This window comes from Acipenser ruthenus, chromosome 11, assembly GCF_902713425.1.
Source record: "Acipenser ruthenus chromosome 11, fAciRut3.2 maternal haplotype, whole genome shotgun sequence".
Taxonomy (NCBI): domain Eukaryota; kingdom Metazoa; phylum Chordata; class Actinopteri; order Acipenseriformes; family Acipenseridae; genus Acipenser; species Acipenser ruthenus.
This window is the reverse complement of record NC_081199.1, coordinates 41028772-41093841: the sequence shown is the minus strand read 5'-3', so window position 1 is coordinate 41093841 and position 65070 is coordinate 41028772. Positions and strand designations below refer to the sequence as shown.

General features: G+C 39.5%; 3 protein-coding genes across 48 annotated transcripts in view; 2 read left to right on the top strand and 1 right to left on the bottom strand.

The window, feature by feature from the left end:
- The first annotated feature begins 7093 nt into the window (after positions 1–7093).
- LOC117426190 (melanophilin-like) lies at positions 7094–43864 on the top strand. 3 transcript variants are annotated; one of them, XM_059033995.1, is made up of 16 exons: positions 7094–7191; positions 12223–12389; positions 21086–21307; positions 23506–23642; positions 25777–25818; positions 26539–26606; positions 29994–30086; positions 30867–30978; positions 31243–31469; positions 32935–33018; positions 35155–35334; positions 40029–40196; positions 40609–40770; positions 41228–41317; positions 41573–41630; positions 42924–43864. In XM_059033995.1, exons 2-16 carry the CDS (start codon positions 12265–12267, stop codon positions 42968–42970), a joined length of 1815 nt encoding a protein of 604 aa, XP_058889978.1. In that variant the 5' UTR covers positions 7094–7191; positions 12223–12264; the 3' UTR covers positions 42971–43864. The 3 variants fall into 3 exon arrangements, with proteins under 3 accessions (XP_058889978.1, XP_058889977.1, XP_058889979.1); XM_059033994.1 differs by having other exon boundaries at positions 30789–30978; XM_059033996.1 differs by lacking the exon at positions 40029–40196 and having other exon boundaries at positions 30789–30978.
- Positions 43865–53769: 9905 nt separating this feature from the next.
- On the bottom strand, positions 53770–59345 carry LOC117426262 (ras-related protein Rab-5C-like). Its single transcript, XM_059033431.1, has 5 exons — positions 59184–59345; positions 56416–56820; positions 55549–55700; positions 54082–54207; positions 53770–53871 (listed from the first exon to the last, which is right to left on the bottom strand). The coding sequence occupies exons 2-5, from the start codon at positions 56588–56590 to the stop codon at positions 53770–53772; spliced, it is 555 nt and encodes a 184-aa protein (XP_058889414.1). The 5' UTR covers positions 56591–56820; positions 59184–59345.
- Positions 59346–60822: 1477 nt separating this feature from the next.
- LOC117426789 (leucine-rich repeat flightless-interacting protein 2) overlaps positions 60823–65070 on the top strand; it is a 63339-nt gene continuing 59091 nt past the window's right edge. For 11 of the 44 annotated variants that reach the window (XM_059033960.1, XM_059033958.1, XM_059033961.1 and 8 more), the window contains exon 1: positions 60825–61748. In XM_059033960.1, the coding sequence (XP_058889943.1) occupies positions 61659–61748 (90 nt within the window). In that variant the 5' untranslated portion in view covers positions 60825–61658. Of the gene's footprint in view, positions 61749–65070 lie in introns of all 44 variants that reach the window. The other 33 variants (XM_059033979.1, XM_059033978.1, XM_059033980.1 and 30 more) reach the window with 12 other exon arrangements.

The window sequence follows — 65070 nt, the reverse complement described above, 5'->3', positions numbered from 1 at the left end:
GTTTAAATAACCATAAAGCGTGATTGTGAGTTTCCACATGGATCCTCTAGCAGCTACAGATCGGCTCTGACTTCAGCTTTTCAAGGGATTCACACCAGACAATGTTAAAGGTGCCTGTTCCTGGTCTACAAATGGATCCCTGTACTATTTATTCCAAATGAAAAATTAGGTATTGGGTCTCAGACCTGGACCTATAATTTATTCAACAGGCAGAATAGGAGATTCAAAGTGAACAGAGCTGGATGGAGATCAATCATAGGTCATCTGATAGCAGGCTGAATTACCTCTAGTCTGAGAAACATTGGGAAAGCAGAAACAGATGGGATTTTACTTTTATATCTTGTATTACCTAAGGTCAGTAAAAAGGCAGTGCAATATGAGAAACACAGTTGAGAAGCTTGTATGGAATTATTAGATTAGAGTATGGAATTATTAGATTAGAGAAGTAATCTTTCGCTGTAAACCTGTGAGTAGGGAAATTGTAGATGTATTAAGACCACCTTCCACAAGGAAACATTTAAAGCAATTCTTCTTTTAATTTATTACAAATTTCATTTCTACACTCAAGGGCAGCTGAATTGCCCCGTGGTCTTTAGTGGAAGTGCAATGGTTCAGTACTTAGGAGCAACGATTGCACAAGGGCATCTATGGCTCTGTGGTTCATTGTGTAGGGAATTCAACTGGGCAAAGTCCATTTAGCAGCACTGCAGCATGCACAGCAACATATGGGTGTTGTGTCGTTGGTTGATGATGGGTCTTGTGCAGAGGTGTAAAGCTTGTCTGATTTGTACAAAGGTCCTTGGTACTTATAAACAATTAATACCCAATGACAACCCCCCACTTGCCACCCAATGCATAGGACTTGGAGGTAAAAGGGCAAAACTACATTACTAAAATAAGCAAGAGGTGTTTGATCATGAGGAACCAGCAAGTGTGATGACAGAAGGGCCCAGAACATGGGAGATGAAGGAAAGCAGAGTAAGATTGATCAGGTTTTCTCTATTATCTCATCTGAGGTATGGACCATGTCCAAGCTACTCTGATTGACCCCAGCCAGTCCCTGTCAACATGTACTAAGGGTCTACCTAAGATAAGTTCAGTCTTTGAAGAAATGAACTTATTCAAGCAAATTAATTTATTTATGTTCAGTGCCCTATTCCGTTTGAGGTGCAGTAATAATATAGCCAGTGCTAACGAAAGTTTTTTAAAAAATAATGACTACTATAGAAATGATTGTCTATTTCAAGATTGATGGCCCTATAAGATAGGAGATCCAAGAGGGTAAATTTGACCATGTCCACCAACAAGATGCAATTTCATAAAATGTTTTAAGTTTCATTTTTTCAAGTTTATGTACAAGTCTTTAAAACGTTGCTGAAATCTGTGATGGTTAGTAATATTCCAAAGTATATGGTTGTACTTTAGGGTTAAAAGTTGGTTTGTACTGTACCTTTGCATCTGTTTTATCAAGGAAATTTTTGAAAGGAATAAAATAGTTGTAATGATGTAATCTATTAAGAGTATAAGGTATCTTATTGTAGAAAAGCTCAGGTAAATTCTGTTGTTTATGAATAGTTGTATATTCCTGGCATTCTGTAAATGGGACCCTGGAAGGTGAGTGAAAGTTTGAGTCTGCATGAATTCATTTGTTGTTACCTGTGACAAGGAGAGGGCATGGGGGAAGTGAGTCATAAAAGGATCACTTTGACATCCACCTGGAGGAATAAGGTTAAGCAGTCTCAGTCATACAGCAGATAATATGTTTGAAAGTAAATCCCTCCAGGAAAAACAATGGGTTGCACTTTCTCCTCCAATGTGTGGAATCCTAAATAAGCCTTTCAAAAAAGTGATTTCAAGCAATGGCTGCTAATGAAATTCAATAGATTAGCTGGCATTAATTTGGTATGAATTCATTATGAGTCATACATTTTATTTATTTTAATGTTAGATTCTAAACTAGAAAATGAATTGATTTGTGGCTATTGTTTTTTATTGATCAGTGGAATAACTGATTTATTTGATTTAACCTTTATTTAACCAGGAAAGTTCCGTTGAGATTTAAAAAAAAAAAAAAAAAATACCTGGTCAAGATGGTGGCATATAATAGGAAAAAAAGAAAAACATAGAAATTAAAATGAGCACAACCAATACAAACAAATGTATCAAATTAAAGAAACACAAACTAAAATCTGTCTCAGCTACATACTGGAGTCGATTTTTTAATTGAACTCCTTAAAAGTTATCATGACAGTAAGTTTCAGTTTTTCCTGAAATTTTCTAGCCACGTCACTACTCCACAGCACTTATTCATCTGGCAGAGACAGCTTCTTTCCAGAATATTAAAGCCCTTGCTTGCATAATCTTTCAAAGAATTATGTGAACCAAGGAAATTGATTTACTGAGATGTGTTGCAGCTGTAGTCTCCATACGTATAGTAACTCTTGGTGGGGGTGGGTGCACAGAGTGGACCATCTGGTTTGCATTTATCCTTTGCTGTCTTTAAAAGAATGTGCGGATGAGATGTTTGCAATTAAAAAACAGCACAACATTAACTATACCTTCTTCCCCCGCCTTGAATACATTTCAAAATGCGTTTTGAAGTCTGGGATATGATTGCTTGGGAGTGTTCAGAAAATATAAATAAACTAAAATTAAAATTAAAATAAATAAAAACTTTAGTTTTGCGGTTGGTTTGTGTTGCAATGCAAAATCGAAATTAGTGACAGTATTGCTGACCCTGAAAATACTGTAACCGCTTCATTTGCTAAATGATCCAGAGCCTATAGAAATCTTGGTTAAAGAGGAAGCATGTCTTGAATTGTAACCATTGCATATGCATACTCGAGGTGTGCTCTAATACCCAGTAATCAGCTTGGATTCCAGTTTCATGCATTCCAACCAAATGAAATGCAGATTTCTCCTTCTCCTTGGATGACTAGCTCAGGTATCTGCTTTGTATACTGTGTAATACAAGCGTGTCATTGTAATACATGCTCCTAGCTAATTGCTGTTGTTGACTGCTGTTATTTGTTAAAATGGTGACTCCAGCACAAAACTCATACCTTACATATTATGGTAAAGCCTTCCGGGCATGTAGATTCTGTGAAAGCAATCACTTTCAAGATGAAACAGTTCAGTACATGGTGAAAACTAATGGTAGAGGTACAATGCAAAGTATATGTTAAAATTCAAAAATGACATCTACATTGAAAATCTCAATTGTCTTGCTAGCTCTTACGGTACAATTTTCAACATGTGACAATCATGCATGAAATAGGCAGTGAGAATAGGGGTTAATTAACTTTTTTGTGCAGGATCCAAAGTGTCATTGCTATCATTTGCTTAGCATATGAGAAGCAGGAAAAAGGAAGCCTTGCCCAGTTACTAAAGTAGGTCAGATACACCAGGAATTGAATACCCATAACAGACCATAAAAAGGCTGTGTAGTGTTAGCCTTGTTTCAGTTGCATCAAGCACAACTATAAAAAAGGGCTAGGATTAGAGTTAGGGTAATATCATGCAAAGCATTTTACACATTAAATACATTGTAACTATACATAATAACATTGTAATGATGTGTTAGTACACAAGTATTTACTAAGTAACAGCTATGTAAATATACAGTAATTACATACACTTAATGTAAAGTGCTTCCCTGTGCTACAATATGTCATCATTTTGCTGTGATTCTTCATTAAATGGGCCAAATGGGAAAAGCCTCAGTGGCCTAATTCATTTTTATTGATGATTATGCAACTTACAGAAATGAACAATTGCCTCAAACCTGCTTGGCTTGAGGGTCCACCACCTGGCCTGCTGGGCGAGGCTGTACAGCCCCCATAACGGACAGTACCAAGGGGCAGCTACAAGGGTGGAGCTGGGGGAGCTGGGGAAGGCGGAGGGATGCGAGTGATACACTGTCATTATGGAGTCTGTCCAGTCCCCTGTGAGTGAGATAAGATGAGGTTAACAGCTTTAAACCAGGGGGCTCCCTAGTGGCGCATCTGGTAAAGGCACTCCGAGTGGAGTGCAGGATATGCCCTATAGCCTAGAGGTCGCCGGTTCGAGTCCAGGCTATTCTATTGCCGACTGTAGACGGGAGCTCCCAGGGGGCAGCGCACAATTGGCCGAGTGCCGCCCGTGGGGGAGGAGGACTTAGGTCGGACAGGGTGTCCTCAGCTCACCATGCACCAGCAACCCCTGTAGTCTGGCCGGGCACCTGCGGGCTTGCCTGTGAGCTGCCCAGAGCTATATTGTCCTCCAACGCTGTAGCTTAGAGGTGGCTGCACAGTGTTGAGTGATACACTGCTGTTACGGATTCTGTCCAGTCCCCTGTCGGTGAGATGAGATTAGGATAAACACTCTAAAACCACAGCTGCAAATGAGCCTGGCTCTTCTGCATTGTGGTTTAGGGTCGCCGGTTCACGCCCAGCCTCCACCATGTTACATCAGCTGCCTCCGAACAGTACATACCAGTGCAGCTGTGTAATGCCTCGCTCTCTGCACCGGGACTTATTAAAGCAGAATCCCAGAGGGCAAGCTCGGTGTATCAGGTTTCCAGTGTTTCCAGTACATTTGCACTGAAGCCCAGAAGCCCACTTCAATTGAAATACAAGTGTTAGCTGATTGGATCAAAGCACACAAAGGAAATAACGTTTTAAAAACTGTCATTGCTCTCTCAGCACAGACTTCTGTCTCCATACAATCCCTTCTCCAAACACATCATACTATAGGAGAGTTGAGAAGACTTTCTAATAGCAACACGGCAAGCCACATGACTAATGTATTTGTTCTGTGTAAACAGATTCCAGAGAAACAGCCTCTGATTCTCTTAACTTACCTGCTCGACCACTGCAGGATAATCATTTAACCACCAGGTGGAGCACTAAACTAGCTCAGAATACAGAATACAATTCATTCTGTGTTGTAAACATGCCTGTGTCCAAGAAATGGTAAATCTGTGTTATCTAACATAGTATCCATCGAGTTTGTTACAAAACTGTGTTTTTTAAGTTGTTGGATTAAACCAATCAATTCACAATGGGACTTTTTTTCAATACTTTTTCATTATGTTAAATAGATGGTTCCAATTACATGCAACATCCAAGCTGAGCAAAACTGGGCACTAAATCATGCTGGCTGCAAATTATATGCGTCATTGAGGGCCTGGTTGTTGTTTTTCCACTAAGCTACAGCGAACGGGGGAGGGTGAAAAAAAGAAAGCTCAGTTCATTGAAAAGCAATTGTGTACTAGCATAAAGTTTTAGGAGGCTGTGTTGTCCAGTGGTTAAAGAAAAGGGCTTGTAACTAGGAGGTCCCCGGTTCAAATCCCACCTCAGCCACTGACTCGTTGTGTGACCCTGAGCAAGTCACTTAACCTCCTTGTGCTCCGTCTTTCAGGTGAGATGTAATTGTAAGTGACTCTGCAGATGATGCATAGTTCACACACCCTAGTCTCTGTAAGTCGTCTTGGATAAAGGCTTCTGCTAAATAATAATAATACTAATCAACTTAAAGAATTGCTGGAAACTTAGGGAACATGAAGCCACTTCTTCTGGACCAGTGGCTTGAAACCTGGTTCTAGGAGAGATAGTTTGAGGCAAATGTGTTGTATCAAACCCCATGTCTCCCCTGGTGTGCATGCAATGGCCTGAAACCTAGTTTCTTGAACCCAATTCACAAGCCAGTGGCTTCATGTCCCCTAAGCTATACAGAGGTAGTAGTGACATACAGATGGAATCATGGTTTCCAATGAGCTGTCTGCTACACACTCGGGCAGATAGCGGAGAGAGAACTAAAACAAACTCGCTTTTCATTATTGAATTAATTTGAAGTAAACCTGTTTCAGTCCTGCTAACACTGCTTACAATGTCAAAGTATTCTGACCTCTTTATCAGAGTTTGTTATGCTTTATAATTTATAATGAATTGGGTCTGACTTTAGAATAATGCTGCAGGGCCCCTCCCTCTGTTACAAGTAAAATAGTAAGAGACCTGGCCTCCTATAAAGGCAGAGATACAGGCACACAAATTGAATACATCTGTAAGCAATACTGTACAACTAATACATTTCCATTCTCCAGCCCACTAAAAACTGCATAGTATTTGTTAATTGCTATTGGTTCCCATAAAAAAAAAATCAGATTGGTTAGATTTAGATTGGATAAGGGAAGAGCAAGTATTTGTTTTTATATATACTACACTGCATATAGTCCAAATCACATTGGGGTATTGAAACTCAAATATCACCACTCTATCCTTTAAGTCAATCAAATTAAGAAAACAATAAAAACTGGAACACGTCTGAATGTCACTTTTATGCTACAAGATTCTCAAAGAATGACCCTCTTGTAATTTCTGGATTCTTTATTATTCTATTACAGCAAGTGCTGAAGGGAAGGGAAGATTGTAGATGGACAATTTCCCGATTTCATGCATAGAGCACATGATACAAGCCACAGCATTTCTTCAAAGCACGTCAATAATATTCATAAACTGTGTTTGTTCTGAAATGAGAGGCTGATGCAATGGTGTGTTCAGGGGGGTGTCCTGCTATGGCTGGACGCTGATTTCAATAACACAGGGTAATGATGCTGTAAAGCAGGGAAATATCGCTGGCAATTCAACCATAAACAAGAGCACTGCTCTACAGTATTCCACCAGCACTGCACAGTGAGGAATGGTACCCCCCCCCCAAAATACTGCATGCAAACTCCTTGTAGGCTCCTTGTAGACATGGAATGGCAGAGATTTTGTTTTTGGTCGGTTTAAATGGGGAGTTTGGCGTGTTTCAGAGAGCAAAGAACAGATGCTGATAGCCCCAGTCAATCCTCACTAATGAACCAAGAGCTGTCTGTGTGCGTTTGTGTGTGTGTGTGTGTGTGTGTGTGCATGCATGTGTGTGTGTGTGTGTGTGCGTGTGCGTGTGCGTGTGTGTGTGCGTGTGTGTGTGTGTGTGTGTGCATGCATGTGTGTGTGTGTGTATGGTGTGCGCGTGTGTGTGTGTGTGTGTGTGTGTAATACTGTGTGACCTACTCTCTGAGGGCAAAGGGGCGGAGAAGCAACTTTACTTTTTTTTTTTGTTCTCCAGTTAACACCAAGCATGTGATTAAGATGTTTCAGCCCAGTTACTGCTCTGTCAAACTCACAAGGGATTAGACCTCAGTCCAACACACCCACAACACAGGTGAAGGTAAATAGATGGCTTTTCTTTGCAACTTAGTTGACTTTATACATATATATTTAATGTGTGTATACTAAACTAAATTTGCTTTTCATTTAATGTAATATTTTTTTGCTTTGTTAATGGAAAATAGTGCTAAGAGTTACAGATGATTTGTCATTCCAAGTTCCAGACTGGTGAATTACATTAACAAAGTCAGACAAAGTATTTCAGGTTAATTACGTTTGTCTGTAAAATACTTTTCAACTACCCACCAATAGTTATTCTTTTTTCACAGGTTATTATTATGTACTTGTGTTGACATTATTTGCTCCTTTAATGGACAAGAAGTATTTGATGGCCAACATTTTTTTAATAACTGTTATTGGAAATAATGCTGAATGTTAATTTGCAGATTGAAAATTAACTTTAAACAAAACTTTTCAATCAGTAAAACAAACAGCTTGTTTTACTGCTGGAAATAGAGTAGTGCTTTGGGAAGTTCCAATGAAAACAATGTGCATATGCTTTGAGGTCCTTGGTATGAATTTTTATAATAGTTGATATTATTATTATTTAAAGTCTAAATATCTGGATCCATTATTTGTTAAATAGTAGGCTATGCTATTTACAGGTTTTGTGCAAATTGACATTTTGCATAACAGGTCTGCTAGTTTCCTAAGAGGTGATTCAGAAAAGGCTGTGTTCTCGCTGTCACTACATGAACACTCTCATTGGTCTTTATTGAAACTGGCATGCTTTGCTGTATATAAAGTTCTTGTTACCCTTACCAAATGCTCTTCAATGTTAAGAGGCTATAATGCTGGATGTTTTATTTACCAGTCACCAATCCAGTAAGAAACCAGTGAGTGTGGCTTTCAGTTCCTGGTCACTAGCTCAGCTGCTGGGAAGACGCAGAGAGAGAGAGAGAGAGAGAGAGAGAGAGAGAGAGAGAGAGAGAGAGAGAGAGAGAGAGAGAGAGAACAGAACAACTTAAAAGCTTACTGAGAGATATGTTTTAAATGCCTGTGCTTATACAGTATTACAGAGTACACATCATAGATATCCTGGTTTAGCAGTACAAAACCTTATGTAGATGTATTATTATTATTATTATTATTATTATTATTATTATTATTATTATTATTATTATTATTAATGGAAGCTACATATAAGTTTTGAACAGCAGTTAAGAAGCACTTTTTTACACAGAGTTATAAATGCATAAAATAGCCTACCAAGTGAAGTAGTAGGATTTAAAACACTCTGAACATTTTAAAAAAAAGACTAGATTCTGTGCTTTTAAATTAATTCCCTCCCAGTAGGGGGAAAATGTTATGCTAACAAGGGACGAGCCTTGATGGGCCAAATGGCCTTTTCTCGTTCAGAAACTTTTCTTATGTACTTATGTTATTGTTAGCATTATTATATATTTTAAAAAGACTGATTATTTTAGCTGTAGCATTCTGTTTCACTGAGACATCCTGTTGGGGAATCATTTTGCAATAATTAAATTGATGCCAAACATTTTTCTTTATGTGTGTAAGGCATGAGCTTTCAAACCCATTAAAATCCACTGCAGCTGCACTGGAGGCTGACATGGATGAACTAATACGAGCTGATGGCTCACATTTTTACCAAAAAACACAATGATTCTCACAAACTGGAAAAAGCAGCCGGTGGTGTAATCTGTCCTTGAATTTCAGGCATGGTCTTGTAAAAGACCAATGGCCCAGCCAGGTGCTTCATTAAATAAACCAGGCAGGCAGTATGCCAGCTTCATCCTTGTCAATTATCTTAACAGCTGCATTATAAAGAAAAAAACCATGCAACCCTTTGACCCTCCCTTAGAAACACACAGCTGTCATTACAGCTATCTACAGTCCAATGAGGCTGTTTTTGCCTGTTGACTTTTAGAGTTATCACACATTTTTGTGTCACAGTGCATTCACATCCAAAGGTGTTAAGAAACTTATGCCACAATGTATGAACCATGCCAAAAAGTAATCATTACACTTACCAAATGTTCTCTGATCTTAATGCCTAGGCACTACGATGGCAAATGCAATGATTCAGTACCTGGGACAATAGATAGCTACAGTGATAGGCCATTGGCAAAATGCTACCACTGCAGGTAACATTTTCAGTCCAATATAAAGTGGTAATCGATTGCTGCACCGTGCTTCAGTCTTTCCATTTTTTGTTCCAAATCCATTGTGTTGTCAGTGCTGGTCATGCCGTGGTCTGCAAGTGGTTATTCTGCATCTGGTGACATGGAACCTCAACCTTATTGTTAAGTGTTGACTTACAAGGAAGTAATCATCTGACGTGTTTGTGTTTTTTAAATGGCCCATAGTAGTTTTCTTTTGTAGATTTATGCTCTCTAAGATGTATGCTCTTTTTTAACGTGAATAATATATGTCTATTTCTGTGGACTTTATCTTGAATACAGTAGCAGTAATACCTGTCACTTTTAATCTCTTGAGTAGAGTCAACCATGAGATTTGGCACAGCGTTCGTGGCATGTGTTTATTAAGAGTTTAATAAAACCCTTGATTGCAAAAGTATGTAAATTCCGTTTCCCCATAGAAATAAGTACATACAAGCAGCTACATAATGCATCTATTTGTTTAAAAAATATCACCTAAAGGCACATTAACTGCATCCACAAAACTATAAGATTGGGAAAATAACTTTGTTAAATATTTGGTTTTAATGTATTGAGCTCCACCCACTGAGTCATATTATGTGCTTAGTACATGCAGTAAATATTAGTAAATGGTATCTACAGTGAAACTACATGTGCAGTACAACACTTAATGTACCTGTATTTCGAAGTGTACCCAGCCATTTTAAAACACAAAGACCATTTCCCAAAAGATTATTTCAGTGAAGTTTCTCTTCTATAAGTCACAAATTCAAAAAGGAAATGACTCACAGATGTTATCCGTTCCCTCTTGCTCTAGTGTGCTTTATGGGTAGAGTAAATGAGTCACACGATCACATCCCTGAACTGTAATATAAAGTTGTGATGCTTATTTATGAAAATACATATAATAGCCCCACATTGAATGATTTAGTCAGAATGACATGGGCTGTCCTCTCCCAAACTCATGGCACATGTATCTATATGGCCGGGCGTTTACACTCCGCACTGACCACCAGGCTCTCGCAGCATCGATGTCTACCTCAGGCACGGGACACAGACCACTCCGGCTGTACAGGTGGGTGGACCACCTGCAGCAGTATAATTTTCGGCTTCAGTTCACCCCAGGCTGGGACAACATGGTGGAGCTATCGTGCTGGAATGACACCTGTATGGCTCAGGGTCACCTGGCCATCCAAACCCTGGGAGCACCTGCAACTGGACATCTGTGTGGAAATCCATGGTGTTCCCCATCACCAGCGTTACCTTGTGGTCATACTGTATATGACCTTCATTTCAAATGGCCTGAAGTCTTTCCTACGGGCTCAGCCACCTCCCAGGTCATAATTAACATTCTGGACACTCTCCTCTCATGATTGGGGCTGCCTCAGGCCATCACCACGGATAACGGCCCACAGTTCATCTCTGCTGAATTCTCTGCTTTCCTCAGTGACAAGGGGATCAAGCACATCTGCACAGCCGTCTACCACCCTCAGGCCAATGGTGGGGTCGAGCAGTTTAACCAGAGCCTTAAGAACGTCATTCGAGTGCACCTGGCTCAAGGTTACGCATTTCAGACAGCTCTGCTCCAAACCCTACTGCACTACAGAGAGATCCGGCACACCACCACAGGGGTTTCACCAGCACTGCTGATGACAAGGCAAGAGCTACAACTGCCACTGGACAGGCTGCGTCCACCAACAGCTCGATCTTCTGCACCCTGCTGCCCACATCATGGTCCACCATCATCAGCACTGCATGAAGCAGCAGTTTGACAGAGTCCACAGAGTGAAATCTCCTGCCAAAGGGGTCTTGGACTGGGTCAGAGCTAAGCGGCCCCACTGCAGTGACAAGCTACAGTCCTTCTGGTCCTCCCTATGTCGTGTCAGTCACAAGCACGGACTGGCCACTTTTCAGCCACAAGACAGGTCTCGGTGGCTTGCTAGCCGATTGTGCAAAGTGCCGTCTCTGAAATCTCAACCAGTGCCTTTCAGACACCATGGAACCGCATTTTGGACCTCCAACTCAGGTGCCGTGGCCGGCAGAGGGGGTCCCAAGTCGTATGTGCCCACAGACCGGCCCCTACGGGTTCGACAGTGTCCTGGCCACCAGCAGGACTTTGTTACCTCCTTCCACACCTGAACTCTGATCAGAGGGAAGGGGGGGGAATGTTATGTTCAGTTGGTAAGTGCTCAGCAGTGCCCTGTTTGTGTCTTAAGTTGTGAGTGTGTGTCGTGCTTGTGTTGCTAAGCTATGAGGCCATAAGGCAGTGTGGGTGTGTGTGTTACGGCAGTAAAAAGCCAAATTTCTGAGATTGTAAAAATCACACAATAAACCTCCTGTTGTGTATGTCATCTCAAGAGAATCGCTTATTCAAATGCGATTTTGTCTAAATTTTGTCTAAGACAGTTTTACAGAGAGTCATAATCTAGGTGTGTAATGCGGTGTCTCTCTGTCCGTGCGTATGATGGAAGAAGGTCATGGTGATTTTAACTTGGGTTGGATTTTTGTTAACAGTAATTCCACTAAGTAGCCAGAACCTTGAAAACACGAAGCTTCCCCATGACTTTTGATAGTTAAACCATCAAGTCTGTTCGTTGTACAGTTAACCGTGTGTACAGACAGTGTTTTCCAGAAATTGCCAACATTACTAAGATATTTACCTAAATTGAATTTCAGAAACGATTGGATTTAAAAACAGCATGTGTGTACACTGTTAGTGGAAGTGCGCATGGCTGCTTTCACTTGCTGTAGCCCCTTTGGTTCTCATATCATTGAATGTGCAACAGAAAAGTATTTTTAATTTAATCCACCAATGCATTTGACTGACATATACAAATGTATGTAGGTATACTAGTATATATAACTAAAACAAGATGACACACTAACACCTGCCCACTGTTGGTCTGTTACAGGATTACAATTCCCAGTGCTGGAACTTGAACACAGGTCTTTACATGATTTCTGGCACCATGGGAAAAAAGCTGGATCTATCCAAGCTGACGGATGAAGAGGCCAAGCACGTCTGGGAGGTTATTCAGCGGGATTTCGACCTGCGGAAGAAAGAGGAAGAGAGACTGGGGTAAGCTTCCCAGCCCGGATTTCACTGCAGCTGCTAAAACCAGGGACCCTGGTCTGAGGACGAATACAGCAATATGGTCACAGTTTGAGTACCTTTGTAAATGGAGAGTGATACATGATTGGAAATACAGTATGCTGCATGTTTGGGCAATCTTTCTGTACAGCTCAAATGAAGGTACTGCATTAGGATTCATGGTAGTTAGCATTATTAGGTTCATATGACCACTGTTTATAGCTAATGCCAGGTACATCACAGTCAGTCAACTGTTGCAGTCTGAGAGCTCAAGACATTTGCAAGCAGTTGACTAACTGCCCAAATGTGAGTCAGTAATGCGTAGCGTGGCCGAGGTTCTTAAAATGTCTCATAAACGACCCTACATCAGGCATACAATAAACTCAGTTGTTCTGTAGAGATTAACCTCCATTACTTTACATAATGCATACATAAGAATCCAGTGGCTGTCTTAAAAACACTGCACTAATATGCAGGGCTGGCGCCAGGTTTTTTGCCCCCCAGATACTTTTTTTAATTAAAACTAAATGATTTTAGTGCATTTTTATTTTACTGTAGCCTACTTAGTACACAGTTAACAGGACACAGAACACACACTTTACAGAAATAATCGTTTCAAATGTACATAGAAAATTTGACCGTTTTTTTTAGATTTTCTTTTGTTGTCGTCTTTTCTTTCCATTTTTGACATCCACATTTGTGTTTCTTTTTATTTGGAGGTTCCAGGGGTTCAGCAGGTTTAATTGTTAATGGTTTAAAATCATATAATTGAAATAGGTGTTTAAAAATTGACGTTATGATAATGAGGCGCAAAAACGCTTGTGAAATCAAAGTCTTGATTGTTGGAAAGTAAATGTGCCAGTTATAGAATGTCTTTAACTGGCACATTTGTATAATTTTATGTAGAGATCAGCCAATAGCTTTCGGCTTTACAAAGAACTGGGGAGGACAGTAGCCAATAGGGAGTGAAAAGAGGTGGGACAAAGGGAACAGGATGCAAGCAGGAAAAGAGAAAAGAAAAAAGGGGAGATCTGAAAAATGTCACTGCGCTGCATGCATACAGTTTAGTTTAGTTTAGTGAAAACTAAACGTTTCTAGCCCTAAAGGCTGCCGGAGTAGAATAGCTGGCACAGAAATAGTACATTTACTCATATTTGCAATTTCATTTCTGTATGTGTGTGGGGGCCCCCCTCTGTCATTGGGGTCCCGGGTGGTTGCCCAAGTTGCTCGGGTGCTGACGCCAGCCCTGCTAATATGACACTGCAATATTAACATAGCAAAAGACTTATTTCTTGTACTTTTGGGTCTTATACCATACAAGATTATGGTCACTATTCACAAAACTTTAACTCAAGAGCTAGTTATCAAGTGTGACAAATCTTAAAATGAAGGGTTGCCTTTTTTAGTTGCCCTAACTTCATACAACTATTTAACACCCACCATTTCTTCTTCAAAAAGTCGGGACAAAGTCAGTGTAAAGTGTCATTCTAGGAAGGCAACACAAGTTACTGTATGACGATTATGAAAAGAGATTATGAAAAGATTATGAATGGTTGTAGCTCCATCTGAACATTGCAGAAACACAGTGGTTGCAGTAGCACTTTACATTAAGTGTCTCTAATAACTGTATTTTTCATAGTAGTTACTCAGTACATACTGTACATGTGCACTTACACAGTTACAATGTTATTATGCATAGTTACAATGCATACATCTTTTTGCTCTATATAACCCTAACTCTAACCATAACTCTAACCCTTTTCTGATACAATTGTGTACTTACATGTATTGTGCAAAAATGATTTACACATTAAGTACATTGTAACTATGCATAATAACATTGTAATTATGTGTAAGTGTACATGTATTTACTAAATAGCTACTATGAGTTAACATAATTAATTGCAGTATCATTTGTCAGTCTTTGCATGCAAGCTAAAAACATAAAACCATAAAAAAAAAAATTAACCAGAAGTTAAGCCAGACCAGAGGTAAATTGACTGGATTAATCATGAACATATACTTTAGAGGCGGTCCAAAAACTGAACATGAAATGTAGCCACAGGAGAGAGATTTTGTGGGTTGCAGAACACTGTGCCTCCGATAAACTGATCTAACTAATCAATTCAAAAGCATGGACGTGGCACTTCAATTTGTAGCAGTATAGACTATGTTCACTATCCACAAAAATGACAAGTTACGTAGAAGTCATTTTCAAGGTCGATTTTTATGAATAAAGTCAGATATTTAGGCTTCTTTAACAACAGTGTAGAACAGTCTCTGAGAAAACATTCATTAAATAACTCATGAGTTAAAGCTTTGTGAATAAGGCTCTATACAGCATGTACCATAGAACCTTTAGTTCTGACCAAATTGAACAAGTTAGATATGACCTGGTGTCTCATGATAACTTTCTTCACCATCGGCTGCTTGACGTGACTATTCAACAGCCAGAAATACATTTCTTCTGGATTATTTTTACAGATATTTATAGGAATGTCATTGGAAATCTTTAATCAGATGATGCTAGATGCATCAGCCTTACATCGGGTTGTAAAATCTCAAAGCCTGCCATTGTCAGAGAGCTCATGACGATCACGGCCAAGTCACAAGGGGAATTTCTCCAGTTTCCTGTTCCAACAATTTAAATGGAGGACAAAGTTGCAAACACAAACACAAAATGATGCTTTGTTTTAGATAAAGCATCATCCTACTTCTGTCTAGATGGAGCAAGATTTGTAATAGCATTTATTTTTGGCCCTGATATTTTAGCAGAAAACAGTTCAATATTAAATGTATTGTATATCTTTTTATTTTGTACTGTTAGTTTTGCATACGTTTAAATGCTCATTAAAAGACAAGCACAAGTACACAAGTACATAGGCTACGGTCAGACAAGGTGAAGACAAGGGCACTTACATGGAGGGTTGGTTGATACACTTTCACTAATACACTTTTACTATGCATAGCAAATTGTAACTGTAGTGCATAAATATAAAATACAAAATACAAAATAAACGTTTTAGTAGTGAGTAGCGGTGCTCATAATGTCAGTGCATGTTTCTCTAATGAAGACGGTCTGAGGGGTTTATAAGGTGATGTGCACAAAGTGAACTTTGCATTTGTGCATGGTGTCAATATCCCTGCTTCTGACAACTGCTAATGACAAGGGGAGATTATTTGGAATACTGATATGAGCACAGCACTTTTGATCTTGCTGACAGACGGAGTGTCTGCGACTGTGGGATTGCTTGTTCTGATCCCAGTCACCACTGCTAATCATTGATAAGATCATGTACAATGCCAGCAATTCTCACATGCTCTTTCCTGATGTGCCACTGGACTTCTAACATAGACATACATTGGCTTCCACAGCCATCCATCGGCAGGCTGTAGAAGTTCATTTTCAAACCCCCTTAAGTTTAGCACAGTATTAAAAGCGTAGCAAAGTGTAGTAAAGGGATAGGGAAAGGAACAGCACGGTAATTTACTGTTAATGTTAGTTATATTTGACTTCATCCTATGTAAGAGTGAACACGATTTCTCATTTTGTATCTTCAGTGAATTAGTAATCTGGAGATTGAATTCCGTGCAACACTTTTGATGCCAAGCTGTGAGTAATAAGAAACACATGACCCCACAATAATGCTTCATTAAAAATCTGCTGTGATTCTCTGTGTGACATACAGAACAACAGCGAGACTCACTAACCAGTTTGCTTCCCTGTTTTTATTTTAAAACATTTCATTACACTTTTTACAGTGTCTGCAATTTAAATGTTATTACATGCACGTGTGGGATTTACTATCTAAATTCTAATTTAAGTAAACAATAATTCCTACCTAGCGCTAACATAAATTAATTATGAATAAGCTAATGTTTTGAAAAAACACCAACATGAGTAAGTATTGAATGCATACAAAATATATGCTTAAATAATTCAATAGGATATATGATACTGAAATATACATATTTACATTAGAACATACTGATAGTATTTTAAAGATTAACCACACATTGTATTACGTTGCAGTTAGTTTGCTTTTCTGTTTCAGTGTTATGTGTTTTAGTGTAACGGCACAGTGGATAACCCATAATAAATCAATTTTCTTATTTGTTATTCTATTAGCAACATCGTCACTGCCCCTTCCTTTCTGTTGATCTTTTGGTTTTTGCTTACCTGCATATTCAAATACCGTATGTCCTAAATTCCTGGTACTAATCACATCCTGTGCTGTATGTACCATGGTATGATTAAAGTTGACAATTCAAGTAAGTGTGACCCAGGCAACGTTTAATTATTATTATTATTTATTTTTTAGCTGACGCCCTTATCCAGGTCGACTTACAATTGTTACACGATATCACATTATTTTTTACATACAATTATCCATTTATACAGTTGGGTTTTTACTGGAGCAATCTAGGTAAAGTACCTTGCTCAAGGGTACAGCAGCAGTGTCCCCGACCGGGGATTGAACCCACAACCCTCCGGTCAAGAGCCCAAAGCCCTAACCACTACTCCACACTGCTGCCCTTTAACCTGTTTAACCTGTCATGGTTTGCAAAATGGATCTCTGCGATAAAGTAAAAGCAAGAAACCATCAAATATTATTATTATTTATTTCTTAGCAGATGCCCTTATTATTTGTTTATTTAACAGACGCCTTTATCCAAGGCGACTTACAGAGTCCAGGGTGTGTGAACTATGCATTAGCTGCAGAGTCACTTACAATTACGTCTCACCCGAAAGACAGAGCACAAGGAGGTTAAGTGACTTGCTCGGGGTCACACAATGAGTCAGTGGCTGAGGTGGGATTTGAACCGGGGACCTCCTGGTTACAAGCCCTTTTCTTTAACCACTGGACCACACAGCCTCCTTATCCAAGGTGACTTGCAATTGTTACAAGATATCACATTATTTTTTAAAAACAATTACATTATTTTTTACAATTTATTTTTTTTTACATATAATTACCATTTATACAGTTGGGTTTTTACTAGAGCAATCTAGGTAAAGCACCTTGCTCAAGGGTACAGCAGCAATGTCCCCCACCTGGGATTGAACCCACAATCCTCTGGTCAAGAGCCCTAACCACTACTCCACACTGCTGCCCTAATATAGGGTCCCATGATAATGTTACTGTACATCTCCTTTAAATTGTAGCATCGAAGGGGTTGATTAGTGCTTTAAAATATATGAAACCCACAGCCTTATACTTTTCAGTTGCAAATGTCTGTTGCACATTATTAAAACCAGACCAGTATTCATTCCAAACCAGAGAGATCTCCAGCAGAGGGAGTCTTGGAGGGACCCAGCCATGTGTTTAATAATTGGAAGTCCTTGTTTTGCTCAAAGCTGTTGTTTGGATTGTGTGTTATTGCCTTAAATGAGTCCCACTCATCCAGCTGTTTAATATGTGCTGGAGAGGAATGGGACTGTGGTTGTTCTTTCATTAAATCCCAAGCTGCGGAATGCTCCCTGAGGATCATCTTTCTATTTAAAAATAAAATGCTAAGAGGCAAATGATTGAAAGAATCTGCTGGTCTTAGACTTATTTGCATCCACCCCTGTCAGGGATTTCTACTTTAAATAAGGTTTGTTTGAAGTTTTGATAGCCCTGAAGGCAATCAAATTAACTTTTAATATACAGGCACATGCAGTACCTACATAACAGCAAGACCTGTTACATATACTGATAGCCCTGAAAATCTTCACTAAAACTTCTACAGATGGCGTCCAGCAGCCTCAGGGCATCAAGCTCCACTGGCACAGTCACAAAGCACCAAGAGGAAAGTGCATTACTGGCACCGGATATATTGACAATGGAAGGTTATTGAAAGAAAGGATAGGAAACAGACTTAAGATACGGATGTCAGATATGGATTTTGCATCAGTTAATATATGGAAATCCTAATAGTATTAGTAGCAGGCTTTAATGTTTATATGAGTAAAGGTATTGGAATAGCTATGTGTTTTCAAAATGCAATGTTTGATGTCTCCTAGATGTGCAGACTTTATTTTCCCATTTTTCCTGTTCACTTCCTGTGTTGCATGTAATAAGACCCTACCCGAGCCTCACATTATCAGCAAGGGGCTTGTGAAACTGCTGTTAGAGGGGCTTGTGAAACTGCTGTTAGAGCCTTGACTGTTACACTTTGAGGTGTTCATTTTCACAAACATTCTGCCATCACTGCTGGCATGTGTTTTGGCAAAATTAGTGATCTGGTTTACAGTATGCTAGTCAGCAGGGAGCACTTTGTGGGACGGTCCTAAAAAGTCCCTCTGTTGAGTTTCCATAGTTGTATACTGCAAAGTATATATATTAAAAAAACAAGGTCACTTTTAGCCAAGAAGGATTCCTGCAGCGAGGGAAAAAGTATATAATTGAAAGTAATTATTTTATCTGAAAATGTGTTCAGTGTGTTGTGGTGGTCATTCAGTGGCCCTGCTCCAAGTGATTATGTACAAGCAGTTCCAAATTAAGTGCTCAGTTATTACCAGCATATGCAGCTAACATTTCTGTCTCAAGAATGCTGTGGTGAATACTGTATTCAAGGATGGTAAAACAGAAAGAGCTGCATATATGCACAACATGAGGCAACATTCTTATATAGTGTACACTATATTGACAAGAAAGTGAAGATAATTCTGTATGGCATAAGGGGACAAAGGACAGTTCCCCTTTTTTGTGGTATTAATTGGATGGGTGTTACTGTCCTGTTTGTAGCACTTATTCAGGATGGTATTCTGAATGAGGTATTTGCATTGGAAGGATTCTGATTGCATTTACAACAGGGAGTGGTGTCTGCATGTGCTGTAAATGTTTTCATTGCATGAGAAGAATGCATGCAAATTGTGATTACTGGTTTTTTACCAGTGAATAACAATATAAATATAATACAGTAATTAACATTATTACAGTCTTTTAAAATCCTGTTGACTTCTTCAAACAACGCCTCATATTAAAGTGTACATTTAGCCTGACATGCTGTATACTCTGTGCCTGGCTGTGCCTGTCTGTGCCTGGCTGTGCCTGTCTGTGCCCTGCTGTGCCTGGCTGTGCCTGTCTGTGCCTGGCTGTGCCTGGCTGTGCCTGGCTGTGCCTGGCTGTGTGACTCAAAGGAATTCCTACAAGGTCAATATATAATGCAATAGCAAGGCACAACTGTTTAAAACAGCATACCCAGAGTTGAGATCGATGGGTTTATTCTGCTGCGAGGGAATGTGAACAGTAACTCTTTTATGAAGAATGTAAAAAAGTAAATCGAAATGGCAATAGCTTTGCTAAGCATAAAGAAAACTACCGTATGTTGAGGTTATTTTATAATGTGGTTCTGCTGTTACAATGGATACTGTACAGTATCTCCAGAGTTTACAGAGCTAGGGCAGCAGTGTGGAGTAGTGGTTAGGGCTCTGGACTCTTGACCGGAGGGTCGTGGGTTCAATCTCAGGTGGGGACACTGCTGCTGTACCCTTGAGCAAGGTACTTTACCTAGATTGCTCCAGTAAAAACCCAACTGTATAAATGGGTAATTGTATGTAAAAATAATGTGTAAAAAATAATGTAATTGTATGTAAAAATAATGTGATATCTTGTAACAATTGTAAGTCGCCCTGGATAAGGGCGTCTGCTAAGAAATAAATAAATAAATAAATAAATACATAATAATAATAATAATAAATGAGATAAATAGATTCTCATGTGCCATTGTAAAGTATCTCTGGAGTTTACAGAGCTAAATGAGATAAATAGATTCTCATGTGCCATTGTAAAAAACAACCTTTTGGCAAACAGCAATGAGAACTTGAGGTTGCAAGTAGCTGATTAATAATTTGGAATCTGTCCATTTGTGCATAGGTCAGTAACTATAAGCCAATGGTTGCTGAACGAGCTTCCTTTAACACTAACGCTCGCTCTAATCATTGGAACATACATCTCAGGAGCAGCAAAATATTGTTTTCCCCAGCAAGCCTGCTGCACCACACGCTGGATTGCACCTCCCTTCTCCTGCTTTCTCTGCAGGTACAACAAGACCTACCCTTTGAAGAAAAGCCCCCTGTTCTTTCTTGAACTCATTATACCATGTGCTTCAATGGTCTGGTATCTGTTGATTACTCTTAGTTCTGCTGAACTCCTAATGATTGGATTAGGCAACCAAATAACCTTTTGAAGTTGCTTAATATATATATATATATATATATATATATATATATATATATATATATATATATATATATTGTGTCCATACTATATGTAATTAACCCATTGGTGCTTGATAAGTCCTGGAATTCTGTAGGAATGAAATAAGTGCTTCCACTGGCAGCTTCAAATGATCGGAAGCTGAACAGACGTTATTGCAAATGTATTGTATGGACGTTTTTCAAAAGTAACTTTAACTGCCTAATTTCTGATGGGAAAACAAATCTGAGCCACTCCTGCTGTGGAGTCCTATTGGCTTTTCCTGAATGCTAACCAACCCCTCTATTAATAATAATTATCACATGCCACCCAATGAAAACTAATACACCTCGTCTCTCCAAAGGATGTCTTCCATTCTCTCTAACATGGAGCTCTCAGGCTAGAATGGATCTGAGTGGTAGAATACAAAGAAGGCATCAGCACACAATACCCATTTTAACACGTGGCACCCCCTCCCACCCTCCCCTCCTTTGTATTTAGAGAGCTGAAGACCAAGCTCGAGAAAGAGGACACGAAGCTGGAGCTGCTTGGGACCCAGACCAGTCTGACGGACTCACACTGCATCCGGTGTCTGCAGCCGTTCAAGTTCCTGCTGAACAGCAAGCGCCAGTGTCTGGACTGCCGCCTCTACACCTGCAAGTCCTGCAGCCGCTACAACAAGAAGGAGCGAGGCTGGGTGTGCGACCCCTGCAGGACGTCTCGGTGAGGCCTTGTAGACAAGTAGACAATTCACATGTCTGCTAACCTACTAGATTATTGGAGGAGCATTGGTCTAGAAAGGCACCTATGCATAAAAGCATGCATTGCATAACTAGTGTGTCAGCATAAGAAACATATGTGATGGTGTCGACACATTTTAATTCCTTACAGGGAACACACCATGACTGCTGATTACACCTTCGGTTCAACATCCCTGTCCTGAGTGTAACATCCTGTTACCCTACACCACTTGATACTTTTGTTTAAATAAAAGTTTGCTGAGTTGCTCTGAGGATAGAGTTGATGATACTGAAATGTGCAAATATTAACATTGTGATTATTCTTTCTTGAGATATGTACCTTACTTTAAAAAAAAACAAAAAAAAAAAAACACAAAACTGAGTTCATCTTCACTGGCGAAGGGAAGGAAGGTAATCTGATTCAGTGATGATTAGGTTTCATTTGAATCTCCAAAGGTAATTAATTGATCATCAAATGGGCTCAATGCAAGCACTGGACAAGTTGTGAACCACCCTCTGGTCCTCTACCACCAGGAACAGCAGTAATCTCTGCAAGCACTATCACAAATCCAGCATGACACCGGAAAGTCAATTGTAAACTTAAGCCATTTGTCCCTCATTTGTGTCTCAGTTCATTACAAGCATTTAACTTGCAATTCCCCCAGGACACCACACATGGTCTGCTGTCAATACAAATAACAGGAGAGGAAAATGCAATTTCTGAATCTCCTCTCAGGACCCTTATAACATGTCATAATCTAGAGCTGCCATGCACAGCTGAAACAAAGATGTTGCGTGCATATCTAGCAGGCGGTGCTGTGTAATGCACTGCTATTACGGGTGCTGATGACCCCTGCAGGAGAGAAAGGGCAGTGAGATACGAGATTGAATACTGGACCATGGACTTCTTGAAGCTTGAGGCTGGTAAATATTTTAAAAGAGGACGTACATTGAAATGTGTTATTCATCCCATTTCTTGGTCGTGGTGTCTAGTCTGAATGTTATTTCACAGAGGCATGGATTGTTCAATTCTGCATGGGGAAAGCAACAACTAAGAAAATACTCTATAGCTGGTGGCAGCATAGCACACATAACTGGCTACTACTCATACCACATACATGGGTTTGATATTGGAATGTAGAAAACCCAAGATGACTTATAATCACGTTTAAACCCTCATTGGTTTCATCCCATTCTTGACATTTTAGAAAAGCATTCTTAAAGTGTGTTTAGTTTGTTAAGTGGATAGCAAGATAATAGGGTCTATTTTAGTGGAAGTTTGCACACATGCTTTGGGAATGATTTGGTGCAATCAGGTTTGGTTTGAGTATATTTTATGCACTATGACATTCTAATCTATAATACATGTGTCTGCTGATTGGTTTATTGGCCAGTTTATTGTGTAAAGCCGAGTGTTACACTCGGAACGGATTGTGAGCTAATCTACACAGTGAAGTGTTTATTGCCCCTGATCTGTGTGTAATCCTTGATTATTTTAGTGCATCCACATTGGAAACAAATGTTAATGCTGCCACCTTGTGGAAACCAAAAATTCCACATCATTATTGAACTGATATTCAGAACCCCCTTTCTGATTATCTCTTTTAAGTGTGTGGTTTCAATGACAGTCATTACTATAGTGGCAAATTCTTTTTTCTATTTTTAAACTTTTAAGCATTTGTTTACAGCAAGGCTGTCCAACAGATGACAGTTTTGAAGTACACCATTTAAGGCTTTTAGTTTGAAAATACCTGTAGTCTTCTTTAGAAGCACGCACAGTCCCAATGCAGCAAAACTGATGTTGTATAAACATGCTGAATGAGCAGAAAACCAGTGAAGCTGTTTCTTAATGTAGATGCTACTATTTAGTTTAGTTTGTGATATATTTGATATGGTTCTTTGAGCCTAAAAAGTCAGACAGCTTTGGTTTCTACTAATGTTTCCAAAGCATTGACTCCACAGACTCAACTTACAGGGCATGTTCCAAAAACTAAAAAAAATGTAATTCAAATAAACAACAAAATAGTATTGCCTGAAAGAAGAATTTGGCCATATTAAATGATTAAGAAAATGGTTATTACCCTTGTAATATAAAAAAAAAATGAATGGATGAATGAATGAATGAATGAATCAATCAATCAATTAATAAAAATATGTGCAGTGTCATGTCTCTTTCTCCAGGGTTTTGAAAATGGGCACCTTGGACTGGTATCACGAGCACGTCCGCTCACGCTTCAAGCGATTCGGAAGCGCCAAGGTGATGCGATCACTGTACAAGAGACTCCACAGCGAGCAGAGGCTTAAATCTGAACTAGCGGGTACGTTTGACTTCATAGGGGTGAAGAGAGGTGCTGCAGAACCTGGCTAGTGTTGGGGTTGGGGTTGGGGTTGGGGTTGATGTTGGCGTTGGCATTAGGGTTGGTGTTGGGGTTTGGGGTTGGTGTTGGGGTTTGGGGTTGGGGTTGGAGTTAGGGTTGGTGTTGGTGTTGGTGTTTGTGGCATGATGGCTTGCGGGTGACGTCAGACCAGGGAGGAGACAGACACAGTACTGGGGTATGGAAGCACTGTTGCACGAGTTTAATAACAGAATAACAGTTTTAGACAAATAAAACACTCTGTAAAACAAAACAGACAGACAAACAGACACGAACAGAACAAGCAAGTATCGTGCTGGTGTATACCCAGCATGCTTAGCAATTGTTTTCTTTCAGTTATTTTTCTCTTTACCTTCCGACTCCCGTTTCACCTCTGGACACACCAACCCTGAGTGAGTGATTCCTGCTCCTTTTATCTACAGCTGCACCAGGACTCGTTTGCTAATCAATCATTCACTTGAATCCCGGCACAGTCTGCACGTGAACTAATTTGTGCAATCCCCGTGCCCGCATATAAATACGCACTTTACTCTGCACGTGAAGTGATTGTGCAATCCCTGTGCCTAAATATAAATATACATTTTAAATCTCCCATGCTACATAACACACACTCCGTGCGCCACTGCATACATATAACATAAAATACGCACATGGGCGGGTGTAGCCTGCCACAGTGTTAGGGTTAGGGTTAGGGTTAGGGTTAGTGTTAGTGTTAGGGTTAGGGTTATGGTTAAGGTTAGGGTTAGGGTTAGGGTTAGGGTTAGGGTTACGGTTAAGGTTAGGGTTACAGCTAGGATATGCGATTAATGCCCTTCCTAAATTACACAAATCATGCCTTATCATTGCAGCACTGTGGAAATTAGGTCAGAATGTGAATTTAGTCTGATTTGCAACACTGTTAACCTAGTGTGGGATTTCTTTCATATTCAAACTGGAAATCTGATGACAGTAAGTCTCTCTTCAGGGGTTTTAAGTAGACTTTCTCTTTTTCTCTTTTGCTTGTTTTGCCTGGTGCTAGTGTTCTGCTATCCTGTCATTTTGGTATTACAAGCTATCAAACATCAAAAAGAATTCATAAAGTTCAGAAGATTGTGTATTATGAGCTGATGCAAATCCCACTCTGCTACTGGCTCTCTGTTATTCTTTTAAAAGCACTTGAGGGTTCCTTTTTCCTCCCTATCCATTGTATTTGTTCGCATTAGAAATAAAGGTGACCAATATTTCTACATACTGTATCCCTCATGAATGTCTTGGCTAATCAAGCATCATGGGGTCTGGTTTACTAACCCTCTGATAAAGTACAAAGTCTGTGTTGCTTTTTAAGAGGAACATAAAACTGTTGGGCTGCCGCTTCTGGGTCCTGTTTTTCTGGTTATTAATTTTTTACCAGTTTTATAAATGTATTTTTGAAAGCAGTGTTGCAAACTCTGCACTGGATCAAACGTCTAGTGTTTCTATCACAATGAAGCCACAGCAGAGCTGTATGAATACTTTAGGTAATTTCATGTTTTGGTAATGTGTATGCAGGAGTGTAGAGGGAGGTTACTGGCGGAGGGGCAGTACTGGGCAGTAAAGGGACTGTCATTCTGATATATCCCAATGTAGAAGGTATTGTTGAGATTAGGGGCCCTATTCACAAAATGAAGTAAGAAAGAAAGAACATTATGATATAAATATGATTTGATATTGATGAAACGGTTCTGGTATTTTGCATGAATATTGGCTTGCAAGCTTTCAAGGTTTCTGGACTTTCCATTTCAGCAACATATTATGTACAGTAATTCAGTCTTTACAATTAAAGTCGATACAATTAGTGCTTCATTTATTAAAACAAAAAGGATGTGTGGTCCGTGTCAGACTTGATGCTTTCCAGTTTATGACTTGACACATGGCAAATAATGAAGTCACTCTCCTGACTAATCAATATTCTTCTGAGTTGCAGAGTCGTTTGCAGTCATGATTGTGGCTGGATTGCTAGGGGCCAAAATCCATTATTGTTGACTGCTATCCGGTGACGGTGCAACAGTTATCAAAACGTTGGAAAAGATTACCTTTTCTTTTATGTTCCTTCTTTAAGGCTCCCGTGATGACGATACATACAGCATGCCTGATGTCCGAGGTGGGTAGAAAACTTGATTTAGGAATGAGGATTGGAACAGATTATAGTCTTAATAAGCACAACTAAACTAATAGACGAGATAACCTGTGTGTTTAAACATTAGGCATGAGTTTTCACCTGCCGATGCTGAACAGATGTATGTTCACTTTGTACTGCATACAGATATACAGCACTACGAGCTTTTCATTTTACAAACTCATTTAAGAGTGAAGGACCCAAGTGTCATACTTGGATACCTAAATTGCAACCTTGCCCAATCCATTTTTTGGTCCATTTGCTGTCTGTTGCAGAGATATGACCCTAACTCAACCGCAATGACGCAGTTTCACTTACAGTACACCACTGTCTGTCTGGGAGTACACATCATTCTTTTGAATGCTGAATATCAAACGATGCATTGAAACAACAAACTCCAAATGTGGATTGTTTAAAGATTATTTTTAAATGTTTTGTTTGCGTTAAACATTTCTACACCTTTGTCAAAGAAACCAGCAACGGGTATAGAAAAGTTCAATGAATATCAAATCAGATCTAATTGAAATAACTCTGAATATTGCCCAGTGTCGTGTCTACAACATGCTCTCTCTCAGCACGACTTGCATGACCTGCATGAGCAGACAGACATTATTCTCCCCAGTAGTCTGGGGCCTCAGGCTCTCAGGGGCTACGGGAGAAATGTGTTTTTCTCTGGTAATGTCAAGTGTGTCTTTGCTGTTGTAGACATGTACGATATGCCTGAGGAGGATGATGTCACCATTGATGCCTCAGAGGCCCAGCGCTACAGACTGGTAAAAGTGACATTTCATTAAAAACATCACAACCTTTTTTTTATGATTATTGTCTAAGAAAAAGCAACTCGATAAGTTCGATTTTGTCATATTTTTCTTCTTTTCTTCTTTTATGACTGGTACATTTTGAAGAGTCACTTATCTGTAAAGTACAAAGTACAAGATGTCTCCTGCAAGAACTAAAGTGTCTTTTCAATTTACCCCTCTGTAAAGGCTCCATTAGCCACCTTAGAAGTCTTATAATAAAGAGATTCCGTGCCACATTAATAAAAGGAAACTTTTTGAGAGATGACCTTGTACACAGGATAATGGTTTGTGCTTTGTTATGCCTCGTTCAGCCTAACTTTATAGTACTTTATGTATGTAACTGCAAAGACAGATGCTTTGGATATTGAGCTTGATCCAACCGGTATATAAAGTAAACCTAATTGCAAAATGTCTTTTAATGATTAGGTTTGATCCATTGGGAAGCAAAGCCTTGTAAGTTTTCCCTTTTATCCAGCGTGTTTGGTGGTACTCCTCTCTTAAGGGTAATCTTAAAGGCAATGGTTCTGCAAGGCGGGAGAGGCTCCGGCTTCGGGCTCAGCCTCACCCTTCCTCCTGGAACATTAATAAAAAAGGCTTCAGGGTAACACATATTAAAATAATAGTGGCACATTTATATGACAACTATGCTAGCATTTGTATGGTATTTATAGCACACAATGGCTGAATAACCCCCACAATGCAGTGATGTGTTTCTGGATGACATACCATCATATGTTTCATTTCTCATTTTCCATTGCTGATTTCTACTCACAACTGGTCAACCTGACACAATTCTGAAAGTCAATCTAATGCTAAATGGAAATAACCAACTTTCCCTTCATTTGTTTTAACATAGTGATTCACTTACACTATATTGTCTAAATTACCTGCTCTAAAAGCATATCTTTAACTCAACAGTGATGCCTGATTTTAATGCGTATTTCAGGACTGTTCAAATCTGGTCCAATACAGACAATAAACCTAGTCTTAAATATTCATTTTAAAACTAGGTTTCCATGGCGCACACAAGGCCCCTTGTGATAATTGTATGCATATCAATCTGCAGAATTAATCTTTCTGTAATGTCTGAATCAAATAAAGACCTAGGGCAGGATTTTCAAAAGGTCGTAAATGCTAACTCCAGTGTTAATCAAGAAGTCGATATGTAGCATTGATTTTGGCATTTTCAAGTTGTCGTTTTTGCCTATTTCATTATTAAATAATCGTCCTAATGTGATTTCCGAAATTATGTTGATTTACGAAATAATGTTAATATCTTAATGAGCAGTGCTTCTTGCCACTATTTCTTTTGTTTGCATGGGAATTTAAAAGCAAATTTGTGTTAATAGTCATCATTTATCAGGAGTTAATTTGCACTTGGAAAAGGAGGGTTTTGATTAACGAAACAGTATATAACTCACCTTGAAACAGAAATTTAACAGACCGCGGCTGACAATACAGAGAGTGAGAGAGAGAGAGTGAGAGAGTGAGAGAGAGAGAGAGAGAGAGAGAGAGAGAGAGAGTGTGTGTGTGTGTACAGGACCAGAGTTCATTTCTTACAGACAACCTAGATAATTCAATATTTGTAGTTATGAAAATAGTTTAGCCTTTTCTATACTTGTGGTTATGAAGGAGATTTATTCACTTGTTTTAACCATTTGTAACCTTACGGAAAGTTTATTGTATTGCTAAAGTGATATGCCTTTATTTGCACGAAGTGTAATGTTACTACAGTACCAAGAAATTATCAATGCAACTATAGCCTATTTTAATTCTGCATACATAGATTATATACTACTGAAATCTTGGTATAGAAAACGGCATATTACATATTACAATAAAGTATCCTTAAGTGACTGCAGATCTGTAATAAGTCCCTGGCTTTTAACACCTGTGTCTTATTCACACAAGAATGAAGAACAGGCGTACAAGGGCACACAGATCCACTAGGAATGTGACCGAGATCATTGACATGGAATTTGCCTAAACGTATTCAATGTTGTCAGACTCCCCCCACACTTTCGCAATGTACACTTTCACCTTCACATAGTTGTATAAAATGTTCTTCTAATACTGTAAGTGTTCGGTGGCTACTTCTAATTGAGTTTATTTATCGTGGAGGAGAGCAAAGAGATTCAGAGAAAATGCAGGATATTGGGTTAGGGAGTTCTATTGTAATTTTAAAAGCTTAATAAATATATAATAAAGTGTTACATAGATGGTATGCATGTATAATTTAGTTAACAACTAGAAACACAAATGGCACTTCAAACGTATTTATTTATAGCCTACAATCGCACTTACTAAAATACAGACAAAAGTAGATGTCAACATAAGAAAATAAATTCCAAGCAATATACATAGATGGCTTACCGTATTTTTTCCTTCTTTTTAACCAAAGAAAGATTGTATATAGTAAGCTGTGGCAAAATATCCCCCGAAAGAGGGGAAATGACTAGTGGGGTTTAATTTTTTACTTGTTTTTAATCCGTGCCATCCGATTTTTACCCACGTGCCAGATAATCGTAAATCAGCATTTTATATGTGAAGTGTTCTAAATAAATGTACATTCTGCATGACAAAATGCACCATTTTAAATGAAGTTTACAAATTATACACAACATTATTTTTTATTTGCATTTGGCTGCTGCTCGAAGGTGGGAGAGCCGCTTCCCTGTACGCTAGTAGTTTAGTAGTTTTCATAACAGCGAATTATGCTTCCATTCATTTTTCTTGATCTCGTTAACATGCATTTTGTTTAACGAGTTCCCCTAGACAGGAGGTGATGTAGGTGACCTGTGACAATTAAGCATTTTAACGAAGAATGCGTTCATTAACGACCTCATCGACTCAATTTCAAAGCATTACCGGATTGATTTAATTAACACATTTCATTTGAAAATCACTTGCTACTAAAGCTCTCGTTACTATACCACGAGTTCGATACAATAACACTTGTTTTTTAAAAATCCTGCCCCTAGTGTCTTAGTAGTGTCTCATGCATTTCACGTCCTGTGTTCGCATCCGGTTCAGGACATGAGGGAAAATGAGTGAAATGAGTTAGACTGATCTCAACCTAGTAGCCAATCGTACATATCACAATATCACAGGACCTGGCCAAGACTGAGGTGCTCTCTCTCTCGCTCGCTGGCAGAACAGGGGCTTGGTTGCAGTGTGACTGAATAAAGCAGGTGCCAGTGACCCTCACCACCATTTTGTTCTTGAAATAATCATGAGGACCAGAATTGGACAGTCCTTTTATTGTTCTCTTTAGGCTGGTGATTGATTGGGGGGGGGGGGGGGGGGTGTTGATTACTCACGATTCAAAATGATTGTGTTTCTGTTCTTGATGCTTTAAAGATTCGAAAGACCAAGCGTCTCCTCTCGGTTCACCCCCTCGATTTCGATCTGGACTCTGAGTACTCGACTCAGTCCCGCCGACAGTCTCTGCAGGTATTGGGTCATTTGGCTCTGTCCTTTTCCCTCTCCTTACAGTGAAGCCTAATAGTATTCAAACAGCTCCTGGACATAGCTTTGAATATGCTGTGCACAATGGACCAAGTTGGTCACTACGGCGATGCAATAATGATATGTACAAATACAGTATATATATATATATATATATATATATATATATATATATATATATATATATATATATATATATAATATATATATATAAATATATATATATATATATGAATAAATGATATAGGTCTAATTATATATATATATATATATATATATATATATATATATATATATATATATATATATATATATAATTAGACCTATTTTGATCTTATCAAAATGTGACTGCACATAATAACATGCATTTTTTTCTATGCAACTTTTATGAATCATATAAGATCAAACAACATTTTCTTAAGTATGGCTGGCTGCACAGGGGACGAATGACTACTGTAAATGCTCCTCGGATAAGGAAACTCTCTCTAACACGGAGAATATAGTGGGACCCACATGGAATGCTTGTAAGAGGCCTTTGGCTCGGGACGCTATCGGCCTGCCACCTGTCTAGATAGTTGGTACTGTATTGTTTTGTAGTTCATCAGAAACAAAAGACCACCACAGGGGAGTCTCCTGAGAGAATGAGCCCACATTCATCTTCAATCTTTCATCACTGTTGTTCCTCAGCACTCGGGTGGGGGGGGAGGTGTCACCCGGAAGGAGTCGATGATCGCCGAGGCAGATATTGCCTCCGTGTTCCAGCAGATCCTGGAGGAGCAGGGGCAGGTGGGTGGGAACCCGGAGCAGGAGTTCAGCACCGAAGTGCACCTTCGCATCAACTCCCGCAGGAAGAGCCTGGAGAAGTCCTCCAAATCCGGTAAGAAGAGTTCAGCTACAGCAGTGAAAAAAAAACACACACACCCTGACTGTTTAATGTCTCTGATTTGAAATGGCTTAATAAGATATATTCTGTTACTTTGTTACCAAACTCAATACTTCCAGTCATATATAATTCTGCTGTTCCAGATCAAGTGGAAAACCCAGTCCAATTGTTCTTGTTCTTGGTTGCTTCATGTTGTTTCTCTCCCCGACTCCCCTTGTGTTCCCCCACCTTGCCCTATTGCCACCTGCCACCTACCAGATGACGGCCACTTCTCTGAGCACAGAATGATTCGAGCGCATCCCTCTCCGAAAGGCAGCCCCACAGGCCAGTTGAAAGGGCAGCAGTGCTCCCAGTACTACGCTGACATGGACAGCTCTGACGAGGAAGGGGAGGGGGTGCCACGCTTCCCTCTGTACCAGAGTCACTTCCCCAAGCGGAGGAGCCGAGCATCCTCCCAGGAAAACTTGCACCACTCCAAGCCCCAGGTTCAGCACCCAATCAATTTAGATTCAGTTTTAAGTGGTTTCCAATCTCTTTGTATCATTGTGGCCTTTATTGAGATTCTAAAGGATAATATACGTCAATGTAAAGCTGTCGTGAATTCTGTTGCATATACATTTGTTTTGTTTGCATGGCTCACAGATATTAGCTTCTCCACCGTTTCATTGATTTTATTGATTTGTTTGTTTATTCATCTGACTGATACCTATTGAGATGCATCTTTATTTCACAGCACACTTACAGTACAAACAGGGATACACAGAAAGATGTGGATAGAAAGGTCCTTAATGATTAGTTTAAAATGTGTTGCTATGTTCTTCTATTCATTATCTCATAGTGATTAGTTCAAACTAGTTCAAACATACCCACATACCCTTTATTTTTTTGCAGTGGTAAATTCATGTACATTGTATTGGAAGATTCATCAGTAGATATAGGGATGATGTGCACATGCTTTGTAAAGTGATGTGTTTTTGGCTTTGCTAAAAGAATATGAGAAATATATTACAGTAAAATCATAAAAAACTGAGGAGAACACAAATCCGCAAGCAAATCTATGGGAAAGCAAAGAGGATACAGTCATATATGCTTACATTCATACATATTAGCTTAAGGTATTTATAGAATCCAAATCTGGGGGCCTCTTTCTTCTTTTTTTAATAAATGTAGTCGTTGCCAATGTTTTTTTTACCATGGTTTCTGCTGTAACCTCCTGGAGACTTGGGAAATGGAAGCTGGAACACGCGTCCTCCGAAACGTGCTCCTGCCAATCCGTCATTTTTCACACTGTGGATCCACAGAGAGGCCACCAGACCTATAGTATCAGAGGACAACACAGATCTGATGGCTCCACTGCAGAACCGCAGGTGCCCTATCGTCCTCAGGGGTCGCTGGTGCACAGTGAACTGTGGATTCCCCTGCTGACCTAAAGCCCTCCCTACCCCGACGGTGCTCAGCCAATTGTGCGCCGCCCCCTAGGAACCCCTGGTCATGGTCGGCAGTGACATAGCCTGGATTCGAACCTGCAATCTCCAGGCTATATGGCGCATCCTGCACTCCACGCGGAGTGCCTTTACTGGATGTGCCAGTCGGGAGACCCTGGGGGCCTCTTTCATGTTATGTGCCTGTCTGTCTGTAAGTGAAACACATGTATACAGTGTATACAGCAGTGTACAGTAAGTCATTGTGATTTTGTTACTGATTGCTCTCATTTTGTATTCATTACAACCGTCACTGACCATACCTATTTTTTATTTTTTTAATCACAGAGATTTTGAGTTTGGACTTCACGTCACTGGACTCTTACGCCCCTCTTGTTTCCATTCTGTTTTACTGGGTGCTATCAGGCTTGGTGGTCTTGGCGGACTCTTTGTTTTTTTTTTTTCTCGCTGGGTCTGGTGTCCACTGTTTTCAATCTCCTCTTTTTTCCATCTCTGCCCTTGCCTCCAGATCTCTGAGCTGAACAAGCGCATGTCCGCTATCGAACGCCTCCTAAACCGCTTGGAACAGAAAATCGTGGTGCCCTCAGAGGAGGTAAACATTCCTCACAAAATATATATATTATATATATACAGTATATATATATATATATATATATATATATATATATATATATATATATATATATATATATATAAATAGATAGATAGATAGATAGATTTACCACCACTGTTTGTTTTCAAAGACCCTTTACCTTGACAAAGGTAGGTTAAACATATTGAAATGTTAGGAAGTTGGAGTTAATGCACCATATACATTACCATATACTGTATATGCAGGTTTCTGTGGCTTTTTTCTAAATGTAGATCTTGTCAACTGATGTTTATGGTTTAAAGTTACACGAAGGGAACCAAGCAGTATTTGCAGGTTGCATTGCAGACAATTTGGAACAGAGCTTTGAGAATTTGGAATTGTGTTCAGCATTGAAATGGCTTACAGGAAGACCTCGGGGGAAAAGATTCTAAGGGACTTTCTGTAAATTACTGCTTGAAAAATCAATATAGGTTGAAGCACTTGGAAATTTGCATGTGAGAACATTGCTAATTTGATTGTGTGTTCTCCCAATTTCAGACTCCTTCAGTTTCTGTTGTGGCTTATTAAAGAGACTCTCCAGGCTACACATTTTTCATTTTAATCGCTTTTTTCAAATTACAAATCAATCTATGTTGTAAGCTTTTTCTCTTGTGCGAATGAAATCATTCACACAGAATGACTTCAGAGAGGATTAGTGAATCATCTAATTGTAGAAAATTAACTTAATTAGAGAGCCTGTAATTAGCCAGGTAAGAATAAAAAAATCAAAGGGATCAGTACCTATAGAGGAGTACAGAGGAACAGTATAATGTCTGTCAAAGATGGAAAAGTGCAGTTAACTAAATGAATAAGTATTGGTAAACTGACCCGAAATGATCCATTGTGATTGCAGGGTTAACAGGTTGCTGTTAAACAAAATGCAAATTAAATTTATTTTTAAGACCAACAAAAATGAAAGAAAATGCTGATACAAAGCAGAGAAATAGAGATGACTGACATGATGTGGGTCAGCCGAATCATCCACAAACAGTGTTTCATGAGAGCCGTGAGGTCAAAAGAAAAATCTCACCTCGTCTGTGACAATGTGCAGCCCAAGGTTAGCATCAGTCCTTGTTCTTGTCAGACCTTGCATTGTCTAAACAGATACCTTGCCCTGGGAGGTCGAGGGTTTAACTTTGTCGTGCAGCTCTGAATAGAACAGCATCCAAGGTAAGGAGCACAACAATAAAGGATGGTGCTACCATAGTCACAGTGTGAGCAAGATGCCTCAGGATAGAACCTTACAAAAGTTTCCTGCGGTGAAGCAGAACGTAGGATCTGAAAATAAAAGTGCTGGTAAAGCATACTGTAGGAAAGCAAAAGTGCATCACAGAAAAGTAGCTTTTGATATTTCAAATACTTCTTTACGAAAAGGCAAATCCTACTACCTACAAATATTAACATGGTACTCGGTGGGTGTTTGCGGGTGCTGTTAGCAGCCATCTGAGCTCCCTGTCCCATTTAAGGGTACTAACAGCTGAAATGATTCACTGAGGAAAGTCTTGTTGAAATAGTTTGGCCACTTTCCTAAAACTAAAATCTATTAAATGAAGAGGTGTGGTGGTGGTGATTTGGAAGCATTAACAAGTTAATTAAGATGTAGATTCATAAAGAAAAGTAAAGGCTTTGCCGCTTGTTAATGCTCCAATCCAATAAAAAGTCAAAAGGAGAGCTTAAGCAGAGTCCATGTAACCCACCACTGAGTGACTCTACATCAGCATAAACAGATGCAATCTTATTTAATCCCTCTGACACCCTGACAATTACATAGAGATTAACTAAAGTGTGCCGTACATCTATTGAGATTAATAATATTTCAAATAGGTGGCAATTATTATTATTAGAATTACCTTAGCTGTCTAACCAAGAGGTTTGTTTTTTGTACTGTACAATAAGTGTATACCAGAAACATAAAACATACTAATCGTCTTGTTTGATCTTGGAAAATCAGTTAGACCTTTTTTAGTGATTTGGAATTAGATCTAAATCCAGTTGGTGTTGTCCCTCTAAAGGGATCTGTTGACCCCCTTATTAACATCAATAAATCGTAGAGGAAACTCTAGCTCTCGGGTTCATAACTGATGTTAACTGGTCCAGGGCGTGCAGTCTGATGCAGACCTGGAGGAGAAGAAGCTGAAGAAGAAGCTGGGCGAGCTGGCCGGAAACATCAGCGACAAGGGCCTGTCATCCGAGGAAGATGTTGGGAGGAGAAAGAAGGTCCTGAGAGAAGCAGTGATGAGCTCCTCCAGCGATGACCTCCCAAACGAAGCACAGAAGGTAAGGATCCCTTCACAGTGCAAATACACAGTCTACTGCTCACTTCACAGACCTTGATGAACACTAATCTCGGTATATGTAACAGGGCAGAGGCCGGGCGCGAACTGGCTTGAGCCATCTGCATTTGTGGTTTTAAAGCCTTTGACCTCATCTCATCTTACCAACCAGACAGGACAGAGTCCGTAATGGCAGTGTATTACACAACACTACCCGTCACATATACCTACTGTAATCTTACCTTAGGTAAGGTAGATCTTTTAATTAAACAAACCAGCAAAAGTTAAACTCAAGTGGAAGGCACAGAGTGGTTTTGATTAATGGACCTTCTGTTCAGTATTGAAATGGCAAATTACACATATGCACTAGAACAGGTCAGTAGGATAGGAGAGCTATAATTGACTGGTAAACTTCACAGAGTTTCTACAAAGAATATTCAGACTCATAAATACCTGCACAGAGAAGAAGCTGTTTTGTTCAGTTGTCTATGTGTTTATTTGTTTATTAACAGATTGCAGGTTCTTTTGATTTAAAAGTGTCTGAATAAAATTAATAGACTGGAGCTCTTGCTTGTGCATTGCATGAGGAGGTGAAGGAGCCCATTAGAGGCAGTCCATTAGTAACAGCTCTCCACACTAATGGATTCTTTGTTATCATTCAGTACGTGGCCTCTTCATCATCAGAATATATACAAACAGAGAGAACTGTCATGCCAGTGTTTTCCTTTTTTTATATAGTAAAAGGTTAAAGCGTCTTGCATTTGTTTCATTCAGGATCCCCCAAAAAAACAGGTAACATATGTCATTCTTCCGCTCCATACAATTGTTGCAGTCGGCTGTTTGCATCTGCTAATGGGAGACGGAACTCACTGAAAATGAGATTGCTCACTGAAATGAGTAAGACAGCAGGCTGATCCGGTACACTTAAAAGCAGGAGATTTGTGTTATTATCCACAGATATGTCTACTACAGTAACTGCACATCTCTATTACTGATATTATAAGGAAGGATCATGGGCCACAATAATTTCTACATTCCATGAAAAAGGCTCAGATATTTATGGTTTCTGTTAAATTCTGTTCCATTTGCAATTATATTTGTATTTGTTTTTCCTTGTCTTTAGTGTTCACCCTTATAAATGTGTACTATGGAATATCATAGAAAAGGCATAATTTAGCAAAGTAAGGAAATGAAAAACTACCTTTTTTTGTTTGTTTGTTCTAGCATAATTTTGACCTAAATAACCTTTTAGCATGACCTAGAGAAAATGAAGCAAAGTGCTGCCAGGCCACTCACAAAGCCATTACATGTCTTGGGGAGCAGCTCACATTTACACCCCTCTTCAGCGCACTGTGACTGATACTGGCTTTCACATGTTGCGTTTTCTTTCAAAGCGTAGAAAAGAGATAAAAGAAGCACTGCAGCTGTAATGTACTTGCATTTCCACCTGAAAGCCTGCTAATAATAAGCTCATACTTCAATTAAAATTCTCCTTTACTTATTTTTTCCTTTTTGCAAAGAAATAAAAAAAGACGAGGTAATATTCATCTAGAACTATCTAGAGCATCAGCAAAGTTCCAGTTAGTATGGATATCCCAGGTTTGTAAATAACAACCAGATTCTCCCATTACAGTGTTTAATATCCCCCAAACAGAGAGCAGTAAACTTGATCTTCATAACAGACGAAGGCAGCTGCCGGTTAGGCATGGAGGCAGAGGGTGCTAAGAATCAGTGGGTTACGATTTTAGGCTGTCACAGAACACTGACCCTGGCCACGTACAATTGCAGATCTCTTTCAGGTGAAGCAAGACTTCAAGAGTTGGAAGAAGAACTTGGAAGAATCAAGTGGGACATCGTAGGACTAAGCAAAGTACAGCAAAAAGACGAAGGACTACTAGAACTCAAGAGTGGACATCTTCTCTTCTACCAGGGCACTACAGATGGACGAACAGAGTGCATTGGATTCATTGTTTACAAGAGAATGAAGAATAACGTAGTAGTTAAAGATTTAAGGAAGTATGAACTTCAGGTCATCCAAGTATATGCACTAACAACAAGCTATTCGGATGAAGAAGTCAACGATTTTTATGAAGAACTACACGAAAATGGGAAGAGCCACTACAAGTTCATCATCGGTGACTTCAACGCCAAAATAGGAACCCAGCAAGAAGACGAGAATTCGGTCAGCAAATTTCGACATGGCGACAGACTAGTTGAATTTGCAGAGAACAAGAACTTATTCATTATGAACACCTTCTTCCAAAAGAAACCCATCAGGAAATGGACACGGGAGGACCCAGCAGAGTGAAGAATGAATTTGACTACATACTCACCAACAAGAAGCACACCTTACAAGATGTCTCAGTACTAAACAATTTTAACACAGGAAGCGACCACAGACTTGTAAGATGCAAAATACACCTAAACACAGCACTGGAGAGAGCGAAACTCGTCATGAATCCAATTAACGTAGAAATGCTCCAGAAGCAAAGCCTGGTGTTTCAACTGGAACTGAAAAATAGATTCAGCGCTCTTCAAGATCTGCAAAAAGATGAAGCAACTGAGGTAAACAAAATCTATGAGGAAGTGATGTAAGAAACAGCAAAAAATATCGCTGGAACACAGAGTACAAAATGCGACCAGAAGATCAGGCAAGAGGCAAAAGACCTCATGAAGAAAAGAAGGGAAATTAAACAAACAACAGCTCTGACGTCAAAGATTCAATACATTCAGCTTTGCAAGACAGTAAGAAAGCACATTACTGAGGATATATGGTTGTTGAACTGTAGGTTGGTAGAGAAAACTATTGAAAACAACCGAAGCATGAAGAAAGCAAAACAAAGACTAATCATCGGGAAAAAATAGATTTTAGCAATCAAACAAGAGGACGGGACTGTCATCAAGAATTTTGAAGAGAGTCGAAAACTTTTACAGAAAATTATATCAAGATGAAAAGAGCAACGTAGCAGGTAACGAAGACGAGACGGAAAAAACACAACCCGAGGAAGACGTTCCAGACGTTCTACCGGAAGAAGTGAAACATGCTATCAAACATGTGAAGACAGGAAAGGCACCTGAAGAAGATAATGGCATAATGACTGACATCATGAAAGAAGGAGGGGAAGAACTGACAAAAATACTGTCGCGTATTTTTACAGATTGTATTAAGCAAAAGAAAGTGCCAAACGACTGGAACAATGCATCTGTGATACTTTTACATAAGAAAGGAGATAAAGAAGACCTCATGAACTACAGATCTATTAGCTTACTTCATATAATCTACACAATTTTTACAAAGATACTCACCAGAAGACTTCAATATAAATTTGACTCAGCACAATCAAATGAGCAAGCAGGATTCAGGATTGGATTTAACATAATTGTTCATCTTCAAGTTGTATGGCAAGTGATTCAAACCAGCAATGAGTACAAACTACTTTGCTTGGAATATGAAAAAGCCTTTGACTCTGTTTACACAAGATCTGTATTAAGCTCTCTGAAAAAACAAGGAATTGAGAAAACTTACAGAGACTTGATCAGCACCATATACAAGAATGCAACATCCACAGTAAGATTCCATAAAAACAGCGATAAATTCAAGATTAAAAAAGGAGTTAGACAAGGAGATATAATTTACCCAAACCTCTTCATGGCCACCCTAGAAGACACATTCAAAACACTGGATTGGGAAAATAAGGGGATGAAGATCAATGGAGCCTACATGAATCACCTACGATTTGCAGACGACATCCTCATATTTATGCCCAGAAGAATTACAAACAAGAATACAGGAACTACATGAGGCTAGCATCAAAGCGGGTTTGAAAATGTTCAATAAATATAACATATAATATTAGTTTTGGCAATGGAGAACCAAATGTGTGAAATCAACAGAAGAGCAAAAATGGGCTGGAGTGCCTTTGGAAGACTAAGCATGGTTCTGAAAGGGAAACTACCCTTATGCCTCAAGAGGAAAGTCTTCAGCCAATGCACACAGGAAAACAGTCTTCTGCTTCCTTCTACTCAGCAGTGCCAAAATGAACTCTCTCTGAGGCTTTTATGCCACACAGAAGCAGGTACAGGCAGTGGCCTTTAATTTGCAATTAATCTTACCAACTGCCAAGACGATAAAACAATTAACAAAACAATTAACTCAATTTAAACAATTACTCAAAATGAACTTGGAGCCAGGTTTGTTGCTTTTCTGTAATTCAGTATGTCCATTGTTGGGTAAGAGAATTGTGGTCACTGGTCACGTTAGACAGGTGGTTTCTTTATACAGGTAAATTAAATCACTGGGAGGAATTTAAAGATGGTCACATGAGCAGGTTTGACTGATTATATATATATATATATATATATATATATATATATATATATATATATATATATATATATATATATATACTGCATTATTTGGTAACACTTTATATTAAATGTCTGTATTTCAAATGTAATTACATATGAACAAGTGTATGATTTACTATTCAATTGAAATTAACTCATACAGAACATATCCTTACACAAACATTAATGAATCATCAATAAGTACACATTTTAAAATACCACCACTATAAGTATGTAAATCCACTGTAATTAGAGACAGTGTAAAGTGTTACCTGCTTGCTTAACAGTGCTTCCTTCATCTTGCCTGCCCCTCCGTGTACTAACTCCTGTTCCATTGTGCATGGCTTACAGAGATCTGCTGCGGCTCTTTGTGACATCACAACAGAGGCGCTAAGAACCTTAAACGCCACTGAAAGAGCGCTCACCGAGTTGGTACCGCCAAAGCCCAAAGAAAGACACCAGTTACACGGGACAGATGTAACGCGGGCAGATGAGGCGTACAGAGAACTTGAGGAGCATGTAAGCTTAAAAGCAGCCTCTTTCAGAGTCTGTCCTGAGCATGTACTGTACAGAATCAGTCTACTGTCTCTCTCACCATAAAGACATCTACAGATACCTTCCTTCAATTTAAGGGTGCAGTTAGGAAATACATCTTTTTTGTTCCAGGGCTCCTGGAACTTTTTCCAGAGCTTCTCCGATGGCATGTGTGGTGTAGCGAAAATGAAATTTACAGCAGTATAACAAAAGAAGTATAAGATAGACATTTTTAGTCCATGAATTGTTCATGTGATTGTGGGAATTTTAAATAGGCTCTCACAATGCAAGGTTTGTCTCAATCATGAACTTTTTGAAAGCTTGGTACAGTATAGCTGTGTTATTGCTGAGTCTCTGGAATCGGTGGTCCTATTCTCCCCTGTGGTTCCCTTCACAGGTCTACATGGCGGCTGGTAAGACCTACAGCCTGGAGAAGAAACTGAAGGACCTGGAAGAAACTGCTAAGAGTCGGTATAGCGGCACCACGGACTCGGAGCTCAGCGAGCTGGAAGACAAGGTGGCATCTGCAGCAGCTACTGTCCAGAACACTGAGAGTGAGGTAAAGTGACAACCTGACACGTATGAAGGGTTATATGTGCACACCACCTACTGTGGTTTCTCATGCAAGGCAAGCAAGAGGAAGCACTGTTAAAAGAAATGCATTCAGCATCATAGAAATATATTTGAAGTCACAACATTTTGTAGTTACAGTAGACATACAACAGCATTCTGATGAGCCATACTAAGTGGACCTTGTATCACTGTATATATATATATATATATATAGTATTTTTTTTTCATACAGTGGGTGGGGGATTCTCATTATTGGACGAGTCCAGGGCCTAAATCAAAATATATATTATATTAATATAGGCATACTGTAAGCAGTGCTATAGCGCCAATATATAGACAATAGAATGGCTTACTTTTGCATGGTATACCTGTTGGTTTAACCCAGGCTCTGGAAGTTGAAAAGATAAGAGCACATTTAACTTTGTGAAGAATGGTCTTTCCAGGTTTCGAACATTGAGAACAGAATCGCTGCCCTCAGTGCAGCTGGTCTGACTGTGGTTCCGGAGAGAAACAGAAGGAAATTTTCTGGACAGGTCGGTGGAGATGTTTTTGTTGAATGTGTGGTGTGGAGGAATGCTTTGTTAAGTGGTGTTTTCTGAAGCCTGTTTGGTTCATTAAAGTTTGCAGTTAATGAAACCGTTTTCCAATATGTTTTAGAGAGGGTTTGAATTTCGTTCTGATTTAAATTTCAGAGCATATCTGTATATCTATAAATACATTTTTAAAAAAAGCAGTCCTTAAAAAAAGGTGAAGTTAATGCAGTTACTTCTTATGTGTTTTGTATGCAGACAGTAGCCACACAGCAGTCGGTGCGGAGAAAGCTTTCTAATTCACATCAAAATCAAAGTAAGACGATCCCTACTTTCACCTGACTGCAGTGTTCCCAGTATGAGATTCCCTTTGAATTCCCTGTTTGCAGTGGAATAGTATGTGTGTGATTGAATGCATGTTTTGATTGCACTGTGAGACTACATTCCTGGCTCTCCTTGTACCCCCTTGGCCTTGTGCTCTGTGCAGTGGAATGGCGTGTGTGAGATTGAATGCATGTTTTGACTGCATTGTGAGTCTGCTTTCAATAGGGTACAGTATCTCTGAAACAGAGGATGCCTCAGAAGCCTGGATGGAAAAAAATAAAATGTTATGTACACTACAAATGTATTGTAGTGTTTTGGCAAAACAATAGCAAAGTTTTAAACATAGTAGTACCCAAAGCTAATATGCAATTAAATGAAATCGAAATTCTCCGATAAAAAACTATAAAAATCTGCGTTATTCCGCATTTAAAATAAAAGGCTAAAATCCCCCCCCCCCCCTGCAATCACATTATAAGATATGCAAACAGTACTATTGAATAACACTTCACACAGAAGTATTTATTGGTACACTTACTTACAAGCTCACCAGTGCCATCAATCAATCATATAAACTTACCATTGTACTATATACATTTCAAATACTTCTGTTTAGTAATAATAATAATTTTAAAAACAATAGTATTCATACCAGTTTATCTCCAACTTAGTCTTTGTTATCTGGATGGCTATAGCCACTCCTTGACCCGATCTTAGGGGTGATTTTCATCATTTTCGGCATCTTTAAACAGCTTGTTCAATAGTAACAACGCAATGGATACTGAAGTAAACTGCAGCTACATTTCAACATGAATGTGACAGTGTGCCTCGTTCAACCTTGACCTCTGTTCATCAGTTTTATTGAACAAGTATGTTTACAGAAATTTTAAGCAAATGTGCCTGTGTTGATTATTATATATACAACAAAAAAGCCTTGCATGTTTTTTGCCCTGCCCCAAGTGTAAAACTAAAAATTCTCCAACAGCATTGAAAATCTGTGTTTCACCGCGTTATTCCGCAGCAAACAGATTCCTAGGATCCCTGGTAATCAGGAAGTACATTCCAAGTTGATGCTGATTGCATAGCACCATCTGGTGGAAGAGTATTGTAAGGTCACTTTTATTTATTCATTTCCATCTTTTTCCAAAAGAAAAAGAATCAAATCCACATTTCAGCAGCGTACTTTCTGCAGCATACTCATTTCAGAGAACAGACCTATTTTCTGAATGAACATCACTCCCCACACCCTTGACAGGGTTACGCATTTGTTTCTGTTTTTGTCTTTCAGAAACCAATAATGGCTCAGCCTCCTTAAAGAATGAAAGCCTGATGTAATGAAAGTGAATTCCATAGATTATTTATAGAGGAACAAAAAGCGAAGGACAAGCTTGTTTATAGTGATGTACCTTTCAATGTTACTGCCGAGAAGAAATCCTGCACAAATTCTTTTGTACAAATGCATTGTATGTCATGCCATATTAGGAAGCGTATTGATCAAACATAGTTTATTGTTTCCTTTGCAAACACACACACCAACACCCCCCCCCCCCACACACACACACTTACACACACACACACACACACACACACACTCCCCCCCCCAACACACACACACACTCACACACACACACACACATATATATATGTAATGTTACATTGTTACTGTTTTGTGGCTAAAGTTTACAAAATAAACTGTAAATCCTAAAGAAAAATAAATCTATTGCATGTATTTGATCTGCTTTACCCTGAGGTATTACCTGATTTGCAGTCTGTTGAAACTATCCACTATTAACCCCTGCTGTTCCAGCTGCAGCAGGTCAACAACGAGTAAAATAAATCATTTTGAGCTGGTTATACCAGTGGGCTAGTAATACCAATTGTTGTTTTATAAGACAGCTGATTCTGTTAATTATTAACTTTCCTATGTTACCAGCTAGATATTTGTCTTAATAGGTCATAAAGCCAAATTAAATCAAATTGTTAGATACTATTTAAAAACAAAAAACCAAGAACCGCTGCCTATACTTATTAATGATCCCTCTAAATGAGCACCACAGTTCATTCATTTTTAGAAATATGTTTTATTTATTGGCAAGTGTCTTCTATCCAGATTATTTTAGACTGCCTTGTAGTGCTTTACATTATCTGCAATAGAATAACTGCTACTGCCACATGTTAGGTTCCTTCTACTGTGTATACTTGATATATAAATACTCAATAAAATATTAACACAACAATTGCGGGTTGCATTAGTTTTTTTGAAGGTTTTAAAGATATGAAATAGCAGATTATTAAATAATAATCTTTATATTTGTAAGGCTAAAATCACCTCCCCTTAAGGTTTACCTTTGGCATTATTCAACCCTGTTTAGTGTCCAAAATAATTATTCACATTAGGAATTATTTTAAAAGCATTAAGATGTGCTGCTATTTTTTTAAGTTCCACAAACACTTACAAATCTATTATCTATATATTTGTATTTCAAATTGTTATATGCTGCAAAACACCTACAGTGTTAAACTATAGCTTACAGTGAAATGATAATCCTGATGTTTTAGGTTCTCCTTCACCTGAGTGTGATGGATTCCTGCTTATCCCATTAAGAGCCATGGAGCTGTGGTTATGTGCATTCATGATCTGCTGCTCCCGTAGTTTCTCATTGTAACCAATGCAATTCTCACAGAGCTGAGGGTACTGGAATAACAGCCCTAGAGATGACAGGTGAGGTTCACATGGCAATCAGTAGGTAACTGTTTCACTATTGTAAATTACAACATGATTGCACCTGCATTTCAAGCCCAAGTGTGTGCTTGTACCTGTGACTGTATGCCTGTTTGATAGCATCAGGAAATATAAAAATGTTGCCCTAATTTCAAGGTGGCCTTTGGATAACCTGTAAATTTCTTTGTTTCATCTGCAGATTGATTTAATCTTCTGCTTTATTTGAGATTCCCCCATGCCTCAGCTGCAGAGACACTTACAACAATGTCTCACCCGAAAGGCAGAGCACAAGGATGTTTAGTGACTTATTCAAGATCACACAGTGAGTCAGTGAGTGAGCCAGGATTTGAACCGGGGACCTCCTGGTTACAAGCACTTTTCTTTAACCACCAGTTAGAGAGATGAACATTAAAGTCACCTAAAAGAATGACAGGAATAAAGGTAGAGATAGAGGAAAAGAAGAAATCAATTTTCAACAAGGAAGTGAGTAGGAGGACCAGGAGAGCGATAAAGAACTATGAGAAGCAGATGACCGGGAGAGTGCAATTCAATGGCATGAAATTCGAAAGTAGTGACTGAGAGGGTGGAGAGAGCAGAGGGAATTGAGAAGTTCCAGGATGGAGAAAGCAGGAATCCTGGTCCCCCACCTTGTCCTGAGGAACAGGTAGAATAAGAGAGGACCTAGAGAGAGGAGAGAGCAGCTGGGTTAACAGTGTTTTCAGGGGAGATCCATGATCCTGTAAGAGCCAGAAAGTCGAAATAGAGGAGAGGCGTAAGCAGAGATAAATCAGCCTTGTTGCAGGCTAACTGGCAGTTCCAGAGGGCACCAGAGAGAGAGCAGGAGGAAAGAGCAGAGAAGGGGGGCAGAGGTAGAGATTAGATTGGAAGGGTTAGAGAAGTGCTGGTGAGAGAATTTTATCTAAGTGAGAAGAGCGAAGGACAGGGATAGAGTAAAAAGCCATAAATACAATACATAAAGATACAAGTTTAAAAAACAATATGAATATAATACTAAAATAATATGAAATTTAATAATCTAGTAATATAATAATATATAATTAAATAATAAATAATATACTAAATAAAAAATGTAAAATGTTTCTTATAAGAAGGAAAAATAAAATTGAAAAAGAAAAATAAGGATACGGAGAGAAATGACAGATGAAAAGACATAGCAGACATATAATAGCAAATGAAGAATTATAAACATTTAAAATACAACTAATAAAATAACACAACATATAACAACACAGAAACACCTCGGAACAGCCAGTGTGCTTTCCCGATCTTACCTGATTGCCGCACATGCGGCCACTCACACTGGCAGGGAAGATGAATCAGTAGCAATATTTATATATATATATATATATATATATATATATATATATATATACACACACACACACACACACACACACACACACACACAGTATATGTATTTATAGTTATAGATAGTCCCTTTACAAGTAAATAATCAATATGAGTCATGAAGCACATTTGCTATTGAATGCCTTCTTATTAATATTATTAAGTGCCTAGATGAAGAAAAAAAGAGAATACCTTTTGTGTGTGTGTGTGTGTGTGTGTGTGTGTGTGTCTGTGTGTGTGTGTGTCTGTGTGTGTGTGTGTGTGTCTCTGTGTGTGTGTGTGTCTGTGTGTGTGTGTGTGTGTGTGTGTCTCTGTGTGTGTGTGTGTGTGTGTGTGTGTGTCTGTGTGTGTGTGTGTGTGTCTGTGTGTGTGCGTGTGTGTCTCTGTGTGTGTGTGTGTGTGTGTGTGTGTGTGTGTGGTCCTGGCGTGACATCAGCACAGGAGCCGAGAATAAAAGCATTGCGCATTAGAGCATCTTCAGCTGTGATCCAACAAGACCCAGCTTAGCAGGAGGTGAGCAGAGAAAGCAAGACCCAGCCCTACACAGACAGTAAGTGCAGAGTGCGTTTGGAATTCTTTTACAGTCCTGACAGATTGAACATAGCACATAAGTACTTCACAACTTCCATGTTAATAAAAAATTGATATATCTTTATAATTAAATAATGTAGTATTTCAAGGTATTACTTTAAACATCAACACTAAAAAATAATCGTAGCATGATTTAAATATATAGTTAAATATGTTTTAAACAGCTTTATCTTGCAAGATCTTTGACATGCAATTCATCTGTATGACTTAAGTGAAATATACTAAACTGTGCTGAAGACAAACAAGTGCTTTAGAAGGTGTTTTTTGGTATTCAGTATTTCCCAGCATATTTTGGAGGGATTTGAAGTTTTAGTGGGAATTGTAGGAGCTTTGAAAGGCATGGTTTGCATGGTGTGTACATTTTAGTCAATCCTGACAACTCAAGGGGCCAATTAAAATGAGTCTTTAGAGACAAGTGATTTTGTATCGTAAATGTATCTGCATTATACACACAGATCCATCAGACCTGTCACTATGGACAGCTAGTTCTGCACATTAATCTGGACTGTGTATCTAAAACAGGCAGCCTGTTGTGTTTTAACCAATACATTATTTATGAAAAATAAACACTTTTCTCTCTGCTGGCATAATTGTACATTTGCATGACAGTTTTGCTATTAACCACGTCTGTTACTATGCATTTACAATGCTTTATCATGCATAGTTACAATGTATTTATTTATTTATTTGTGGTATGTTACCATGTTCACTTTTTAAAGGGTAATTCCTATACTGTATATGTACAGCATGAGTTTAGCAATGCTGCTAATATTGCACTGTAGTCTTTTTACATGGCATGTACTCCTGTAAATGACAGTGTGTCCAGAATGAATCTCTATAACAACACTGTTGGACTCTCTAATGCAGGCAGAGCCACAGATCCAGTAGAGATCACAACTAACATGTAAATATTGTATCTTTAAAAGGTTTCAGACATTAGACCTGCCAGTTTTGTAAACTTGCAAAAGCATTATTTTAAAAGTGTACAACAACAACATCAAACTAAAATGTTTAAAGCATGTATATTTCTAACTTAATTTAACACATTAGTGTATATTTGTAAGAGAAAAGATAATATGGATAATTTGGTTATGGGCATGCTAAATAGTTGAATACATGTATTTTTTTATGTATTAAAGTAAAGCTTTTATAAATGATTAGCACTTACATAAACCATATGCACACTGTGCCATAAAACCATGTTGTATACATTAATATGTACAGTTAACACTATTTCTCATGGAGCTCTTAAAAGTTATTTACAATTTGAAGTCTCAAGTCCTTATAAATCACCCATCATTTGATTTATTTATTTCTTTTGAAATGTTGTTAACATTGTTTTTTGATGGTTCAATTTTTGATGGTTGAATCTCTTCCATGCACAAGCCAAACAGTAGTACTGGAGTATTCAAAAATCAAGCATTCTGATTGGAGGAGAGGGACTTAGTGATTCTCTTGAGAGCTGGCATATTCAGGAATCAGGAATTCTGATTGGAGGAGAGGGACTGAGTGATTCTCTGGTCCTGTATTTCAGATCCGAAGACAGCCTGGTTGGTAAAAGCTGCACAGAACTGAGAGCAATGAAACTGAAACTGTTCGCCATCTGCTGTGTGTTCCTGCTGCTCCTGTGTTTGGCTTGTCCAAAGGCAGACTGCAGGTTCCAGGAGCGATCAGTGGAGATTAGAAGTATGTGAAGAATATATATATATATATATATATATATATATATATATATATATATATATATATATATATATATATATATACTGTACAGATATTGATTAAGCGATAATTCTCCTTGTGAGGAGTGATTACATACAATGAGCAGGTTATTTCTGTTTAGGTCTTGTATTCTTCTGTAAAGGAAAGAAGTTCCTTAAAAATAAGTTATTCTTTTTTCTTAATATCTGCAGGGATATAGCTTCTCTCTACTGGTGCAAGGTCTCAGCAGGTTATTAAGAACTATGGACCTTTTTTTTATCAACTTATGTAGTGGTCAGGGCTAAATTGTGGTATCCTGGCATGACATCAGCACAGCACAGGTGCAGACTCCTTTAAAAAGTAAAGAACTGCTACAGTAAAGGACCTTCTTATTTCCCCATACTGTGCTATTCAATCAGATTGGCACATAAAGACATGGTCCAAACATACCACTGTCTTAGCAGCAAGTGTCAAAAGCATCTGAATTTAGGGGTCCCCAAGTGGCTAATTAAAGCACTACCGCAGGGAGCGCAGGACGAGTCACACAGCTTGGATGGCGTCAGTTCGCGTCCAGGCTGTGCAAAGAAGCCGAACAAGGACTTATTGTCCTCATTTCGCAAAAGCAAACCATACTGGCCAGACACCGAGCATATTCAGAGTGAATAAGAGGCAGGGCTGGTCTCTGTCTTCTGGGATCGGCAGCCCGCCCACTTCTGCTCTGGATTGCTCACGTAAAGCGATTCTGGTTTTAGGCTTGTGAAATCGGAGGACGCTCATACTCCCTCAGAACGTCCATGCTGTGTGGGGACTCGCTGCGGTGAGGAGAAAAAACATAACTTGGGGGAAGTTGGGGGAAAATAAAATAAAAAATAATAATTGGTCACTCTAAATTTAAATAAATAATCTCAATTTAAATCCCCCATTCGCTTAGCCTTTGGAGAGTTTGTTTGAATGTTGCTGTACAACAGTGCTGTACTTCTGATTGAACAGTGTGGTTGCTTGCAAATCAGCTGTACAACTTTCAAGACATCTTGTTTTGCAGACCCACTAATCATTGCATCAATTATCAGTGGATAAATATTTTTACTGGTGTTTTGCTGCAGCTGCAGATTCAATTTAATCAGAATCGGTAATGTTTAGAATCCAGCTAAAGTTCACGCCAATACCATGCTCACTTCTCTAGTACTGCAGTGTCTGGGTAATGGCTTTTTGAGAGCCAAACATCATTAGCAGTGTTCTATAACCGATTCCGTTGTCCTGCAGATCCCGATATCGATGCCTCTTGGTATACAGGTCGTGGAATCAGACCGGTGGGTCGCTTCGGCAGACGAGGCACAGAGAGTCGTCGAAATTCCTATTCTGGATCCCGCCTGCTGTGCATCCCAGTAGACGACAACGATGACCCTGTACTAGATGAATAAATTATTATTATTATTATTATTATTATTATTATTATTATTATTATTATTATTATTATTATTATTATTATCCCCTTTCTCTTCTTACTTCTCATTGCATTCTGTTGTGTATTTCTTTCTGTGATTAAAAACCTCATAACATGTATATTCATGTAACTTGATCCATTTGATTTACTTTTTAATAGTCAAGTTAGTTTTAACATTTGTATTTCATTTAAACAATAAAAAGTTAGCTGAGGCAACAGAATGTGCAATCAGCAAGCTATTTTATTAGGTGCCAGTGCAGCACTTCTGCTTATGTGCTTATGGCAGCATTTACAAGTGCTGGAACCAGACAGATGCAGAGATGTAGACAGAGGGAGAAGGGAGGGAGTCACATCCACAGATTGACCACCGAACGGGGGTTGCCACACACAATGTGCAACCGCACGTATGCAAAACAACAACACAATAAACAACAAACAATTCCAAATTGAACAAAACTGTAACCCCTGTATATGATGGAAGCCATGCAAAGCCAAGGGGAGCTGCTGCACCCCCAGCACCCCTAGTTCCAGCGCCCCTGGCCATAAGGGAGCCTCCTACTGGAATGGAACATTGCAATAACAACAGAGGGTCAAGAAAAAAGAAGATTAAGGTTTTTTACATGTATTTCCCCCAAATGTGCAGCTTTACAAATGGAAATACAGGTGCGATTTATAGAATCCTGTCATTAGTTTTAATTCAGTATTGTACTGATAAAAAAAACAACATAATTCAGTTACATCACCTAATCTGCAGCCAATGTTTATTCACCATGGGATGGATTCCTCTGATACAAAGTAAAACATTAAAATAATATCAAGATGGTTATGCAACAACCTTTTAACAGAAAAAAAGTAAGCATTAACATCATCTCCAGCATGTTTCAAACACATTTCCACTCTACATTATACTTTACTGTTTTAACATACTATATTCCTTCAAATTTAAGACTTGCTTCTCAAAAATAGCCTGCGTATTACATGCATCACAGTATAATGATGCATGTATTAAAATCACAAACAAAAGACGTGACTACCCGAGTACACAAACAGCAACGTGGCTGAATGCCTAGAAAAGACAAACCAAAACAAATCATCCATGACATACAGGCAGCCATTTTCAAAGAAACATTATAAGCTTCCTGAGGAATTCGAAGAGAAGATTTTACAACCGCAGCATTTCTAACAAACAGTCAGCTTGGACAGATCGGAAATGCTGATCAGACCCCTGTATTTTTCGACATGCCAAGCAATACCACACTTCACAAATTGAGAGAAAAACAGGTGTGAGCAATCATGACTGGAAATGAGAAGCAGCACATAACTGTAATGCTCTGTGTGACAGCAGACTGGAAATGAGAAGCAGCTCATAACTGTAATGCTCTGTGTGATAGCAGACGACCGCAAACTACCTCCATATGCGTCATTGAGTTGATATCTATTATTTGATGTTTTTTCCTCAAATTGAGTGTGGGAAATTTGGCCTGCTTCTTAAATTTGAGCATGTCTTAAATTCAAAGGAATACAGTAATGCAAGCTGTGTAATTTGCTACTTTCGCACTGACACCAAGCAGCAAGCCTTTGCATCAAGTGAAAGCATGTATGTCTTTTCCACACTTTTCCACCACACATTTCTGATTAACCCTTTCTCCTCACTGGATATCACACTACAGATTGTAGGCACATGGCATTGTATCCCATTGCATCTGCAGAGAGGAACTTACAGCAAGTTGGAAAATGTTACCTAACCCTTTGAACACCTGGTCAATTCTTATAGTTGTGTAATAGTACAGATGAAATGGGATGGATTCCTCTGACCCAAGCTAGCCTCTTTGACCTCACAGTTTATGACTGTGTGTTTGGAATGATGTATGGAACATGTTCATTAAATCGTGTTCTGCTCCACTGCCCTTTGAAAGAGAAGGTGGGATCAGCACTTTGGATGACGTTATAGATTCTTTGTTTCTCTGCTTTCAAATGGTCTCTCTCTTCCTAATGTACTGTAGGTGGTAAATCACTTTTCTATCAAAGCAAGAACTTAAAAGGCCTAGGAATTATAAGTAGCCAATCCCACACAGCACATTCACACAGCAGTGGGGAAAACAAACTGGGTACACTAAGCAGCAATATGCTGGTGAGAAAAGAACATGTAATATCATACATGTTACTGTCAAAATGGGCATTAAACAAAAAAAAAGCTAAACTAGAATAACATTCAGGAAACATGCACTTTGACTCATTAAGTGCCATTATGCTCATTTGAGGACAGGCTACTTTGTAATTTTTGGAGCATTATTAACTGGCATCTACCTGTTATTTAAATTGTCTCTTTAACTATAGTTTGTTAACTACAAAAGTTAAGTCTAAATGTATTATATCAAATTACATAAATACAGTTTGTATTCAGATTTTTTCAAAGAAAAATATATTTGGTACTAAATCACATGTACTTAACATTCGAGACCACCTGGTGCACTAGTTATGTAGTTTTGTTATGCCATACTGTCTTTCCAACTGCAAAACTACAGTTCAACTGTAATACTCACTATGTTAAATCTCAGCATACTGAAGCTCCACATAACTTCCCTCAATACTGAAGTACAAATTATTGGGTTGGCTTTTGACTTGTCAAACAAAGATCCTAATGTTAATTGTCTTTCAAGTGGACACTGAGAGCAGTATTCAATAGGGTGGTTCATGATAATATCGCTCACCAGTGTACTCTACTCACGCAGAAGAAACAGCATGACATGTTAACTGCAACCCTCTACAGTAGCTGCTAATCAGGCAGCTTTCAAAATGAGAGATGTGTGGGTCTCTATCATACAGGATAGGCGTGCATGACTAATATGTACAATTGTTTTTTTTTTCAGAAGGTTGGTCCCTTATGTTCCTGCAGGACTAGGACCTAAAGCGATCCGGTCCATATGAAAACCAAGTAAATGGTATTGCTCCATTACATCTGCAGCCAGACTAACTTGAAGTGTGATCCTGGCAGGTCAGAAGCTAGGCAGTTGGCCCTGGTCAGTACTTGTGCAGGAGACCTCCATTAAATACCAGGTGCAGCAGTGTATGGAGTGGGGTTTGTGGTTCAATAACCGGGTACTCCTCCATTTGGGCTCCAACTCCAAATACTCCGGCAAGGTTTTAGGAGGCGGTGCAGTTTAGTTGAGACCAAGATCTTGTCTATCTTGCAGAGTGAGAGGTGAACCTCAGTTCAGAATGGATGAGTTAATTGTGACTTGTCAATCTTACAGAGTGAGAGGTGAACCTCAGTTCAGAATGGATGAGTTAATTGTGACTGCCCCTTCCTTTAGAGTCTACAGCATGACTCCCTGCTCTCCCTGCTCTCCCGACTCTCCGGTAGGTGTAGCTCCACACGCGTGTCACTCCAGTGCATTAAAGACGTTCTGCCGTCATCTGCATTCTGTAGTAACCTGTGGGCTGTAATTGAAGAGATAGATTTGAACTAACTTCCTACCACCCACTTACATGACACACACACAATTAAGAGAAGAGCATCATCATAGATTGAGAGCTGAGTTATAATGAGGCTTCAGTTAAACACAGCGCTAATTGATTAACATCATTAAAATGCCTTTATTGGTTATGTTCTCATCTTTAAGTGCAATGTTTCTAACATTGTCATTCTTGCAGTGTGCTACAGTAATCAGTAGATTTGTCTGACTTAAAGTACAGTGATTTCCCATTACAATTAATTTAGGTGAGGGACAATGGCAGGCGTCTTAAGTGCTCTGACAGTGAACCTCAATCCTGCATTAGCCCACTCCCTTCTTTGGGAATGTTATAGGATTACTTATAAGTGTGCTTTTGAGTATGTGAGACACTTCCCCCACCTCAGCATTCATTCCTTATATTAGTGGATTGCTTCTATTATCCCCAATAAATACCATTCACTCTGCATAGCCACGAAGAGCTCACTCACTTTCCAATAAATACCATTCACTCACCTATAGCCACGAAGAGCTCACTCACTTTCCAATAAATACCATTCACTCACCGATAGCCACGAAGAGCTCACTCACTTTCCAATAAATACCACTCACTCTGCATAGCCATGAAGAGCTCACTCACTTTCCAATAAATACCATTCACTCACCTATTGCCACGAAGAGCTCACTCACTTTCCAGTAAATACCATTCACTCTGTATAGCCATGAAGAGCTCACTCACTTTCCAATAAATACCATTCACTCACCTATAGCCACGAAGAGCTCACTCACTTTCCAATAAATACCATTCACTCACCTATAGCCACGAAGAGCTCACTCACTTTCCAATAAATACCATTCACTCACCTATAGCCACGAAGAGCTCACTCACTTTCTTGCCTGACTTTGCAGACGTTTCCATGAACAGCAAGCCTTTCTTTTCTGCAAGTTTTTGTGCCTCCTATTACAAAGCAAGAGAGATCTGTGAGATCTAAAACTATCTGCATTATATAACATCTATATTCATGTATCATTTATCCATATCAATTTAACATACTGAATACGAAATACAACAAAAACAAAAATACTAACTGGGGTTGAATTTCAGAAATACTTTTCCCAGTAAATCAAAGGAGCATATGGTATGTACTGTAGGTTGGCATAAATGTACCTGCAGCTCCACCTGGCGTAAATCTGAGAGATCTGCTTTATTCCCCACCAGAGCAACCACTGTCTCTCCTGCAATATACTGTCTCTCCAACTCCTGCAACCAGCACTGAGCTCGGACAAAGGTGTCCTACAAAACAAAAAAGTGTAAAAGGCTTTCTCAAATGCATTTACTCATGTACACTTGTTGTTTCTTTTCATTTACTCATGTACACTCATCGTGTCTTTTCATTTACTCATGTACACTCGTCGTGTCTTTTCATTTACTCATGTACACTCGTCGTGTCTTTTCATTTACTCCTGTACACTCGTGTCTTTTCATTTACTCATGTACACTCGTCGTGTCTTTTCATTTACTCATGTACACTCATCGTGTCTTTTCATTTACTCATGTACACTCATCGTGTCTTTTCATTTACTCATGTACACTCATCGTGTCTTTTCATTTACTCATGTACACTCGTCGTGTCTTTTCATTTACTCCTGTACACTCGTTGTGTCTTTTCATTTACTCATGTACACTCATCGTGTCTTCATCTACTCATGTACACTCATCGTGTCTTTTCTTAACTGTTTATTTTTCTTAAGAAAGTATTCAACGATTTATGACAGTACATTTAAAATATTGGATCCACTTCAAAATACATGTCATTTAATGACACGTAGTTACACTGCAGTTACTATTTCCTAATACTAACTACTCTCACGACACAATTCCTTGATTGTGAGGATGAAAGTCCATACAACATGCATTTAAAAAGAAGTTATTTTCATGATCGTGCAATATTGTTGTACTGTAAATACAGTGCATGTATTAAATAATGTAACAAAATGCAAGTGGCCATATTTTCAAAGCATTGACTCCAGTCTTTAATGAACTCCTATTTTTTTTAAAGAGGTAAAACACCTGTTCATTCTACCAAACAACTTTAAAAAAAAACAGTTAACTAAAGACTGGAGAAACAGCTTTGAAAATATGTCCCAAGTGCTCTATACAGAGCAGTTAATGTACTTGTATTTATAGGTGTATCCATAACTTGTACAGGTTCAAAACCCCAGAGACTATAATGCAGCTCTGACAATCCTATGTTTTGTGAAAAACCACTGAGACGCACAAAATTGCCAATAGTCTCAAGGTATCAGTGGGAAATATTTACTCTATCTAGCTGACTTTGTTTTTTACAATAAAAGAAAAAAGAAAAAAATATATACACTGTCAGTAAAATCTATATATATATATATATATACAGTATATCTATATCTTTATAACTGCACTCTGAAGGAAAACAGCAGGTCACCAAAAAAAAAAAAAATGTCATTAGGAACTAAAAAGAATACAGCAGCCGCTTGAAAGAAGCTGTCATCATAATCTTATAAATGAATTATTGCATGTTGGTGTGCTTTAGAAGCTGCTTCATGATTTGGCCTCCCTAATGACAACTCTTATGTTGGTGGCATCCTAAGCCTTTACCCTGTTGGTGATGTCGTACACCACGAGGGCTGCGTTCGCCCCCCGGTAGTACAGCGGGGTGACACTGTGGTACTTCTCCTGGCCAGCGGTGTCCCAGATCTCAAACCTCAAGGTGGTCTCATGTAAACACACCATCTGGGTCAGGTAGGCACCTGTACGAGAAGCAGGAACAGGTGTTAAAAGCGTACAGTACCTGCTGAAGGAGGTCGTCTGTCTTCAAAGATCGATTGACTTCACAACAGATGCAGTCCATAGCATTCATGTAAATAGCACAATGATCTCCAATTAGTACACAATAGCAAAGGTCCCTTACTGAAGGCACGGCTGGTATATTTTTTCACTTACTGGTCTTCTACAACAGGCTCAAAGTAGTACTTTATATCATCTACATCTCCCTAACATTACATTTCTTACATGTCTGATGTCATGTGACTTATTTTCTATTATAGTTACTGCTTGGTTGTTTGCCATGCTTACAAACTGTTCCAGCAAGTTACTGTATCTGAAGAGACTCCTCAGGGCTGATGACAGGGGAGTGATAAAAGGGAAGCATATCAATGTAGTTACTGTATCTGAAGAGACTCCTCAGGGCTGATGACAGGGGAGTGATAAAAAGGAAGCATATCAGTCTACTTGCTGCTGGGTTATGAAAACATACCACAAATGCAGGCACTGTGCTAATGCTATTGTCTAAATATAAGAACAGAGAGGAACTGCGCCTTGATCAGCGTGTCATGAAATATTGTGACGTTGTGTGCTGAATAGGGGGAGTTTGGGGGTGGCAGTTTATCTGACCGTAATTGCTGTCATTTCTTTTGCTTTTTTACAGCCTTCTTATAAAGTTACAAGTCCTAGCGCTGCACTTACATCCCACAGTGGGTACGGTGCTCTTGAACTCATCCCTAGTGAAGCGAAGAGCCAGGCTGGACTTCCCAACTCCACTGCTTCCCAACAGAACCATCTTGGCCTTCTGGGTCTTCCTCTCAAGCTGCGCATTCCCTGAGGCCGCCCTCCCTCGTTTGCTAATTCTCTTGTCTGACATAGCCAAGGAATAGGGCTACGAGGGTTACAATGCTCTTCCAGTGGGTAACACAGGGGTGGAACACCAAGGTTCTTACTCCCAACTACTGTTCTGGATCTCCATGTTTGAATCCAGATGGGCACTGTTGATTAAGCTGGTTTAGAGACTGGCGAAAGTATTGAGTACTGAGAAGTTTTGACTGATCCCTTAAGTAGAGTCGCAACAGATACCCCCGGCAAGTCATCTAGAAGCTGTAAAAGGAGGGTATACAACATTTTAATAAAGATACACGGAATTGGTTTCAATAAAGCAACTTGTTTTTTGACTTGTGCTTTTTTAATTTATTCCCATCACCATCCCCATCCCCATCCCCATCCCCATCACCACCATCCCCATCCCCATCCCCATCATCACCATCGCCATCACTATCACCATCACCATCACCATCACCATCACCATCACCACCATCCCCATCCCCATCCCCATCCCCATCCCCATCAGCACCATCGCCATCACTATCACCATCACCATCACCATCACCATCACCACCATCCCCATCCCCATCCCCATCCCCATCCCCATCCCCATCAGCACCATCGCCATCACTATCACCATCACCATCACCATCGCCATCACTATCACCATCACCATCACCATCGCCATCACTATCACCATCACCATCACCATCGCCATCACTATCACCATCACCATCACCATCACCATCACCATCACCACCATCCCCATCCCCATCCCCATCCCCATCCCCATCATCACCATCGCCATCACCATCACCATCACCATCACCATCACCACCATCCCCATCAGCACCATCGCCATCACTATCACCATCACCATCACCATCACCATCACCACCATCCCCATCCCCATCCCCATCCCCATCCCCATCCCCATCCCCATCAGCACCATCGCCATCACTATCACCATCACCATCACCATCACCACCATCCCCATCCCCATCCCCATCCCCATCCCCATCCCCATCAGCACCATCGCCATCACTATCACCATCACCATCACCATCGCCATCACTATCACCATCACCATCACCATCGCCATCACTATCACCATCACCATCACCATCGCCATCACTATCACCATCACCATCACCATCACCATCACCATCACCACCATCCCCATCCCCATCCCCATCCCCATCCCCATCATCACCATCGCCATCACCATCACCATCACCATCACCATCACCACCATCCCCATCAGCACCATCGCCATCACTATCACCATCACCATCACCATCACCATCACCACCATCCCCATCCCCATCCCCATCCCCATCCCCATCCCCATCATCACCATCGCCATCACCATCACCATCACCATCACCACCATCCCCATCCCCATCACCATCACCATCACCACCATCCCCATCCCCATCCCCATCCCCATCCCCATCATCACCATCGCCATCACTATCACCATCACCATCACCACCATCCCCATCCCCATCACCATCACCATCACCATCACCATCACCACCATCCCCATCCCCATCACCATCACCATCACCACCATCCCCATCCCCATCCCCATCCCCATCCCCATCATCACCATCGCCATCACCATCACCATCACCATCACCACCATCCCCATCCCCATCACCATCACCACCATCCCCATCCCCATCCCCATCCCCATCCCCATCCCCATCATCACCATCGCCATCACCATCACCATCACCATCACCATCACCACCATCCCCATCCCCATCACCATCACCATCACCACCATCCCCATCCCCATCCCCATCCCCATCCCCATCATCACCATCGCCATCACCATCACCATCACCATCACCACCATCCCCATCCCCATCACCATCACCATCACCACCATCCCCATCCCCATCCCCATCCCCATCATCACCATCGCCATCACTATCACCATCACCATCACCATCACCATCACTATCACCATCACCATCACCATCACTATCACCATCACCATCACCACCATCCCCATCCCCATCCCCATCCCCATCCCCATCAGCACCATCGCCATCACTATCACCATCACCATCGCAATCACCATTACCACCATCCCCATCCCCATCCCCATCATCACCATCGCCATCACTATCACCATCACCATCGCAATCACCATTACCATCGCCATCAGCTTTGAGGAGCGGCGGGGTGGGGGGCAAGCAGTCAAAGTCCACTCAAGGAGCAACAGACCAAGCTACAGGAATCACACTATGAATAATGAGTGAGTAGCTGTACTGCACCTTTAATTCAGCTTTGTGTTCAGGAATTCATTTGTTCTGTGATAAATAACACACTTGAATAACTTTTTTTTCATCTTCATATTTTTGATTACCAAGAAACTGCTACTTGCAATCAATTTTTACTGTAAAACCACTTGTTAAACAATTGATGAGACTATTGCTAAACAACGGAACAAATATTCTGTCTGCTGAGTGTTTGTGATGTATTTTAGCGGTTTATAACACTAACCTGTCTATTCCTTTATGTAAAATGTTTAGACATACTAAAAAAACCTAATAAATAAATAAAAGTCTTTCTCAATGTCTTCCATGCAGTAGTTAGGGATGATATGTAAAATGTTTAATACTTACTAGTAAATGGGAGAAAGAAAAAAATCCATAGTAGAGAGAGAACACGTAAAAATCCAGCTTCCCCACAAAAGACAACAGTGAAAATAAAAGTAAAAACAACGTTCTGAGTTCTGGGAAGGCACATAAAACACATTTCTATAGCAATAGATGAAGATAACTCCACCTTCATTGTAACTCTTCCCTTATTGAATCAGCCTCGATCTTTGCTATTGATCATATTGTCCATGACAGGATGTAACTGTCTGGATTAAACCACATGCAGACTCAATTCCTGTAAAAAAAAGAACTTTCACTTCCACATCAGAACGATAAATTCACTTGGAAAGATTCTCATTGCTCATACATTGGAAGTTTTTCAACTTTACCCTAAACTTAAAGACCAATGTGAAGACACTGTTAAACACTGAAATCCCAACTTCTCTATATGCCAGATATTTCTAGAGAAATTAAAACATTGTATCTGTAAAGTTCAACTGTCTTAGGAACTCATGGAAACCATTCTAGATTTACACTGTTATGAATCGCTCAGATTGTACTGGCTTGCAACTGTGGTTTTGTATTGAGGTTTAACATTTCCTAACAGCGGCCCAAACTGCAGCTTCACATCCCTAGGGGTGATTTAAGAAAGGGTATTAGCTGGTAACCCTGGTGACTAAGGATCTAAGAAACAGCAACACGGATTTATACAAAGCACCCTTAATAGGGCATTCAAACCAGTAAACACGGAACGCATCTGTGGAAGTTAGGGACATCAAAAATAAGTTAAATGATCTTTAAGATGGAAAAATAGTTATAATGACATAAACTGCGTTTGTAACATGCATATTTGGCTAAATTGAACAAGTCATGCTTATTTATTACAGCATTGTTGTAAATAGCAACCTATTTCGTAAAAGCAGCCTACTCTTTTGTCTGGTTTATTGAGAGTGTGCGTTAACGGATTGTTATTGAGGTAGTGAAAAGAACATTTTATTTGTATCCACTTTTTTTTTTTTTTTTTTTTTTGAGAGAGGGTTGGCATGTCTGTTTCATTATAAAACAAGATACATTACAATGTTCAACAAATACTATATATTATATATGTAATTATATTTCGTCCCATGTCCACCAGGGTGAGCAGTAATACCGTAAAAAGAACACGTGGCTTGTATTCAGTAACTGTATTGCTGCATATCTGCTATATAAATTGACAAAAAAATGTGACCTTTTACAAAAAAAAAAAAGAAAGAAAGAAAATGCAATCGATTAGCTTTAAAGTACTACAATAAATAAATGGAGTCAACTATTTAAGTGATGGAACAACACATTTTATTTTATTTTATTTTATTACTCCTTTTGGAATAAGTGACGAACAGCCAGAAACCAGTTTGTGTAATAAATAAAATACAAATAATTAATAATTGTAAAAAAAGAAATATTTGAAAAAAATAACTTGTTCGCAAATTATCTTTGAAAATGTGCTGGAAAGATTGTCTTAAATTAAATCATTTTTAATTAGCGTGTCATGCTATGTATTCACCGGCCCGTCAGTGCTTTATGAATACGGCGCATTGTGACTTGACAGGTCTAAGTGACTTTGCAAGACCAGCGGTAGCTGGGCTTTGCAGCTGTCAACTTCTGAATTGACAGGCTGTCTGTCTGCTGGCTCAAATGACACGGCAGGAGGACAGGATAAGTAGTATCGACATTTTGTTTTGCAAAACAAAAAAACGAAACAAAAAATTAACCAAAAGAGGAAGAAAAACCAACACAGCGGAACAAGTTTACACAGCAAAACGGTGAAGAAAGTGTTTGCAATTGGTGTACTTCGGCTTTAAGGAGCCCCGGCGTTTGCTGTTTTTTTTTTTTTTTTTTGCTTCATGTATAAAAATAGCAGAGAGTAACCGCTGTTCAAATGCAGTGGCTCCGCAAGCTGATTCGACCCCGGAATGTGTTCTTCGCTGTGATCTAGTCTTCATCCGGGATTGCATATTATAGTTCATGTAACTTTTTCTTTTGGCTACAAGAATTTGTTCAGCATGAAATACATGACTAAATAGCGTGGGAATACAATAAATAAATAAATAAATAAATAAATAAAGGCGGACTGATGATCAAAAATGCGCATATTTTAAGCGTATTAAAAACATTGTAACCGTGTCTATCACTCAGACCGATTCGAGTTCCAGAAGACGACCCCCCCGGTTGTCTGTCTTGGCTATGTGTAATATAAACATATATATTATTAAGCGACCCTTTGGAGCTGAGACGCGATAGGCTGCTTGCATTTGGTCATTGATGATTCAGACACGGAGGTTGTAATCGGCTTTATCTAAGGAATTTCCTTCCCCTTGTGCTGTAGCGGTTTCTTTCGCTTGGTTAGAAGTAGTAACCATACTGGAATTATTAACCAAGATTTTTAAAGCAGTGTATTTATTTGGGGGGTTCTGGATTGATATTACTCTTTTTTAAACACATATTATTAAGATTTTGGAAATGGGAACCCAGGGTCCTGGACGAAAAAGGAATCCTAACAGAGACCGATTGACGGCCGAGGACGATGCCTTAAATGTAATTGCAAGAGAGGTAAGTGTCATGATTCAAATACAAACACACGATGCATTCTTCAAATAATTCCACATTGCGTGTGTGTGTGTATATATATATATATATATATATATATATATATATATATATGCGCTGGTCCGTTATATGAATTAGGTAGGCTGCTTTTATGTTACTTGTTTTTCCGGCACGTCCTACAGCAATTTACATTATTATCACTTTGGGAATAGTAACAATTTAACCAAAGCGAAAAGTGTGTGTACTGTATTTAAATAAAAACAAATAAGGCATTTATGTTCCTTCACCGTCTCTGTACAGCATAGCCAAACCTAGCCAGTTCTACTGTCGAAACCTGCTTTTTCCGAACCTGCCTATGCATGCTGCCTGACCGAACTGTCTTACGAAGATGAAATGCACGTTCGATTACAACGTGATTGGATGTGAAACTAGACTGATCAATATGGAAATTGGGGTTGCCTATACACAATTTTTTTTTTAACTCCAAAATGGAGACGACTTGTCCAGACAGTCAGTACTGCACTGTAGATCGTATCCGACACGAGGGTGGTAGTGCGGTTTGTGCCAAGTAGTCGGTTACATCGCTTGCTTTGACTCATTACCATTCTAATGCTGATGCCAGGAATTTGATGGGATTGCCTTCAAACGCTGCTGCACTTGTTTTGAGAAGCAGCACTGCATCACATTCATACTCACAAGTGTTTAATTCAGTTTGTTACCTTTTAAAAGCATCGATTACATGTTGTTCCTCTAGCGTTGCATTTGGATGTAAATTTGCTGACATGACTTTCCACTTATTGTCAAGGTACTGTGTGGCAGAACTGTACTAAGAGTTCCAGGGTATCACTGTGTATGCGTTTTAGACATGTACCTGACTGGAAAGGGTCTTTCTTGGGTGCAGATTTGATTATAGTGCTGGCCCTGGGTGATGAAATGAGTGTTGGCCCTGATGGAAGTGCTGGAGGTGTGCTCATTCACTATAGTAAGCCTTCCTCTGTTAGTCAGTTACCTCGGCTATGACACTGAAGGGATCTTTTTTTATGTTTGTTTGCTTCGCATGCAAAACTATTACTGCCAGCGGAAGAGATTGAGCGTGCAGCGGAGCAAGGAAACGGATGTTCAGAATGCAACAGAAGTGCATGGCAGGCTAAGATGCAAAAGCTGATTCTTTAGCAAACACACCCAGTGTGAAGCCGGATGTTGCCACATTTATATGATTGCACCTTGTATAGAGCCGGCTTTAGCTTAGCATCCTGTCTCTCCTGTCATTGTGCATTGTTTGCTTGTCCCTCCATTCCATTACTGCAGCTGTAAACAGCACCCGGGGAGCTCAGTCTGTAAAGGGGGGTGCTGTCCCTTTAAATGCAGTGTCAGGTCCTGTGAACCAGCAAGCTGCCGGCCGTGGTATGTCAATCCTGATGAGTTGGGAGATTCTGCAACAAGAGGTTTAAAAATAGCTCTCCCTCAAAGATCAGCTGTTACCGGCTGCCTGCTGTGAGATCTGCACATAGTATGACCTTCCCACCTGGTGGTGGACCCTGCACTCCCAGGACAGGCATGCAGGAAGGCTGTGTTGTAGTGGGTGACCAGTGGGTGGATGGCTGGCGCTCAGGTAACGCATACATGTGTTTTTGGATCACCATTGAAGCTCAGTGCTGATACCATTCTACACTTTCAAAAGTTTAAAACACGCAAGAGTTATTGCTCTGTGTTCATCACTGACTTATAGTACAAATGAAAGCCACATAACATGTTGGAACTTGAGAACCAGGGTTTAACACCTTATTCATACTGGAACCCCTCTGTGTGAGTACATAGTTGTGCAGCAACTAATCCTGCCTTTGCTCTTCAGGGTTACTAATAGAAGGAGAGGAGTGTCGGGGAATGCAGCTCGGAGAAACAGGCTGGCCCAATGGCCAGAGCCGATTGTCTGGGAGCAAGCAGACCGAACCTGCTGGCTTCAAATCCCAGCTCAGCTACTGTAGCGATTTTCCAAGGGGCAGGCAGGTTACTTTTATCTTGTGTGTCTGTCAATGCCACTGTAAAACAGACAGTACTGTACATACTCCAATTTATTTATCTTTTTCTTCACTCGGAATAGACAGTAGTGCCTCAGAAAGAACTGGAGCTTATGGTTTAAAATAGGGCTAATTGCATGAAACGTCAGTCTTGAAAACATGGTTTTCCAAGGTCCTTTCCAAACTCTTCCTTTCAACAAAAATACACCAATAAAGTCATGACTGTGGTGGTGATTGTATTGTACAGCTTGTACAGGCTGTTGCTCATGCTCCTGACACACAAAAAACTGAAGTTCCCAGCTACCTTTAAATGGTTTCCACCAGTCTGTATTGCCCAATAAATGAAGCTCAGCCAGATGTGGAGCTTTTAGTTACACTGCTGCGGACACTTGTAACTTAAGCAAGATGCACTCATTTCAGTGTGTGTTCCACAGGCCTGTGAATTCTAATTAACAGTGAAACCAATGAGTACCGCCGACAATAACAACAGAAATAGTGTTTTAACCCTTCAAAACAGAAAGTGCTCATGAATGCGTCACTGAGGTTTCCACACTAATATAAATAAGAGCCCCTCTGTTTATAATTAACCTCTCAGTCACTGAAGGCACATGCGTACGCATGCTGGGGTATCTAATAAAACAATGACTGCAGTTTATAGCTTCATGTTTTTGCAGATGGAAAGGCTATCTATTTGTGAGCGGTATGTGCTGCAGTGCCTTTATGGGCAGTTGCAAGGTTAAATATTCCTATATTCTGTTGTGAGGATGGCACAGTGTTTGTATGTGTTGAACTACAGTACCGTACACAGGGACGCACACAACTTCAATCCTGTGTCACAAACAGTCCAATTTCCTGTGAAGTCCAAATTATGTTGTAGTATGATGTACAGTACAACACCTAGTATTTTATGTGCAAGAGAATGAAAAGTGAATAGAGTTAGTTGGCACTAGCGACAGTAATGCAAGCATTTAAGGCCGTGGTTAGAACAAAAACCTGGACAGTTTGCTATTCAAGGACTGCAGTTGTCTGTCCCTGGACCATACGACTGTTGTCCCTTTTGACAAAGATCCATTCCATGTATTGTGAAATGAAAACAACTGTTAATCAGGTGAACATAGAAATTGCTGGCTTTCGAGGTACGTTTTACTGATTGGAAAAATAATTTAAAGGAACCTCCTCCTCCTGTGCTGTTCCTCCACAGCTGTTTTGTCACTTTTCCAGTTTTGCTTTCCTTTAAGACACAGGACCGTGTACTGCTAGACAGTTTAATGGGACTATTGAAATGCCCTATCGGGACTGAGAGCAAT

What these genes read in the sequence shown, in the direction of transcription:
- LOC117426190 (XM_059033994.1), top strand. Translation starts at nt 12,265, where the DNA reads ATGATTTCTGGCACCATGGGAAAAAAGCTGGATCTATCCAAGCTGACG. An exon ending in GACCCCTGCAGGACGTCTCG is followed by an intron (nt 21,308 to 23,505) that starts GTGAGGCCTTGT and finishes CTCTTTCTCCAG; the next exon opens with GGTTTTGAAAATGGGCACCT. An exon ending in CAGCATGCCTGATGTCCGAG is followed by an intron (nt 25,819 to 26,538) that starts GTGGGTAGAAAA and finishes TTGCTGTTGTAG; the next exon opens with ACATGTACGATATGCCTGAG.
- LOC117426262 (XM_059033431.1), bottom strand. Translation starts at nt 56,590, where the DNA reads ATGTCAGACAAGAGAATTAGCAAACGAGGGAGGGCGGCCTCAGGGAAT. An exon ending in CACCGTACCCACTGTGGGAT is followed by an intron (nt 55,701 to 56,415) that starts GTAAGTGCAGCG and finishes CTTCTCGTACAG; the next exon opens with GTGCCTACCTGACCCAGATG. An exon ending in TACGCCAGGTGGAGCTGCAG is followed by an intron (nt 53,872 to 54,081) that starts GTACATTTATGC and finishes GCTTTGTAATAG; the next exon opens with GAGGCACAAAAACTTGCAGA.